We start from the raw sequence: 72,089 nt of genomic DNA, 5'->3' as shown, positions 1-72,089 counted from the left end.
ATATTCCGTGAATTGAAGACCTAAATAGAACAAAATGCTGGCTCTTCCCCAGTAAGAGGGTTGTCTGATTTCCTTTAAACTGGGACATCAGCTCTTCCTGGATCCACAGCTGTCTGCCAGGCTTTGGACTTGAATTGGGACATAAGCTCAGAAGATTTTAGACTTGCTAGTTTCCATAATGTTGTGGGTCAATTTCTTAAATAAATGTCTTTCTTTCCATATATGCATATCCTATTTCTCCGTATTAGTCAGAACACTGGCTAATGCAACTATAATGTACTATCCTCTTTATCCCTAGTAATAATTTTTGCCCTAAAGTCGGTTTTATCTAATATAGATAATGTCATACCAGCTTGAATTTGACCCTTTTCCTATCCTTTTCACTCAATCTTTTTGTGTCATATGAAACGGTTTTTCTTATAGCTGGTTATTCCTATAGCTGGATTTTGTCTCTTATCCAATCTGAAAATCTCAGTCTTTTAATGTATAAATATAACCCACTTATATTTATTGTTTCAATTGATGCATATTTGAACAGACTTCTGTCATCGTATTTTATGTTTTCCATTTAGCAGGCTCTTTCTTGGCTTCTTTTCCCATGTCCTATTGGATCCATCATATCTTCTTTCTATTTCTTTTTTCCCCAAACTTGTTTGGAGCTTGCAATAACAACAGCTAAGGTTTGTTAAGAGCTTATTTTGTAACCTGCATTGTTAAGTGAAGCCTTCACCACAACATTATGAACCTTCTCTGATTATGATTTTTATTTAGAGATGAGGAAACTGGTATGGAAAGATTAAGTGACTCAGCTTATGCTACATTAAAGACTTGTTATGAGGCCATGTTCTCAACAAACCTCATTATCCCAATTCTCTAGTTATATATTGCATTTCTAGTTCTTTAGTGTTGGCACCATATTTCACAAGTGTTCTTGACTTAATGAAGTCCCAACAACCAATGTCAATGTGTTCTTTTTAAACAATGCAGGGATCCTAAAAAGTTTTTTTTCCTGATCCCCTCTTCCTGTTTCTATTGTTGTCTACTAATTTGTTAATACCATATGTAACTACCACTTTCCAAATTCATTATTATTATTAATATTAAAAGCTTACTTAGATGTCCTAATTTCTTCTTCTCATTACTATTTGCACCGGCTCCTTTTTCTGTTCAGATGCTTTTTTTCCTGAGATGTGCTTCTATTGCTCTAAGTTCTAACAAGTGTCTGTAAATGGCAATGTCTATTGGTGGTTGTTTCTCTGCCAATAAACTTATTTTGCTCAGATTCATGAGATTATTTGGAAGGATATAGGTTTTTACATTTTTATTTTCCTTCAGTACTTCAAATGTATCATTCAATTGTTCTGGCAGCTGTTGTGTTATGTGATTTTCTCTCAGCAATTGTATTTGTTTTATTGGTAATCTTTTCAGAAGGTCTATTTGATGGCTGTCAGAGTTGCCTATTACTTTTTTAAATCAAATTTGTTTTTGAATAGATTCAGATTGATGGAAAAGTTATGAAAATAGTGCAGAAGCCTTTTTGCCTGTTGTTACATCTTCCATTAGCATAGTACATCTGTCACAACTAGAAACCAGTGTTGGTACATTGTTAGACATACAACTAAACTCCACAATTTATTTGGATTCTGGCAGTTTTTCCTGATGTCCCTTTTCAGTTCCAGCATCTCATTCAGGGGATGCATCGTGTCTCTTTAGGTGCTTCATGGCTGTGAGGGTTCTCAGACTTCCCTTGTTTTTGATGACCTTGGCCATTTTGAGGAAGACGGGCCAAGTATTTTGTAGGATGCCCCTCATGTCAAGGCTACATCTTATTGACATAACTTGCTATTGATAATGCTAACCTTGATGAGTTGCGCAGAGGTGCTGCGCAGATATTCTCCACTGTAAACTAATGTCATCACATCTACTATTACTCTTGGTAAAGAAGTTAGTAGGAAGAGACCACATTCAATGTTGAATTAGGGGAGAGGGGATTTAGCTTCTGTCTATTTTTAATTATGGGTTTCTATTTTTTTAAAACTCTATAACCATCTTAAACTTCAGTGTTATTTCATGTTTGTTCATAGGGCTGCATTATTTCTGATTCTTGAAGGATTCTGATTCTTCTCCTGAATCTGTTGACTCTCCCTCATCAGGCTTCATCTCTCATGGGTTTGAAAATTTTTTTTATTATGAATTGCTCTTCTGAGGGGGTTGCCTGTTCTATGATGGACCTGTTTACTTCCAGGTTGTGCTGTGTTTTGCTTTTCTGCTCTGCTGAGCTCCAACAGGTTTCAGTGCATAGAGCCCAACATTTAGGATCACGGCTTGGTTCAGAGTTCCCTCCCTATGTACACAAAGCAAAACACCACTCTGAGAGTTTTGATTTCTCTCAGATGACTCTCCTCTTCCACTCAGGATTCTGCGACGTGGCAAGCCTCCTTGCTGCATCTCAGTGCCAGCTAGTGTGGTACTACCGGATCACTCTTACCCTCAGAGAGTACCGGCTGCAGGAGCAGAACACACAGCTCTTTGCCAGAGGGCCTTGAGGCCTGAGGTAACAGCAGCCTTGGGGGTCTACTTTCCACCCCATCCTTGATTTCTTTCTTCTTTTCTAGAACTTCAAGATTGCCCTTTCTTCCAAAGGGCAATTGGAAGATTTCTTAAAAATTCCATGTGTCACCCAGCATTTTTATGTGTTTGGAGCCAATCCCTCTATGCATCTCAGTCTGCCATTTTACTAGAAGCCTGTTCTGGTTCTATTGGTAATACAGTATTTCTTATGTTGATATGTCATTCTGTGGTGTGAAGGAAGGGGAAATTTTGACCTAGAATGTTAGTCTTCCTGCGGTTGCTAGAGATCTTCTAGCAGTTATGTTTAAGATTCAAAGTCTTTTAGGGTAAATGCATCCTTCACTTCTGAAATTAGTGATTAAATATTCGTTGAGAACCTGTTATGTATAAAGGAGTTTATGATAAACCAATGAGGAAGACATAACTTTTGTTTTACAGAGATAAACCAAGAAGAAGAAAGTGAAAAGTTATAAGTGACTTAAAATAGTTTACAGAAACATTTGCAGGAGGCTACAGAAGGATGAGATAGATTTCCAGGTAAGAAGATCTGGAAAGGTATGATGGAGGAAAGCATGAACTGAGCTTGAAGAATGGATACGATTGTGAGATGCAGTTGCTGATCGGGATCAACTCATACTGGGATGAAAATGTCAAGCAAGGCGGCCACTACCCACCTGAAATTTTGGTGCACGTGTCAGGTACAAAGGCAGCCCTCGCTGGGTTCACGATGTAGGAGACAGTCCGTCATTGATTCAGAGTAGTAGAAAGTGCTACAAATAATTTATTTACATTGGAATAAGACAGTCTTAGGGACAAGTTTGTTGTTAAGGATGGGGCAGATTTAATCAAAGGAAACTTCCTAACAATTAAAACAATAACTCAGAAACAAATATCTAAAGCAGTTGTCAGCAGCCTCATATCAGCCAGTAATCTTGGCAAACTTGTCCCAAGTGCAGGACAAGTGGCGCCCCATGGAGACATTGTTCTGGGTTTGGGACCCGAGCCCCATGCCAAGGGTCACATGCCCAGGACCGTGGAAGAGAATGGCTGTCAGGGGAGCAAGAATCTGAGCGCCGGTCGGGGTTTTCTTGCCGCTGGCTTTTCCTGCCAAGTCGCGAAGGAGAATGTGCTGCATTGCACTTAACCAAACACTTAAAAACCATATTAACTTATTAATAACATCACCACATATTAGTAAGCATTATATAGTTCTCATGTTCACAGCACTTTGTGAACTTTAGCTGATCAATTAAAAATGGCGTCTTCCTGACACTAACTTAGCTCTGAACGCAGAGACCGCTGTGTGCCGGGAGCTGGTCACGGACTTTGCTCTGTGGAGTGAGTGGCCCCCGATGAGCCCCGGAGTCTCAGGCTGGACCTCGGCCCGTGTGCGTCCTGTCCAACTGCCTTAGCTCGCCTTCCTGTAGTGATCTCAGAAAAATTGTTTAGGTGATCTCCCCTCTCTCTGTTTTAATGTTTCTTTATGAATTTTGAGTAGAGAAAACCAGACCTGTTTCCCCCTCTGAGGTTCTATTTGTTCTGTTATTGTGTCTGATATAAGCAAATAACCCAACAACAAGCCCTGGCGTATTTCTCCCTTATTCCTTTTATTTACGGTTGCAGGAGAGGTTTAATTAGATTGCACTCTTCTTCTAGGACTCCGTGTCCATGGGGCATAGGCCACACACTCTGTAGGCAGCTGTTCCTGGGGGAGGGACTGGCTTCCATAGAGAGATGGTAAGTTTACAGGAACTAGCAAAAGGTATGTCTGCTGGGGGATACAGAGTTTAAACGGACCCTGTGGCCCTAGGCTCCATGAGTAGAGGAGGGCTGGGTGCCCCATGAGGGCACCCTTTATGGTGTTAAGAAAGGCCATGAACTTCCCCCCCGGAGCACTTTCCGGTCTCCTCCACATCTTCAGGCTTTTGTGGTCCCTGGAGCAATGAGGTTCTCTGGAATATGGAATTTATTTTGCGATGACCTCGAGATAGAGTGTTGATCTGAAGACCCAGTAAAACCTCACCAAACTGTTCTCTGTCCCTTCAGGCTCTGGAAGGCGGCCTCCGCCTGTCCCCTGAAGCCGGCGGGGCGGCATCGCTGGACACGAGGGCTCCGCGGTGCACCACTTATCCAGAGATGCTGCTTTCGGCTGGTCACATCCAGCTGGGCGTCTCGGTGACAAGGCTGCCCCACACTTGCCCCATCGATCTCCTGTCACTCATTAGTAAGTGACTGTGCTAGACATGGCCCTTGGGCATTTTTCCAATGCAAAGCCACTTAGCATTAAAATTGCAGCATCTCTTTCGGCTTTTTTACAAGTCTTTACCAAGTCCATTTAAGAACCAGCCTCGAATCATGAGCCCCCTCTCCGGATGGCCTCCACGTTGCCCTTTGACCTCTACAAGACAACGGGAACAACCGTGCCCTTTAACATCAAATTTTTCCTATCGTAGGCACATCTAGGGAAATGTGCTACACACGGAGAAGATGTTCTGACGACCTGAGAGCCGAGTGGGCTGTGTTATCACCGTGTCCTCGACACTTCCACAGCCCAGCGTCAACAGTCTTGTCTTCTGCTCACAGCAGCTGAAATTGCAGTGGAGAAGGTGCTCGGAGAGTTCGGTTTACACGCGCCTCAACGTTTAGAAGTGAGCATTTGAGAACCGGGGAATGGGTGAATTGATGGTTTTCCCTCCCTCCCTCCCAGATTTCCCCCGGGGAGGCGAGGAGGATGTTCAGGAGAGGTCGCCTGCCGGGGAGGAGCCCACCGGAGCCCGCCTCATAGACATTTTGTAGTTTTTAAAGAACAATCTGTTTTTAAAATTCTTGTCTCAGAAGAACCTCTGTTACGGAGACACCGATCACCTGTTTGGAAGAAAATATACATCTTTCGATGAACAGACTAGGCTAGGCCCGAAGGTCAAGGTCACCGGCTGAGAGCTCAGAGCGAGGGCTGGTCCCTCAGAGGGACAGGGCGGCCGTCAGGAGCACCGGGAACCTCGCTGGTGGTCCCCTGTTGCCTACGTGGGCTTGCGCCTGAGCCTGCGACCTCATGACGCGTGTTCATGGCTCGTGTGCAGGGAGCCAGCCCGTGCCATGAGCGTTGGCCCGCACCCGGGGCCGTGGCACACTGCAGTCTGGATGAGGCTCACATGATGGCACGCGGGAGACCTACATCTCTCGTCCCTGGCCCATGCGGAGGCCCGAAGGGGTGACGCTCTCTGCAAACATGTTCTGTTCTCACTTGGATCAGCCCGAGGAGGGAAAGAGAAGAGGCTTAAAACCCATGCGATTCTTACATGGTGTTTCAAGAAGGAAAACCGTACTTTCCCAGATCACAGAATAAATCCCCATTTAGTATTTTATTATTTTTGCTTAGTAAAATAATGTAAAAATTTTCTAGAGCATAGCGAAGAATAAAGATTAGATTAAATACAAAAACTTTCAAGAACTAACACAAGATTTGAGCCCTCTAAATGAATATTCTTATTTCTTTGTACTTCCTTTTCATCTTTCCACATTCAGCCAAACATCTATGCAGCAGTAGTCTTCAATTTGACTACACAGAACAAGAGCCGAAAATACCATTTTCTAGTTTTCTTCCAGTCATGTCATCTAACCTCATCACTACGGTTACACTAGCAACTCATTCGCACACCCATGTACCCACACCCACACCCAGACACACATGCAAACACACAGACAAACACACACAATAAGCTTTATGTAGTATAGATTCATCTCCATACACATAGAAGTGTATCTAAATCTGTGCTATTACAGTCAAACATGCATGTGTTCTTGTAATTTTTCCCTGTCAGTTTCAACTTTTGTATAACTTCATGTGTTTGTCTTAACTAGAAAGATACTTCAAATATTTTCTAAATTCTCACGGTGCCTAGAATAGTGACCTACTAATTTGTCACAGGTACTAATGCTCCATAATTTTAAAATGGGAGTTGGTCAAAAAGTTTAGGACACCCTAGGAAATTAACAAGGCTTTTGAAAATATATGTGTGAAAATGGGTAAGATGGTATCAAAAAGATGGTATCAGATGTGCTCATCTGATCTGATTTGAAGGTGATGTGGAGCCATGGAGGGTTGGGAGGGAAGTGGACACCCATAAGGATCCCTGAGTCATGTCCTGCGGATAAATAGACCACTTTGGGACCATCACGTCACCCAGATTATACATTAGCTATGCAGCAAAGAGGAAATCAGATACTTTCTATCTCCCCAAGACCAGTTAAAGGGACAGAGAAGTCCTATTCCCAGGAGCAGGTTTGGGAGATGTATAGAAAACAAAACAAAACAAAACAAAAAATAAAATGACCCAACAACAACCCAGATTTCAATTAAAGCCAATGAGACCCCAAAGTTTTCTATTTTTTGCAAACCAGGTGCTGAAGAAAATGCATGATTTACATTTGGAAAGTAGACGTGTTTTCCCACATTGGATACAAGGACTGGGTTGGTCCGTAGTAGACATGTTCAGTTCTTAATACGGATGGGACTTCTGTGTTCATTTTGACATTAAGAAATGATACCAGTTTAGTTTAAGGACTTTTTAAAATTATATTTGCTTGGCAATCACTTCCATGAAATAGCTACTAAGGTGAACAGTAAAAATAATTAAAACAGAATTGCTGGAATGAGATCCCAGAGAGCACAAGCTGGGAGTGGGTGTAATGGCCATTGACTTGGGAGCCTTGAGGCGGAGTGTTCAGAGGTAGTGCAGTTATCAGTGATGGGGGTTGTCGTGCGTGTGCAGGAGGCTCATAGTAGAGGCAGGGGAAGGAGAATGTAGAACTGAGAGACTCACGCACGTGGGGGGTGCCGTCCCTCAGAGACAAGAGCAGGAGTGGAGACAACAGTCCAGACATCAGTGCTGGCAGAGCTAAAGCGTCTGTGGCCGAGAGACTGAGAGGTGCTTCCGACAGTAAACAATGACATCCTCAATTCAAGACTAAATATATATAGCCAAGAAGTGCCAATAAACATCAATGACCTAGAGATAAAATATCAACACCTTTCAGTAATCAATAACATACAAGTGGTGAAAAATTAGTAATAAATAATGTTGTTGATGACATGAGAAAACCAGGACTCCCAGACCCTTTTTGGGGGATTGTCAATTGCTACAGTCTTGAAGAAGAAACAGTTTAGAAAAGTATTAAAAATGTGAATTTTAGGTACACCTGGGTGGCTCAGTGGGTTAAACCTCTGCTTTTGGCTCAGGTCATGGTCTCAGGGTCCTGGGATCGAGCCTCACACCGGGCTCTCTGCTCAGCGGGGAGCCTGCTTTGCCCTCTCCCTGTGCCTGCCTGTCTGCCTGCTGTGATCTCCCTCCCTCTCTCTCTCTCTCTGTCAAATATATAAGTAAAATCTTTAAAAAATGTGAACTTTGGTTATGATTTGACACAGTTATTCCAGCTGTATGACGGGGGCAAGTGAAAAATTCCTTTAGATTTTATACTTAAATGGGTAGATAGTCAAAGTATACTCTTCAACGGAAGGCTGTGGGAGCAGGTTATTAGAGAGCATACTTACATTTTGTAAAGACAAACAGCTATGTAAGTGTTCATGAAGAAGAAAGGAAGACATTTGTCGTCAGGTGACTGCACATGCCTCTAGTCACCGGCTTTTGAGTGGCTTTTCTTCTTTCTCTGACCTGTCCTTACTCGGATAACCATTTGAGCTCGCTCTTGTTTGCATTTCACAGATGAGGAAACAGGGAGAGACCAAGCAACTTTTCAAGGAAGAACAGCTCATGGCTTATGAGGGCGTGGCTTTCCCTCCTGCATTCTGTTTCCCCAGAAGAAAAATAAGGTTCCCATGGATAGTTCTCATCTTGCATCAGTTGACAAGAATCACAATCATAAATGCCCCTCAGGAAAAGAAAGAGAAAGGAAAAAAGATAGAGCAGTTGAGGGCGGAGACCATTTATAATTGTAATATTGATTTTACAAAAGGAGGTCTAGGTGCATCTTTCAAAGGAAGACCGTGTGTAGAAATGGGGTTTCTTAGTCTGGCGATGCGGGAATCGTGGAAGAACGGGCGGATGGGAGGGCTGCCGTGCGGAGTCAGCAAATGCAGCCCTGGCGGTTCAACGCAACTGAGGAATCATTGATCTCTACCTCGGAGACTAATGACGTACTCTATGTTGGCTGATTGAATTTAAACAAACAAACAAACAAAAACCAAAACCAGTTAGCCAATCGAGTAGGACATTTGTGAGCTGGAGGGTATTTAGAATGGTTTCCTGTGTATCCTGACAATCGTCGTCGGCAACATGTTGATAAAAGGGGGCAGAGCTGGATACTGTTGCAGATACTTTGGTCCCAGCTGCAGGTTCACCCTCTGCAGGTGTGTGTTTGCTTGTGGGGCCTCACACACGGCGGCACCTGTTTGCGGACGACACACCGGTCTCTCCCTCTCACTCGACTGTGAACTTCTGTAGGGCAGCAACTCGGTCACCATCTTCCTTCTCCAACAAGATTTATTACATATTAGTCCACAACCACACGGAACATTTTGAATAAACACAATTCTAATCGGAAGGATGCCCTATGGATGAGAAGCTGTTTGAGGAGTGATGAGATACCAGGACTGACTGCACGTGGGGGCTGTTTCCTCTTCCTGCTCCAAAGACAAGCCCGACTCTGAGGGTCTCCGATGACTTTTCTTCAGTGGTGGTGCTCAGTAGGCCTTATGGACGTTTCTTCCCCACTCACATGTGTGTGTTAGGATATCAATTTTACAACTTTTATTTTGAGATTTTTCTCTCATTTTCTAAGTTTCCAAAAAATCAGCAGTATTTGTCATTTTTCAGAACTGGTTAGGGCTTACCTAAACAAAGTATTTCTCTTTTATGTGGTATATGTGCTTAGTAGCACTGTATTAACATTCTCAAATACAGACTTTTCATTGTGCTAATCCTAGGAAAGCAAAATCAACATCCAAGTGGTAAGTGTTTAGAAAGAAAATTGATCAATTTGTCCTAAGTTCCATGAAGATGAACTGAGGTCAATCCACTTTACCTATTAAGATTTCGAAGATATCTAGTTGGATTACTTTTCACAGCAAAAGGTTGTTTTCCACTGGGGCTTAGTAAAGATTAAAAAAGAAGAAGAGGAAGAAAACAAAGCTTTAAGATTAAACCCTAGGGAAAAAAAACAGCTCTGAGTACAGGTACACCTTGCCAGGTCCCGGCAAAGTGCCCATGAAAATGCAGTGCACGCTGGTGGCTTTTAGTGGAAGACATTGCTCTAGCCCAACGTACAGGTGATGACTCCACGTCAACACCCCAACCTTTCCAGAGGTGATCACTCTTGCTAAGAGTTGGAGGGCACCACATGGAATGTTCCAGGAGGATCAAAGTAGTTCACTGCAGATGAGTCGTCGTGCCTTAAGAAACCCTGCAAAAAAAAAAAAAAAAAAAAAAAGAACCCCTGCAGAGATGTTCCCGTAGAGACAATCACTAAGTCTACCTGCTCGTTATTAAGGAACAAGAGTCTTACACATGCAACAATCCAAGAAGGAAGGAAGAGAAGAGTTTAATCTTTGTTTCCTCAAATAACTCCTGTCCCAACGCCTCTGTACGGGGGCACCAGGTGATGCTCAGGCTGAACCACGGTTTTGGGGAAAGGACATGGTCATCTAAGGAAGTGCAGCCATTGGCTGACTCTGTGTGGAGCCTGGATAGTCTCTGGATTCCAGAATTCAGCGGGACGTTTGGTGGCAGAAGATTCTAGCACTTGATGTTTCTCCCATAATATTTTCTTTTCTTTTTCTTTCTTAAGATTTTATTTATTTATTTATTTTATTTATTTGACAGAGTGCGAGAGCACAACTGGTGGGGGAGGGGAGAGGGAAAAGTAGGTTTCTTGCTGAGCAGGGAGCCCCAAATGCTGGGCTTCATGACCTGGGACTTAACAGACAGAGCCTCTCAAGAGCCCCCCTCCCACAATGTTTTCAAACAGTATTTGCCCACATAGCCATTACAGGTCAAAAGCGAGGGAAGAGAGATTGCCATTTGATTTTTAGCTTTGCTTCCGTCGCGGCTTCGAAGCTGGGAGCTGTGAACTGAATCCCCTGTGGATAAACTGGAGTCATTTTTCCAGCAATAGAAGATCAGCCTTCGGGCCCCGAACCGCCAACTCTCAGAAATGACCCTGCTGCTCTCGTCTGAGTCGAGTGCTACCCTGTGTGCTCTGTAGCAGAGAGGACGTTGTCATAAAGTGAGAAACAGCACTTGACAGTGAGAAAACACAACGCGCTGAAGTGAGTTCACAGGAACTGGCAACACCAGGGAAGAAACTTAAGTGATTTCCTGAGAGCGGAGGTGTTCCACATTGTGGGGAAGATGCTTACGGGAGAGAAGTTAGGAACCATCTCAACATGGTGAACAGGAGCTGCTCAAAGGACACGTCAGTCTCCCTGGTGTTGCTGGAGACCGGACAGGGTGGGCGTGGGGCTCCAGATGATTCCATTCCCATGAGTCAGTTAGGGTTTTCTCCAGCCACAAGTTCCAGACATGTTGGCCGTGGTGACCGAAACCTGTGTCGTAGGGCAAGAAGTCTGGGACAGACCCAGCAGGAGCCGTGTAGCAGCTTTAGGCCGTCAGGGAACAAGGCACCTACTTTCCATCTCGTCACCTCATGCGTTGGCTTCAGTCTTCTTCTCACCTTATGCAGGTCACAGAACGGCTGCGTCACTCGACATGTCACCCCTCCATCAAGAGGGGAAAGGACAGACAAAGCAGGGAGCACCTTTATGAAGAAAGCCAAAGCTTTTCAGAAAAACCTCAGAAGACTTCTGCTTGGATTTCTCATTGTGTGCACCGTGCCCCAAGGCTAGGCCACCTGCAGTCTCTGCCCGGGGTTTGTAATTGTTCGGGGGTCCTCCTCATTTAGGAAGGAGGAAAACAATGGTCTCCCATCTCCACCAGAAACATCTCAAAACCCACACCCCCAGAATAACCATGAAGAAAACATCAGAATCATAAAAAATGGAAGGTCATTCTACAAAATGCCTGACGCACACGTCTTAAGTCTGTCAAGGCCATCCAAACCAATGAGGATGTGAGAAATTGTCACAGCCTCTAGGAGCCTAAGGAAGCTTGAAAGCTAAACGTACGGTCGTGTCCTGGATGGGATCCTGGGGCGGAAAAAGAACGCGAGAGGAAACAGAAGAAATCCGAGTCAACCTGGAGTTTAGGAACTAGAAGGTAGTGACACTGGTTGAGTGAACAGTCACCAGCGGGGAAGCAGGTTATGGGGTATCGGGCAGCCTCTTGCTATCTTCACAGCTTTTCGGTAAATCGGAAACTATTACAGAATTAGAAACTTATTTAAAAAGTCAATCTTTGCAAACCTGTACTGAAACATGAATTCGGTTTCCCATTAAGCCCACAGTCCGCGGAGCATGGCCTTTGCCTCGCATCCTACAGGCTTCTCGGGAATGGTGGGGGCGCAGGGCTCCCGGCAGAGAGCGGCCGCATCAGCCTCGGGGAGAGGGGCCTCTCCCTGGTCTGCTGTCAGGGTGCACGTGTGGATGGTGGTCCTCTTCGTGTCCAGGTTTTTAAAAATCTGACAAACAAAGACAAAGAAGATAAAAAGTAAAACCAAGAGCTCCATAATTATCACAGTTGTTCATGGTGTTTGGTCTTCATGGGAAGTCTTGGGTGAGGCAACCAGACATCTTGTGTGTGTGTTTTCATTTTCATGATAGCTTGGTAGCTATGTGATCGAGACCATAAGAAAGTTTCTTCAAGTTGTCATCTATATGCATATGCAAAGCGTCTGAGGCCTCAAGGGTTTACACTAAGTTCTCTGGGCTTTTGGAATCCTGTGCTTTCCTTTCTTCTTTGTAAAAAACAAGGTGATCTTTGGAAGGTGTCCTGCCGTGGCTTCCTGTGGGCTCCTGGCATCTTCTGTGTGACTCTGAGCAAATAGCTCAACCTCTCTGGGCTGCTCTTCTCGGGCTGCAGCACCAACAGGAAACATCATCCTCACTCCGCGTTTCCAGAACATTGTAGAGATTAATGAAACGATGCTTGTGAGAAGCAGAAGTGCTCAGAGGTTGGCACAGTGACATTGTGACTCATTCTTCACTGTCATGGAGAAATGCTGCAAACATAATGCATGCAAACTGGATGTGTAAATATTTGTGTACACAGACTCTCCTGCCTTTATGAGGGTTCATAAAACTCATAGCATTCATTGATTTTTGTCTTATTGTAAAGAAAAAAAAAAGAGCAATAAAATGTATTCAGTACATAAAAACACTTAAAAACCTCTCCCTTTGCCAAAAGAAGTATGCTTGGCTAGTTAAGCCCATTGTCATTTTGTTGAAGATTTGCATATTAATGCACCTGCACCCCACAAACTAACAAACAAACAAAGGGGAGTCTTTGCCTTTAGGATTCTAAGTGCCAACCAAATGCCAGGATTTTCTATAATGGTCAGAGAAATGTAGAACATTCCCTCCCCAAAGCATTCAGATTTTGTAATGGCAGAAAGTTGTCTGAACCTTCCATTGTGGTTTGTTGCCAGATTGAGATTAAGATTCAGTGCTCTTCACTGAAAATGCGTAAAATAAAATAAAATGGAAAAAAAAAAGATTCAGTGTTCTAAATTTTAACCGCAGAAATCATCACACCATGTGACTATCTGTGGGGATGACTTTTGTGATCAGCACGACTTCGTTTTCTGCTTTTCCTTGACTTCATAGTTTTGATCGCAGTGTGGTGCACAGATAAGATTAGTACCACTTGGCCAAAGTCAGAAGACTCCCTCTGCTGCCCTGGAGACCTGCAGCTGCTGGATGGACTGTAAGCAGCAGAGGAGATGGTTTTAGCATAGGCTCCCTCTTGGCATGGGAATGGGTCTTCACACATATATCAGCTCTCTTCTCTCTTCGGTGGCGATTTTAGAGTTTCAGAATTTGTTGTCTGATGTGTTCTACTTAATGTGTGAGTGTGCAAGTTAAACATTGCATGAGGAAGGCTTAGATTACTTTAAGAGTAATTCCCTCACTCTCAGAAGAGAGAGGTGAAGATACAGTGATGTAATCCCCTCCCAGGGATACCCTTAGATAGGTACCCAATGTCTTGCAGGGTTCTTTCCGTCCTTGGAATCCTACTGAAAAGAAAAAAGTATTATTAATTGCTCTCCTAAGGCAGAGCCCATAGAAAGAGTAAGGATGCACAGAGGGAGGAAGGTCTCTCGGATTTCCTAGTTTATACTTTTCCTCAAATGGCTTTTCTCATGAAAAGGGCAGAACGAAAGCACGACAAGACTCCAGAACCACAGGCTATCTTCCTGGTGGAAAGGCAGGATTTTGTGAAAGCTATAGAGAAAAACTTAGCTTATTTTCAAAATATTATCTTATGGGTGGAAATAATTCACAGGTGCATAATTAGTGTTTTTTTTTTCACCATGTGTCTATAGGTTAAAGCTAATATAGTTTAGAAAAATGAGGAAGGCCATTCATTTGTATAGCCCTTCCCATATGCACACACATATTCAAATAGATACTTACCTTCTCCATGAATCTGAAGGTATCTCATGAGCAGGCTCATGGTTGGGCTAGCTGTGGCTGTGTCACTGTTGATTCCTGTTGGTTTCATTTGGAGGAATTTATTTAGATTTCCTCCAAGAGATTCAAGCATCAAATGTCCAACAGATTTCCCTGAGATGAAACTAGATATTTCTAATGTATTTTAAATGGTCGTTAGATTACCGACATTGGCTTACCTCGTCTGAAATTTGCTGACGCTGCTTCTAAATGTTAATCACGATTTCTGGCTTTTTATTTATATAATTTAATCTTAAACCTGCCCATGAGTTACTGCCACGCAGCCCCGGTGTGCCTTATTGTAAGCGTCACTGCCTGTTTGTACCAGTGCAGAAGGGGAGTGGGTCCCCCGGGGGCCGGCCGGCCGCTCTGAGGAGAGAGGGTCTGTGGCAGATACCTCGCACGCTGCAGGAGAAGCTGTCTTCCTGAATGCGAGATGGCTCGGTTCAAAACGGGTGAACGTGGGTAAAAATACGTGGACGCCGTCAACAGACACGGCTATGGAACAAACAAGATAGAATCCCTACCTTATAGGCTGTTACCCCGAACCACACAATGGCTACAGACCCATTGATCACCTATCACCATCAAGAGATTGTTAAGATGGAGTTAAGAATGGTAATGAATAAAAAGTAAACATGCTTTGCAGAAAAAAGAAGAAAAAAAAAAGCTGTCAATTTCATTCTCCAAAGTCTGTGGCGAGACTTGAGTCGCTCACAGTGGCCAGAGGGATCGGTCTCTTCCCACCAGCCGATCTGCGGGAGCCTAAAGGGAGGTGGGTTTCTCCCCCTCTCGATGTTGGAAACACGCACTTTCTGTAAACAGAAGGCTAGAATGAAGCTTACAGGAAACCGAACAGATGGCACAATAATAATTTGTCAGATTCCTCCCCGTACGACAATGATCGTTGGAATTTTCAGGGCACAATCTATGACCCTTCTACCTTCTCAAGGCACGTGAAAGCTCTCCGCAGTGGAATGTTACAGGCAGTTTTTGCAAGCCTAGTCTTTATTTTCTTTTAGACAAAAAGAAACCTTTTGCATTGGTCATCCAGAGTTATGTCTTATCTATATTTGAGTGGCATAGCCTCCAAGATGGAGTAAGCAAACCTAATTTAATGTATCCATCTCCTTCAATTAACATTCTGCTACAAAATGCTTCTCCTGTTTCTCCTTTTATGCATCCCCCTCCTCCATTTATCTTTCTCAGCCACCTGAGAGGGATAGCTTGAAATAGTTCGATGATCGCCAGACCCCACGGACCACTCACCCCCTGTAAATGCCACCAAGAACTTAGTTGGGGGCAAACTGTAGGCACTGAATCCTTACTCTCCAGGAAGCCCCTTTCCAGTTGGATTCACCAGGGTCATCATGAATTTAAAATACCTCACCATATCCCGGGATGGAACTGTGGGAATTCTGGTTGGCCGTTTTTTTTTTTAAATACCTCATTATAGCTATGAATAGTGCTTCCCAGCATAGGGAAAACGAAGTCTTCGTTACCACCTTAACCAAAATGAATGCTTGACGAATAGCTGCTCTGAGTCATTTTGCTGAAGTTCAGCATTTTAGGATTCTTAGAACCATTTATTATGGGTGATAGTTTTCATCTCTGTGTAAGTCAAATTTTCTTCAATTTACCTTGAGAAAAAAATACATGCAAATATCTAAGACAACCTGAGACACACAGTAATTAACAAAAATAACCTCCAGAGAGACTCTTAGAGTCCAGACTTTATAAATATATTTCTTTGTATGTTTAAGCTGTATTGTAGCACATTCCAAAGCAAGATAGCTTTTGTTTGGTTTGCTTTTGTTTGGTTCTTGGCGTCAAAATGACCACAGCTCGTTTCTTGAAGACAAATACAATAAAAACCTTTACGGCCACTGCTCGTTAGCATCATAGCTCATGGTAACGCCTGACAGAAGAGAAGGTATTTATCTAGGGTGCCAGTAACTAGGTAACTAGTTTGCTGGGATTTTAAAATATGAGCGCTTTTTCTTCCAAAGTCATTTGTCCCTCAAGTAGTCGTTTGAACAGAGGGTATGAGAACACCCTCCACAAGTCATCAATCAGATGCTCGACTAGTTGCTTCTCATCATTGCTATGATGGCTTTAATACCAGCTTATGTGAAAGTATCTAGCACAGTAAATTGTATGGTTGCTCTTCTATTTCCCCACTTTTCTTTCGTCTTGGCTACATCCAGTAATTTTTAATACATATTACTTCATACTTGGTGTATGCAGTTAAGAATAAAAAACCTCTAAACACATATATGGGCTCTGTATATGCAAAAATGTCATTCTTAATGTTGTTCAGCTCTGATTTAGAAAGACTGTAAGTCAGTGTCAGATGGCTACTCTGTTCCCCTCTTTGTTGCACACCACAACATTTATTCGTTTTACCATTAATATCCAAGATATCCCTTCGTATTGGTCAAAAAACACACACATATACAACCATCATCATCCACAGATGGGCGAAGGTTCACAGACAATCAGGAAATTAGATTTCTCTCTAAGTCAATTAAGTATAAGGGAATATTTATTCAGGGTCCTGCAGCTGTTCTGATTAGGGGCTTTTGGTTCATGATGCAATGTTTGTTGAACCTGGCCAAATGATGAATTGGGATGCATTCTACTCCCTTGTCCCCAAAGCTATTTGTTTTTCTTTTAAAAGCTCTCTATAATGTTTTCTTAATGTGGATGGGAAAATAAACAAACTTCTAGGTTGAAATGTAAGCGTCAATATGGAATCCACTAATTTGCTGATTGTTGATGAAAATCAGGCAGTCTATAAACATTATCCATGATGGATGCGTAAATCTAGCTCTCCCAGGATGCCAGGCCCACTGTAGGAACTGAACATGTGGGTATTTTTTACGGGATAAATGAATAAAATATATGATCTTAAATGATGAGACTGAATTTTGTAATAAATATGCCAGATCTTCAAATGACGAGATGGACGTCATCCCATTCAGAGAAGTCAGTTGGAGAAGCTATGGATGGACTCATTTTGGGGAATTCCTTCAAAGTCTGCATCACATCTTATTCTTCTCAGTAGTGAGAAATGCTATTCCTCTCAAGGTGTATTTGAATTCTTGTTTCACATCCATGTGGTCCACTGTATCAATACAATCAGTCGAAACAATGTAACGGAAAGCACACTGCATGGTGAAGAGGTTCATCTTGATTTCCCCCTTTGGAGTAATTCAGAGGTACACACCACGATTTTCTCAAAATACATGGATAGGCTATTCTACTTGGAGCATACCACCAATATAAGAGAAACACACTGATATTCGCTCTACAAAGGGCTGCGGGCATCTCATGTTGGTACCAGGTGGTGCTAATGCAAGGTGCTCGCCCCTTACTGCCTCCTAGGATGTTCTAGCCCGATTCTTGTGCTTGCCTCACTTTCCTTCACTACATGATAAACAGCTGGAGGGCGGGAACAATGTCACCTTCACAGCTACAACCTCACTATGCTTAACATAATACTGTTACAACATAATACCCAGCATGGTGCTCAGCAAATGTACATTGATAAGTAAAAGACTATTGTAATACTTTTCTACTGACTTTGGGGGAGTATTAGGGAGGTGGATGTTTTCATTGAAGACTTTCATCTCTTGAGTCTAAGTTCTTTTGCTCCTTGGTTCATTCCTGGTTACTCTTTTCTTCATAAAGCATTATTTTATCCAACTCTGTCTGAAGGATCAGAACAAATGTCAAGGCTTCGCTGTTTCTGTTCATCAATCAAAGTGCTTGGCACAATCTTCAGAGAAACCTTCTTCGTGTACAGTTTTCTTTCAGGATGTGAGCATTTGTCTCTTGGTCTAAATTTAACTCTTCAGCCGTCATTGTCCTCGCTAATCATGTATTGGAATCAGCCAAATCTCTGACCTTTTCAGCATTGTCTTTGGTCCTCTGGTGACAGCATGACTGTACATCACCCAGCACATCTTCCTGCCTGCTCTAAAATCTCCTGTGGCAGCCAAAATTTCTTGCTCTTGTTGTTGCTTCTTTTATGATGCCAAATTTCTCACTTGTAGGTTTAACTTCTTGAAAATTATACTACATACTAAATAATGATTATGAATTTATACAGTATGAAACTCCATAAGTGCTACTCTCAGATGCTAGACAAAACGGGCTTTTCCTCCCCTAAAGTACTTCCACTTCAAGGTAAGAAGTTTTCATAGCACATACCAAAGCTCTAACTATACAAGATAAACAACAGAAACAGTATCATGTTTGGTAGTTTCATGTTGTAAATACATGTACATAAAATGCAGAGTTTGTTTTTATGAGTATCTTTAAACAATGACAAGTGGAAATGGTCTTCCTTGATGGCCTTGGGATGCATGATCTATCCTCTACTATGTCTACTTTGAAAATGTAGGGCTCTAGTTTCCCCTTCTTGGAGTGAGGACCCATGGCATCTACAGTGTAGTCTCACTTGAACATTTCAGGAGATTAATCTGACAAAAATTGGTTAAAGGTTCATTTGAAAGATAGGAACCCAGTGGCCAGTGTGTCCAAAACAAATAGCTACCCCTAAGTGTCCTGATATTTTTACCCCAAAATGGCGTATCTATTTACCAGGGAGTTGAAGTGATTATTGAATTAAATACCAGACTAGAAGGAGGCTGATATATTTGCAGATTACTCATGGGAAATGCAAAATACAAAACCATATGACTTTATGAGTGAGCAACAGATTGTGAAATGATTAAAAAGAGAAATTTTGGATCAGTAAATTACATATTGTCCAATGACTCCTGGAATTATTGAACTAGAGGAGTTCCAACCCTCTGAGGAGGAGTACAACCCTCTGACTTTCCAGGCGATGAGAATGCTTGGTGGCTAAGTGATCTGTCCAAGGTGATCATCCAGGAGAGCAGGAGGAAAACCACGGCTAAGAGTTTGGGTGGGACATCCCACGTCGGTGTTTCCCACAAGGATGTATTGATCGCCTTGTAGGAGTTTGCAACTTAATGTAATTATGACAACATAATTATAACAAAAAGATCATACATACCCATTACGTAATTAAACATATTCTTAATAAGCATTTGCTGTATATCACACTCTGCCAGATATTTGAGATGGAAGGAAAACTGTGTTCCAGTGGCCACCCCCAAGGATCTTAGTCTAGTTGGCGAGACCAACATGTAGCAGGTAATTTGAATCCATTTGAGTACATGGTTAGGCACAAGGAACTGAGGCCATACAGATGGGGGGCTAGTGCATCCAGCCAGGTGATGATGGGAGAGACGTTCATTGAAAGAAGTGATGTGTGGGTTAGTCAAGCAGAAGCAAAGCACGGTGTCTGTCTGTCTGCCTGCCCATGTCCATCTGTGACATCTTAGTTTAGAAAGTGCTGATGCAAAGGCAAACAGTAGCCCTCTTTGGAGGATCTCTAAGCAGACTGGGCCCTTTTTCTTGGGTATCAGGTTTCAGACAAGGACTGAAAAGGTCAGCTGCATGGAGCACACACAGCTTCCCTCACACTGCACGGAAGCACCCCTGTTCCATTCGATAGAACAGTTAAAAGGAGAATAAAACCAGAGAAGCAAGTGGGAAGACAGTGGGTATAAATACAATGAGGGAGGCTAGGAAGCACTCAATGGAAGAAGTAACATATGAGAGCAAGATTAGGGCGTCCCTGGTGGGAATCCAGGATGCAGACAGAAAAGCAGGGAGCTCCGTGTGGAAGGAGGTCGGCCTGGGGCATCCAGAGGAGAACGGCTGCCGTCGCTGCTCAGCCGTCCAGTCGTCGGCTCGGAGAAGAAGTCGCGCTCCTCAAGGCAGGAGACCTTCCTTCCAGAACTCACCCCGCTTCAAGGAGCTGCTGTGTCGGAAGCCCCAAGTTATTCCCTCCCGTGAAGTCAGGGGTGACCTGCTCAGTCTGACGCTGACACTCTGACGACACAGCACCAACCACAGACCACTGAACCATAAAAGGAAGTTGTGAATGACGGAAAACGTGTGGAACTTCTAGAAACCTATAGAAGTGATGCTGGAGAATTGCTTCCATCTCAGGCAAAAACACTGACAAAGAGAATTGGCCCTTAACAGGCACTGGTTAGCGCCGCGCTGGAGAAACTCCGCAGGGACCACAGGGCTTCGGGAGAAAGCGATGCAGAGATCAAGTCATTTCCTGAGAGAGATGCTCGGGAAAAAATGTGAAGACCTCGAATACTTGTTTGCCAGGGGACGGGTACTGTTATGCCGCAGAAGGAAACACGAAGACGAGGAGGTACAGCAGCCTACCCTAAAAATGTGTCTGAAAAATCTTACCAGAAAACCCCCCAAACCAGAAAACAAAAATAGCAAAAACAAAAACTAGAAGCTCTTCTTGCTATTCCGGAAGCATTTTTTGTAAGTTGTAACGATTCCTGGATTATTGCTACAGGCGAGACAGAACACATCTATTTTCTTATTTTGTTTTCAAAGTTCCAGGTAAGTGTCATCTTCACAAATTACTCAGTGGGACACGGTGGTCTTTGGTTCAGGGGGTGCACCCCATGTTACTGGGAGCACCAGGGACCCCCCAGGCTGTGAGACCCCTCGGGGGGTCGCCAAGTCCCTTCAAGCATGAAGGACTAATGAGGCAGCCTCTCTGTGGACTCAGAACCGCAGACAGCTTCCCGCTCATCCCACAGGAGTGAAGGTCCCCGTGTCGCCTCGCTGGAGGACACCCCAGCCGGCTCCCAGTGACAGCCGGTCCTGCAGCCTCCCACGGAGCGTCCGTCAGAGGGCTTGCTGCCGTCCCTCTGTAGCCGATGCCTTTCCTCACAATCAACGCTTGCTCAGCCTAATTGGCGGACAAATAATTATCAAGGAGTTCCTGAGGGCCCACCTGTTCCAGGCAGGGGGTCAGGCACCAGGGATAGAGCCATGAAAGTCACAGTCATCATCCTGGCTCCCACGGGGCGGCCGCGCCAGAGGCCGGGGCCAATACACCAAGAGCCAACAGATGGAAGCACAACCTCGTGACCCGCGAGAAGGGCAGTGAGGGGAAGGGCCGGCTTCCAGGGGAGGGACGAGAGCGCGCTGGGGCCATCCAGGGAACGGCTGGAAAGCTGGTGAGGAGAAGGCAAGGCTTCACGTGTGAACTCGGTGTGTTCAAGGCTCCGCGGGAAGCCCGGCGTGGACAGCGCCCGCGGTGACCGTGGAGAGAGGGCCCGGGGGGCCAGGACGCCCCATGGCTCTCTCGGCTCCTGCGGGCTTTCGCCGCGTGCCTCTCCCTTCCGAGTCAGCATCATGTGGGTTGGAAAGCCCTGAAAGGCGAGCAACGGACATACAAGGAATCGCGTCGCCCCAGGCTCTCGGGGGAGGAAAGCCGCTGTTGCCCGGTCGGTATCCCAGGGCACCATGCGTGAGTGTGGAGGCTTCAAACGTTCAGGAAGCAGCTTCTACACCGACAGCAGCTGCAGGGACTTTACTCCGTGCCCGAATTTGTGGGCCAGATCTCGCCAGCCCTTCCTGCACACCTGCTCCTCCTCGCCCGGGCTCGGGCCCCGTGAACCAGCCCCATGAACCACACCTGCCCCCTGCCCCAGCCTTGACACCTCACTGCTGTCCTGGGGTTCTCCTTTCTGTCCACACAAGCATCTTCCCTCCCAGGCTCCTGTTGGCACACAGTCAAGTGGCTGGAACACCGTGTGGCCTCTCTCACCTCTCCCACATCTGGCCCCTCTGCTAAGCCCATCATCACTTCGGCTAGGTCCTTCCCAAAGAGCCTCCTCCCCCTTCCCCGCCTGCAGAGGCCCCCTTCGGAAATCCCTCTCCTGCAAGCATGGAAGAAGTGGTGTAGAAATTAAAATAATATTTGTTCATGTGCTCAAAGCCGAGGAACTCCCCTCCTGCCCAGATGTGCTCAGCAGAGTGGCCGGCAGGTGATAAGGGCTGGCCCACACACACAGGGCAAGGTCCACGAAGGGTCCTCGCTGCTACCTATGGGATCCTGAGACAAATGCCTCGACTTGTCTTTCTCGGTTCCCTTCTAGATGTGTGACCTTGAGCAAAATCAACTCCCTGGGCCTCAGTCTCCTCACTTGTAAAGGGGGTCATCGTCTGAACCTTTGAGGGCAGCAGTGAATTTTAACTGAGATGGAGTGAGTAAATACTCAGCATGACTTCGGGCCTCCAAGAGACAGAGGAGTGCCCCCATAGTAGTACTGCTCAGTGTCACTAGTGGACGAGGAGTAATGGAATGAGGATGCAGGTTTTGCCAAACGTAAGTACGTAATTGGATGCTTCCTTTTATTATTTTCACGTGAGGAGGAAGTGAGCCTTTCTTTGGCATATGAATAATTGATGTGGAGGGTGAGGTAGAGAGCCTGTAGCACAGAACGTGCTGGAGCCATGGGAGCACGTGGGAGCCCAGGGCTGAGTGGCTGTAGCCTGCTAGGGAGTGCGGGCTGGGGCTTGGGCCGACCGGGGGTCATGTGAGCAGACCGGGGCCGGGTGAGCAGACCGGGGGCCGGGTGAGCAGACGGGGGGCCGGGTGATTGAAGGGGCACAGGTGAGAACCTGGCCGGCCGCCGCCCCCGCAGAGCGACTTCAGAGTCAGCGCCCCGGAGAGGAAGACCTCCAGGTAAGAGGGACTCCCCGGCTGTTACGGCGCAGGAACACAGACATCCCTCCGGCTGCTAACACTCCCCCGCACATTGCACCCTTTCCTCCTCCTAAAACAGAGATGAAGGGACCTCTGTAACCCTTGCCTGGCCCGCTCCTCCTTACGGACGCCGTCCTCAGAAGGAGCGGAGGCGCCGGGCCGGTCCCCTGCGTCCCGGACGCCGGTCCCTCCTCTTCCCATCTCCCGCCGCTTCTTGTCCCCCAGTTTTCAAGCTCCTGCTCGCCGAGGGCCGCGCCCTCCATGAAAGCACAGGCCCTCCCCTCCAGTCTGTTGTTTGTCACATTTCGGGGATGCGAACACCAGCTTCTAAAGATGGTCGGAACTGTGTATTAAAGAAATAAAAAGCGCAAATAAGCCCTAAGGGAACACCCGTGGGGCCGATGCACACAACGCCCCAAACAGCGTATGGCCGTCGGGTTCCTCAAAGAACGTCTGTGTCTTAATTCCGCAAGTGTGGGCGGGCAGGGAGGGAGGGTCTGCCCGTGGCTGGGTCTGGAGGCCACATCTGGGCTTGCACCTGCCTCTGCTCGTCCCCGGGATTCTTCATGACGGCCTCCCCGTGCTGCGTGGTCTGCCGGAGAGCGAATCCGGCTTCCGTGCAAGGCTGCCATCAGCTGCCGGCACAGGACCGAAGACCAGGGGAACGTCCTCCAAAGTATTCGGAAGCATGAGGAGGAAGTTTAACTTACGAAAAGAAAGGGAACGGATGCAGACACGAACACAAGACGCAAGCCCGCTGCCCTTCAGGCTCTGGAAAGGTCTTCGGGATCCAAGGATACTCCCAGCGTTGGCTCACAGCAGGCGATGTCTCCCGGATTAATGCCCGTTGAAATCCATTAAAAGAGTATCAAGAACAATTTGTGTGAACACGTTTCTGTGTATTTCCAAGGCTCGGTCAGGACAGCACGGAATCCAGAAGCAATCCCGCTCACACAGACAGACACCCACGGGTAGGAAGCAGAGATGGAGACCAGCGCGGCCGTGTTCAATGAGCTGCAAATGAGTGGAATGCTCTGTTTTCACGGTCCTGGAAGCCCGGTCTCCAGCACATTTCGGGGCAGACCTGGATGGGGCAGATTTCCCTTCCTGGCCCTCCTTTGTCATGGGGAGAGTTTAGGTGTGAGGACAAAGGTGTAGGGACCTCAGGCCGACTCAGATTTGCCTGGAGGTTTGCTGGTTATTAGCTGTGTAACATAGAGACAATTCTTGAGTTCTCGGAGTAGAAATGCACACGAGATGCAAATACTAAAATCTATCTGGTAATTTTATTGACAGATTAAATTGAGGAGCAAAGGTGAAGTTTCTGACAAAACCCACTGTTCAATAGATATTAGTAATGGTATTCTAATATGCTACCTGGCTGAGTCCAGAGAAAAACAAAATGGTCTGTAAAGGTCCAATACCCATGAGAACCAGGGGAAGAGAGATGTATGATATACTTAATGTACTATTTTAATTCTATCTACCTTCCCAGGGCAGCAATCGAAAGAAACGGTCATAAGATGTGACATCTGTATGTTTGCTGAGTCTGTACAAAATAATTAATGTTTTGATCATATTAAAAAAATCTTAATTAGGCCTGTGAGATCTGACAGGATATACCCTTTTCCCAGTGGGTCTGTTTAGAAGGCCAAGGATCACTGCTTTGTGGGCTGGCTTGTCTCCCTTGATATGTACCCCAAGAGTGCACCCTGATTCGAACTCCGTGCCAGCCACCTGGCAATGACCTGTCGCTGTTTGCAGGGACACGGGGACTCAGTGGTGGGATATTCCCTTGTCTGCCCTCGAATGAGGAGACACCTTCTGTACCTCTGCTGCATATGTGCATGGCACGTCATGGCTGGGTTTTCTATTTTGTGCACACGGGTGTGGTTACAAACAAAGAGGGAGTTAGAATGAGACACTCTCTGGGCCTACATACACGTCTGCAAGCGAACTCATCTTTCTTCACTTCTGTTCTTCGTGCTTCTACTTTGCAACTGGCTCAAGCCATTTGTTCCCAGTGAGCCACTAACTTTTTTAAAGTTTTATTTACGTATTTACTTTTTTAGAAAGGGGGAGAGGGAGCGAGAGAAGAGAGGAGGGACAGAGGGAGAGAGAGAAGCTCAAGCAGCCTCCGAGCTGAGCACAGAGCCCAGCATGGGGCTCAATCTCAAGACCCTGAGATCATGACCTGAACTGAAATGAAGAGTTGGATGCTTAACCCATTGTGCCACGGGGTGCCCTGAGCCACTAACTTTGTAACCGTACCAAGGGATAGCCCCGCGTAACTTTGACACGTCATTCTTTATCAGTAAAATAGGACTAATGCAGACGTGGGCGGATGAGAGGGCTTTGCCATAAGCAACTTTGAAAGTTGCAAACTCACTTCAATTCGGGGTGATCTATTTGCATTTAATAAATTCTATGGTAATGTTTCTAATCAATTTTGTAGTCATAACCACCTACTTATTACCCTTTGATAAAAGAAAAAAATTGGCCCTAAAAGTTGATAAAATGTTAGTTAGAGCTTATGTTCTGAAAAGAGAAGAACAATGCATTTTCCATTTGCTTATGCTGCATTTAATGGAAGTGGACAGGGGTTCATTTCACCACACCCGGTGTGTTGCTTTGAGGTCTTTGCACGTAAGAAGTCTTACAAGTGTAAAGAGAGCTGAGTCTCTATCGGGAGATGTCAGGTCCTCGAGCATCAGTGTCCCTTTTATTAATGGCCTGAAGAGCCTATGAGACCATCTCAGAGATCCCTAGAAAACAAGCTTCACGGAAGTCATCTAAGCCCGTGTAATTCAATATCCTTGTGTAGTAAGGAGTCTTGAATGATTTTCTAGAGTCAAGCACGTCGGCTGTCCGAACGGCCCCAAAGGAACCCCAGTGACCCGCTGGTCTCCCAGTCCCGCACGCACGTACCCGGAGGTTGCTCCTGACGGCTGTAGCAGACACGTGACACTTCGGATCTCATACTTTATATTTGTCTTGATATTGTTATCCAAATCCTTAATAATATTCAGCATTTATGAGTAATGACTTTTCTCTTCAGATCGTTTCATAAACATTAAGGATTAATCCTCCTGGCACTTCTGCTAAAAGGGTGAGTGGGCGGCTTCCCAGTTCTATGTAGAAGCGCCCAATTCCCTTTATTCCGGCTCGGCCCAACCGGAGGCTTTGGCCCAGAAGGCACATCCGAGGCGTCTCCCTGCGTCTTTCAAGGGTACAAAATGGCACCGTTTTAACATCACTTCGTTTCCCAGAAAGTCTGTTTGTGATCTGCTGTTGCCCTCGGACGCCCCTGAAATGAATCCTGGCCTAAGAAATCTGGTGATTCACCCTGGTGCTCTGAGCTCTCTCTCCCTGCAGAGCTGTCCCACACGGCACGGAGACGAGCCAGGGACCCGGCTTTCCCGGGGCAGACCTTAGCCCGGAGCTTGCATGGTGCCCGGCCGGCGTGGTGGCCCTGGCAGCCCCGCGGGGACCCCCAAAAGTTTGCTCACCCGGACCTTGGGAGGCATGGAGGGCACAGGCTGTTTGGGAGTCGAGCTTGGCAGTCAGGAGGTCCCAGCGTTGGCGTGAAAGCCCCAGGTGACCTTCCCGACAGCCTCAGGGAAGTTTCCTCCAGCAAGAAGGCCGCGCCCAGAGCTGCTCCTCGCAATCACCCCGATGGCGGGCAGGCTGTTCTCGGGGTAACAGGTGCCAACCCTGACAGCAACTCTATGCTGAGAAGGTGTCCCCAGTAACAGGCGTGATGCGCGGTGAACCGCAATCTGCGCCTGTCTGCGCTCCGTGGGTAATCGTCTCTCTCACTTTCTCCGGACACAGCATTCGCCATGGAGGTGGCCCAGAGCCCGCGTCCCCAGCACCGACACAGGCAGAACACCAGAAGCCCTCCGCGGGAGCACCAGCGGCGCTCTGGTTTCTGGGCTGTGCAGGTTTGTTTGTTTGTTCCCATTTCCTTTCTCTTTCTTTCTTTCTTTCTTTTTCTTTCTTTCTTTCTTTCTTTCTTTCTTCTTTCTTTCTTTCTTTCTTTCTTTCTTTTCAATAACAGGAAATGAACTGGCAAAGATTGAAGACCGTTAAAAGATCCTTCTGGAATGTGGAAGTGCTCGTTCCCTGGTTCCTTCAGGAGTTACACTGAGAGGAAACTGTGCCTGAGCCAACCTGCCAGCGTGCCATCTGTACCGAGGGGGAGGGGCAAGCGTAGAGGGAGGAGGGGCGGGGGGGGGCAGGGGGAGGGGAGGAAGTGGAGAGGGAAAGTGGGGGAAGGGGGAGGGAAGAAGGGGGAGGGAGAGAGAGCCGGAGAGGCTGGATGTAGGAGGAGGGAGAGGGGGAGAAGGGGCAGGAGAGAGGACAGGCGACAGGGGGAGGCTCAGCGGGGTTAGCCGAGAGAGGATGGGGTGCCAGGCCGAAGGGAAGGCGGCGGAGGCAGAGGGCTCCGAAGGTTTGGGTCGGTCCGGCTGAGGCGACGTCCGACTTCTCCGTGGAGGGTCCCGACCGGCGATCCGCTCCTAGAAGGGCTCTCCGGGTGTGGCAAGGATCACTTCTGAATCTTCCAGTCACTTCGTGGGTGGCCTCCATGCTGGGACTTTGGGCCCTTCCTCTGGCCCTAGGGAACCATCTGGTGCAGCCCAGCAGCCCCCAGGGGGTCGGACTCGACCCCCAAGGCCGGCAGCTTCGAAGGGCCCTTCCAGACTTTCGGGGCCATCTTCCCCAAGTCAAGGCTTCGTGCAGAGGTGCCCCTCGGGGCCCACGCCCCACCCAGGGCCTATGTTGCTTTCTGGCAGGCCCCTGCCCCTGGAGGTAACCAGGGAGCCCAGTTGCCATGGTGACCGAGCAGGTTTGCTCCGCCCGCCTGGAAGGAGCCTGGCCAGGAGCCCCTGCCAGGACTGCACTGGCTGCTGGGAAAAGCAGGGCCCGGTGCCAAGCAGGCCCTTGTTCTCTAAGGCTCTCTCCCCTCATTTCCATTTCTGCCCTCTGCCGTCCCGCTGCCCTTCTGGGCCTGTGGACATGAGAGAGGGGACCACCCCTCCCACAGGAGCGTTTTAGGTGGTTAGCCGGTAATGGGGTTCTGACAGCCAGGCCGCTGGCTGCAGGTGGGGTGCGGGCCGCTGTGGGCGCCCGAGCTGCTGCCTCACTCCAGAGGCTGCTAACGTGCTGGCAGGCAGCCGTGCTCAGGGATGCGGGTTGTGTGGGGGCCTGGCTCAGAGGCACAGCTCCCGCTTGCCAGGCCTTCCTAGCCAAGCTGGCCAGATTTTTAAAAAGGACCGACCCACCCTCCTGTGTGTCGGAATCTCCACTTCTCTGCGTGCACGAGATGGCAGGAATGGTGAGCTCCAGACATTAAATATAGAGTCTGAGTGTTCCTAACAACAAATCTGGCCGCACCGTCTGGCCTCACTGGCCTTCCAGGCTTGTGCTGACAGCCCGGGGCTCACCCAGAGCCATGCAGTGTCCCCGGAGCCGGGAGGACAGGGATGCTGTCTCCGGGCCGTCAGGGTCCCGGGGTCAGCATTTCCCACTCTTTCTCCTGAGACATCACAGGGATCTTGTAGGACACAGTGTAGCCTCCCGAAAGGGGCCCCTGGAGTGCTCCTGCGTTCCCTACGGGAAGTGCGCCAACTGTCATTCTGCACCTGCCCACCCCCGTGGGGCTCGCCACCCACCACCACGTGGTACAAGGGCCCTGGGGGCTACTCTGGGGGGGAGGGACCTCCCTCCCTGCTGCATTTTTGACCGACTCAGGTTCCTCTCTTATTAGGAGACATTTTATTCCCGCAACTTCTGGGACCCCTTCAACAACTGTGAGTCTGTCGGGAACCCAACATCGAGGTCCGAGCCTCTGCCGGCAGCGCCGCTCGCTGCTTACCCATCATAATTCACTCAAGAAGGTGCCATCCCTAGCAGAGACAGATGTTTCTGTGGAATTGTTCCTAATAGTGTATTTGCAGAGTGATAGGTTGGTCCACAAAGTAACAAAGTGCCATAGTTCCTGAGCCTAAATATAATGAAAGGAACCCGAGCTACTTGAAATAGGTTCAACCGGATAAAGTGACCAAGAAATAATCCAGCGTTTTATTGTAATGACCAGTGTGGGGAATGTGCAGTAATGGGAACTGATGTCTGCTGCAGAGTTCTCTGATTCTTTCAGGAGACGAAAAAAGAAGTCTTATAAATCTGAGAAAGGAAAGATATAAAATCAAGCGTAGAAAATACAAAATAAAGTGCGCATCAAATATTCGTCTGTGTTTCAAGCAGCTGTGCGGAAGGACCACACACGTATCAGCTACATGAGGGTTTGGATGAAAATCATCTCTCGTCTCTCCTCCAACTCTGATGTTAGATTATACGTATGTTTTCTGACATTTGGACAAGAAACATCAGCTATCATGGATGACTGGGCTGTTTTTCCCCCTAGAAATGTGGGTCCTAGGAAAGTCATGGGGTTTTCTAGAGCAGCAGTGTTGTGGGGGCACGGATAAGTGAAGAGAAGAGGAAGGCCTTGCCCGTCCTGGTAGCGGTTCCTCTCTGTTCCTGAAGTCCAAAGGCTGGGGAAGGGGACGACTTGAGAGATAGCCAGACAGCCCCACGGATGGCGGAGCTGCTCACCGGACATGGGCTCCCACGTCAGAACCACTTGGGTTGGAATTCTTGACCAGCACGCATGAGGCAAAGCCTCGTCCACTTCCCATCCATCCTGCCTTTCTCTTCTTTGATCATTGACTTGTGCATCTTATCCCAGGGGCAAGAAGTGCTCAAGGGGTCACACAGATAAAAACCCCTGGTCTCGCGGGGCTTACAGTCTGTGGTGGGTAGAAAAAGCACAAACAAAACCAAATATAAGTATACCCCATGTCAGGTAGTGGGCAGCACTATTCAGGAAATAAAAAGCGGGCTAAGCCGAGAGGGATGTAGGCAAGGGGAGGTGATACTACGACAGAAATAAGGAGACCCACATGGCGTGATGTGTGTCCCCCGAGCATCTCCACCTTGTCACCATCACCAGTGTCCCCTGTGCTCAGAGGATGTGTTGCTGGATGGCACAGGTGAGCTGGTGCAGGTGGCATTTCCCACAATGCAAGTAGAGGGATCCACACTGCAGGCCTGTGCAGGATGGCCATCATCTTCCTCTGGACACACGAGGTAAGATGATTCCACAGAGGCCAGGAGGAAGTTGCCCCTTGAAGCTGTCGTCTCATGTCCCTAGATAGAGGTATGTTCCTTGGCAACCTGATGCAGAAGCCGGAAATAGCAGTCTACACTGGTGTGCCATAGCTTATAATCCACTGTGAGATTTTCGGGTCAGAAAATATCCTGTGTGGACTGGAAGCCCTCACCCATGAGGGCCAGGGCTGGGCACCCTGTGCTCCCAGGTCTCCTAGGCAAGTGGAATGATTGCACCCGTTTCGGGTTGACTTGGGTCCCCTAAAAAAGGTTGAAGACTTAACTGCTGGAACCTCAGAATATGACCTTATTTGGTTAATTTGAGGTTGTACTGGGCTAGGATAGGCCCTAACCCAATGTGGCTGGTAACCCTATAAGAAGAGAGGAAGAATATAGTATAGAGACCCAAGGGAGAAGACAGCCAAGTGACGTCACGGAGGCAGAGAACATAGTGATGCGTCTGTAAACCGGGAACACCAAGGTTTACCGGCCACCACCGGAGGCTGGAGAGGGTCCTGGAGCAGATTCACCCTTAGAACTCCATGAGGAACCAACCGTACTACCCACATGTGGCTCTTGGACTTCGGGCTTTTAGAAGGGAGGGAATGACTGTGGCTTTTAAGGTGCCCACATTTGTGGTCCTTTGTTACCAAAAGTCCAGGAACCTAATACACTCTCTTTTTACAGATGAATAATCTGCGGGTAAGACAGCTTGTCCAACTTGGCCAATGAAGGAGAAAGAAGGGCTAGAATTTGAAGATCAGCTAGACTATATGCACGCAGACCCTTGGCCCATTTGCAAAGTGAGAACCACTTATATTACATTGGAATATAGAATAGAAACCAATCGACTGGGGTTGGTAGCTCCCTTTTTCCTTTTTTAAAAGCTGTGACTCATGGCTGAGTAATTGAAAATGACAACTTTATTTCAAGAGACCCCTGGCACAAGTGCACCTAATAGTTTCATCTTTAGAATTGAAGTGTCCAGGTGAGAAGGGGCTGCACGCCTTCTGAGGCGGGAAACACCCCAGGCGAGGGGCTCTGTTCTGCTGGGGCTCTGTCAGAGTCGAACATGCCCCAGGCAAGTGTTTAAAGGTCAGTGGGACAGATTTCCAAACCAAGTTAGAGGCATAGGGAGTTTTAAAGGTTATCTAAGCCTTGGGGGTGTCATATGGACAGGAGCCAAATAGCACCACTGGCCAAACCATCAAGAATTCTGATCGATTGTTCTTCTGCTGCTCTGACCCTCGTTCTTCCGAGAGCATTATGCCTTGCGCCAAGGTGATTGGGGTTTCTTCTCCATTTAGAGGTGTGAGATCAGTCCGAGCTTTCTCCCCAAACACTGTTGGACTCAGGGATCTCCAGAGAAAGAGAATCAGTAGGATGTGTGTGTCTGTGTGTGTGTTTGTGTCGGTGTGTATTCCAATGTCAATCTCAACCAGAAATATCCTCCCAGATGCATCCTGTCATGTTCCAACAAATATCTGGGCATCTTGTGGACCAGTCGAATCGACAAATAACACCACACTTGCCTATTGGTCGAGGACGTCTTTCTTCCTGAATGGCCAACGATCTCATTTCCTCATGGGCCATACATCTCACACTTAGAAGCATTACCTCGCATGCTTATATTTGAAAAAAGACATTTACCCCTCAAGCAGCCGTCTTATTTCTAATAGGATAGCGCTCTACCTGTGTTCTTTCCCTTTGGTATTTAAGCATGTGATTGGTCTACTAGCCACTTGTCCCTAAGGCGTATAGATCATGTAGTTGTTGAGATTTAAATTTTATTTAAATTTTGACTCCAGCCATTATTTTTCAACCAACCCAAGGGTGATAGGCTCTGCATTTGACCCTAATATTCCAACCTATGAACCAGTTTCCTTAGTGTGAAATTACAGTATGTAAGAGGCTCCCCTTTGTCCATTATCCGGGCATTTCAGTGACAGAGCTCTCAAAGAGGCGCGATATTGTAAATCAGGAGGGGCCAGGAGGTGGAAGGGGAGAGAATAATAGTTTTAAGGCCACCATGGTAATTTCTTCTATTCTTAATGCCATAGAAAGAGCACAGTGAAGAATGGATATGAGGTGTTTCTTCCTGGCAACTTGTCAAAGGAAGAATATTTTATGCAAATGGAGATATTCTATTCCGAGAAATAATAGATCTATAGTGATTTCATTCTTGTGTTTAACTGGACAAGGTTTACCTTTAAAAGATAGGTTGGCCCTTACCAGTACTACTTGTTGAATAAAGAAGGAATGCCGAGAAGATATTAATTGTACGACATTAAGCTAATAGCCAGCAACCCACATGCCGTACTGGAGAGGGGTCATTGATAGAAATTGGTTAAAGAATAATTGGGTGGGCTGAATTACTTCAATAGGTATTGAAAATGACAAAGTCAGTGCAGAAGGAGTAAAAATAAAAGGCATTGAGAAAATGCTGGAATTCTGACCTTTGGCTATCAGCATTGCCTTGTACTGGGAGAAATTGAGTCACAAATGAAATGTTTTAATTTTTTTCCCTATTTTGATGCTGAAAGTCTCACCAATAACCAAGACATGCTATAAATAAAATGAAAAAAAAAAAGGAATTTAATTTTCTGGCTTTTTTGCCTTTACTTACTTCTAGTTCCCATGTGAAGTCATACAAGGTCCATGGCCTTCTGGCAAGATTCCTTACCACATCCTTGGCAATGGTAAGTGGCAGTCCTTTCCCAGTTTCAGTCCTGAGAGCTGTTGGTGGGATGGTGTCCCAGTGTGAGACCCAGGAACAGGATGTCACAGTAGCCACGCAGAGTGCACGATGCTTGGGGTTTAGCATTCACACGAAAGACCTGAGGAATTTAGTATCACGTTGCAAATGCTTATGTGTGAAGCACTGTGATAGTCACAACACATAAGAGGCAAATTCTGTTCTTGCTGTTGGCTTGAAGTCAGCAAGGAAGAGAGAAGATAACTGACTTTGTTACAGCATGTGTGTGTGTGTATGTGTGTGTGTCCTGGGGTTGAGGAGGAGGGTACAGACAGAGGAACCTATGAAGCACCCGGTAACAATGGGTGTCCACAATATTTAGATTCGGAAAGGTTTTCACACTGCATTTCTTCTCTTCTTAACAGCTCAGTATTACCGTCTAGTCATTTTTAGATACATTGTATGATGGCCACAAAAAACACCTTCTGGTCCAAATCTGCAAGGAAATGGGTAGACAGAGACGCTGGGAGTACTGCTCCCAACTATACGGCAAATTTCCAAATGCAATTGGCTGGCGGGTTCGGATGCAACTCACTCTATATTGAAAATAAAGCATTAATTCTACGTATCACTCCATTTGTTCTCTCAAATGAAAAGTGAAAGATTAATTCATTAGAAACAAATCCTTTCATAGGTCACTAGGTAACCAGTATGATTTTTTTTTGATGGAGATGTATCAATTCTATATTAATTTCTATAATTTATAATCATTTCTTGAGGTTTTGAGATGTTATGTGCATTTTTAAATCATATGCTGTCTCTAAAAATGTATAGTATATAATAATTTTGATAATGCTATTTAAAAATACGAAATAAAAATGTATTAACAATTCCATGCTAAATACGAGTTACTCTGGAAATACATTCTTACGATCAAGGAAGATCTTCCATATGTATACATTATGCTAGGTCCTGCATATGCTATTGAATCAGAATGAAACAGGATTATTCTGAATTTGAAGAAAAATGAGAACTTCGCTTTTTTGAGGGAAAAAGATTCTTAGCGGAACTACAAAATTGTTTAGAAACCAGAATACATAACAACCAGATTATCTTCTTTGTTTTTAAAGTAAGTTGAAGGCCCTATGAGGTAGACCTCCAGACTTTGGAAAGCCATGTTGGTATTTTGAATAAATAGATCTCAGTTAAAATAAAACAGAGTGTCTAAAATTCAGTTGCTAATAATTGAGCATGTTTCAGAAGAACTTGCCAGTGGTAAATTTCAAAGTAGACCACTTTTTTTTTTTTTCTTTTTTTGAAAGACAGAGATCACAAGTAGGCAGAGAGGCAGGCAAAGAGAGAGAGAGAGGAGGAAGTAGGCTCCCTGCTGAGCAGAGAGCCCGATGCGGGGCTCGATCCCAGGACGCTGGGATCATGACCTGAGTCGAAAGCAGAGGCTTTAACCCGCTGAGCCACCCAGGCACCCCCAAAGTAGACCTTTTCAATTCAAGGTCTCAACATCCAAATGGCCATTGGAATTCTTCCCAAAGTCCTCCAGCAATATCATTCTGAAAGATGTGAACCCCAGGAGAATATTCTGTAGCTCCTAAACCAAATGTCATTTTCTTGAGCATCATCAATAATTATTCTTTTCCCCCCAAATTAGTATGAATATACATATATATATGTATATTCATACTAATTTGGGGGGAAAAGAATAATTATATATATATATATATATATATATATATATATTATTTTGGAAGAATAAGAAGGTAGAGATTCAAAAAAAGAAGGAAATTTAAAAATATGATCTGTTGTAGTAATAGCAAAGACATAAAGTTACTCTTGTAAGTCATTTCACTTTGCCTGCTCACTTCCACCTGACAACTCTTCGAGGTGGTCCAGCTGCTGCCCTCCCAACTCACCAGCAGAGGAGTGGAGGGAAAGGGGCCGGATACCCATGGGGGGCCACACAGCCGCAGGGAGTAGCACAGCAGGAGGCTCCCTCCCTGCGTTATCTTGGTGTTGACTTTGCCCTGCTAGATGGAGAAAAACATTACGTCTGTGCATGTTTGTTCAAAAAAAGGGGACGACAGACATACCTTTTTGTTACCTGCGCTTTTCACCCTAGGATAGAGGATGCACATCTTACAGCAATTATGTCACCATCTCCCTTTTGACATTTGCATCATAGTCAGTGTTTCATTGTTTTGCAAAATCCCCCCATGGGGTCCACTAACCCCGTTCCTTAAACAGTTAAACATTGTTCCCAGCAGCCCTTTTCTACCTGCTGAGACGGGAATCACATCTTCACACTCCTCCATGGCCGTGCCCTGGGAGAAACTCCTAGGATGGAATTATTGGGGAAGAGTTCATAGATCTCAAGTTTGGATCCATTGCCAGGTTGTGCTCCAGGGAGATTCAGGATACTCGGGCCCTCGGCGGACACCGGTCACCTTCTAATTGCTGCACCGGTCGACTTCCTCTGGGGCCCGTCCAACAACCTGCAAAGCATCCACGTGTCCTCTTTTTCCTAGAGAATGCTTCCTTCCTTCTTCCTGTAGCGCTGCTTTCTGAGTTTGCCTCCAGCCCCGCTGCCTAGTCTCACTCGGGTCTTCCCACTGGAGGCCTCTAGGGGCTACCAGAACCGTACCCCGCTCTTCTGCCCTCCATGTGCTCTGTCAGGTCAGTCCACCTGCTCTCACTCCCCGCCCCGCCCCTACACACACAGTTTCCCCTGACTTCTACTTTCCACCACGCGTGCGGCACCACAGCGGTGTTCTGATTTGTAAACGAGTATCTGAAACCAAAGTCCACGATCTTTCCTCCGAAACCTACTTCTCTTCCAGCAAATGCTTTGTGAGGCTTTTCCCCCATGAAGCTGCTCTGGGAGAAACAGGAAGCGTCCCCTTGTTTCTTCCAGCAGCCCCGGCGGCGGGGACGAGGAGGAAGGGGTGTGGCCGTGGGGGACCCCGGGATGAACGGGGCGTGACGAGGAGGCCGGCCTGGCCGTGGACTCCCCCAGCCTCTTGTTTTGTTCAGTTTTCCTACTTTTCCCTCCGGCCTGCTAGGTTATAGCACACAAGCAGATATTCAAAACCAGTTGATGGATTGCAAAATAAACTATCATAACTGACAGAGATGAAAGAATATCATTTTCAGATACATAGCAGCCCAATTTATACATCAAAGAATGCTATTATTAAGTCAAAGAATAGGGGGAGAAAACTATTTCAAATATGTTAGATCAGTCAAAAATAGTAGCATAAGACTCTCTACCCATGAGGAGCTTAAAATGCTGCTGGGGAGGTGCACCATGCTTACAATTAGTAAGATAGTGACACAGAGTCTGTGTCCGTGTGTGCCCGTGTGTGCCCGTGGAAGCATCGGAACACGTCTGACACAAGTCTGCATGGCGGTTCCTCTTCCACCGAGAGCGTGAACGCAGGCAACGGGTTATTTACGGAGCACGTGCGGGGCCTTTGTCTCCTGTATTTCCCTCAGTCATTCCTTGAGGCTAATTCTTTGACCAAGTCTGCACAGAAGGAAAGTCGCAGAGCCCGGTTGCTTGGCCTCCAAAGTCACGGTAAGCCACAAACCAGCCTAAATGTGGGAAGGACAGCCAAGGCAGTCACTGGAAGATTGGTGAAGGGGTGTGGGCTCGTCTCCCCAAATCACAGGTCATGACAGAGCAGCAAACAACACCAGCAAACGTGCCCCCCGTATGACCCGCTCTGTATTTCTACCCCTTCAGATAACTGATTCACTTAACCCCTTGGGAGTTTCTCCAACTCCTGTTGATTCCCAATGTTGATTTTCTTCTCAAACTTTTTCCTTCCAAAGTTATCATCCCTGCTACGTGAGCAGGGGTAGGTAGACACTTGACTCTGAGGTCTGCCTTCCCTTCTCGGGCGCGCGGCCCCTCACCTGCCTGCCGCCTGACGACAGACACGTTGAACTTTGTCTTCCATCTTCCCTAGTGATCAGTGGCCTTCATCTTCTGGCTGCTGGTCGTTCTTTAAAGAACGCACAAGCCAAAATTCCAAGTAACCCGTGGACATGACAGACCTCCTTGGTTCTGCACGTGGTGTCTCTGGGGGGTTGAGGGACCAGCTGAGGTGGTTTCCGCTGTGGGGAGCAGCGGGCTGGGCAGCAGAGAAGTCATCTCCCCCCCCTTCAGCGCTGTTGCCGGCTGCAAGTGTATGGTGAGACCTAAAGAGGAGAAGGCCCCAGCCCCGACGCATTTACAACCTCAGGTAGGCATCAAGGAAGCGGCAGCCAGCACGAGAAACTCCATTTGTGCAGAAACGGCCGGGACAGAGAAGGCTGCAGGGTTTACAGGGCAGGAGAAGGTGTCCGGTGCACGGAGCCCCAGACGCAGCTCAGAGAGGTTCAGCGAAGAAAGTGGGAGAGGTTTTAAGTTGGGGCGGCGATAAGCTAAAATGATCTCCCAGAAAATTGAAGAGAATGTGTTGGTCGGAGCACCTGGGAGGTTCAGCTGGTTAAGCGTCTGCCTTCAGCTCAGGTCATGATCGCGGTGTCCCGGGGTCGCGCCCCACGTCCGGGTCTGGCCAGCGGGGAGCCTGCTTCTCCCTCCGCCTCCTCCTGCTCATGCTCTCTCTCTCACCCACTCTCTCAAATAAAGAAATAAAATCTTAAAGAGAAAGTGTTAGGAATAATGTGACATGACAACCAAAGAGGTGACCCATCACCACGTTTATCATCTTTTACATTGTTACTTACTCGAAATGGCTTTTCCAAGACAACCGACCCTTTGGGGCTATGGCCCTAGTGTCATCGGTTCTGCTAAACACTGGGTAGTGTGAGGAGAGAGACCAGCGCTCTGTAGCGGTTCTGCCCTCCTCAGTACCTGGGGCATCAGCGCTTGTAGCAGGGTCTGTGGACGGCTGCAAGGAAATGCACATCCTTGGCTCCTGGGAGAGTTTACGGCTGAAGAACTCCTGTATGTATCATGATTAACATGTGTCGTGGTAAGTAGGTAAACCATCCTTCCAAAGGACACAGGTGCAGCGACGACTTTTGTCATTAGAGTTGCTGTTGAAGGGGAATGTTGAATGGTCAGTACAGGAACTGAAGGCAGAGGTGTGACTTTCAGCAAATCCCATGAGCATACGCAGGGGGAATTAGATGTGACTTTGTACAAAATGCCCATCACAGCGGGTATTTGGGGTGTGTGGTGGGGTTGTCAGAAGGCCCTGGGTGCACGCCCTACTCAAGCACGGAAGAAACAGATCCTTCCTTTTTGGAAGATTCGATAGCTGGACCTCCCTGGCTCCTCAGGAGCACTGGCCATAGGAGGCAGGAGGACAGCTTAAGCACCGAGAACATCGATTACACTTTTTCTAGGAAGGGGAGGAGCATCCATTCATTTAGGAAATATGCACATTATGGAAAAAAAGGCAACCAGATCCCACCACTCAGGAAAAAGAACGGTTGACATTTTAGTGTAATATACTTTTATGCACTCATCTGTAGGGTCTTTTAAAAGATTTTTTTAAAAAAATTAGTTTTTATTTATTTGACAGTGAGAAAGTGAGAGAGAGAGAGAGAGAGAGAGAGCACGTGCGGGAGGGAGCACAAGCAGGGAGAGCAGCGGAGGGAGAAGGAGAAGCAGGCTTCCCGATGAGGAGCTTGATTTCAGGACTCCGGGATCATGACCTGAGCAGAAGGCAGATGCTTAACCAACTGAGCCACCCAGGGGTCCCTAAAGATTTTGTTTTTAGGTAATCTCCGCACACAATGTGAGGCTCAAACTTACAGCACTGTGGTCCAGAGTCACATGTTCTACCCACGAGCCAGCGGAAGCCCCCGTAGTTTGAGCGCTAACATAGCAGGAGTGTGACACTTTTGCAGCCATTTGATTTTTAATCACTGTCTTGTGTTCTTTTGATTTTTTTTTAAAAGAAAGGAAAAACAGCAGACGTACAGTTTGCAAGTAAGGAAAAAAACCCAAACCTACTTGGTAGTTTCCCATACTTCTCACTCCATTGCTGTTCCCACAGCAACCTCCTCTGGAGGGTGACCCTGTGTCCCTTAGGATGTGAGCTTCAGGGCCTGCGGACGTGGGGATTCTTGGTCCTGGTGAGCAAGACAGCTACGCGGTGATTTGTTGGTCCGCATGACCGTGAGGCGTTGCAAAGCCGTGCATGGAAATACCATAGACACTCACCTGTCTGCCTTTCTCCTCCAGACCCAGGACACCCTCTCTGCACAAGCCTGGGACTACATTGAAAATTAGGGCATGAGGGCAGTGGGGGTTGCAGAGCCCATGACCTTGAGAAAGGCAGGTTTTCCTGGGCGTCCTCGCTGTGGGCCAGTTAACAGGGTAGGAAAGGTCCATGCAGTCTCTTGAAAAAAACTTTCCATACGGAAAAACAACAGCAACAACAACAAAAATCCTCCATACAATTCCTCCACGTGTTCTTAACACTCCGTTTCTCCTGTCCTTCTGGGGGTGACGTATTTTTACTTCTCTTGTCTTCTGCGGTGAAGGATTCTTCTCTTTATGAACTTTTCGTTTCACTTCTCTGAAGTTTGTCCGTCTTTGGACATCTTGAGTCCTGGTGGGAATCCAGGTTTGGTAAAACCCCCCATAGCCATGTGGGGCTTCGTGGTCTTCAAAATCCCATTATCCGGGGGACACGTGACTGTATTTTCTCGCACTGCATTATTCACATTTGTTGTTCTATTTCTAGAAGAGCGATGGTAAACACCTGAACTCTGTTGCCTCACGTCTCTGAGGCTTTAGTCCAGCTAAAGGCTTTTTAGCCACTTTTAAGACGTGTTGAAATGCTTTCCCCCCAAACGGAATTCCTCTCTTTTAAACCATACGTTTAATCTTTTTATGATCACTTCCAATACAATCTGACTCCTGGCAACTACCTCCTCCTTGAAAAGCAAATAGAAAAGATCAAGTCCAAAGAGTCACCTGTCTCGTCTTCTAAAACAAGCAACCATGCCCCAAAATACTTCAAGGAAGTGTCTGAAAAGCTGTGGTTTTACTATCGTGTTCCTTGTTTTTGCTGATGGATTTTATTCTGATTCTAGCCCAGGGACCAGCAAACTTTTTTTTTTTTTTAATGTCCAGAAGTACTTTAGGTTTTGTGGGCTATACGGCTTCTGCTACAACAACTCAATTCTACCATTGCCACATGAAGCTGCCGTAGACAATATGGAAGTGAATGGCTGTGGCTGTGTTCCAATAAAACTTTGTTTATAAAAATGGGCAGCGGGCTGTACTGGGCCCACAGGCCTGTTCTGCCGACTGATACTGGAAACGATGAATTAAACTCCTCTTCCATCAGGACCTGGTTCGTATGAATAACCAGACAAGGCGTTTGATTTTCCCTGTTCACATTAAGGGATATAGAATGATAAAACATTAGGAATAATAAAATATCAGCATTTGATAAGTGGCCTGCCTGAGCACTAGGAAAGTTCAAAGAACTACCCACATTAACATGAATCTTAAATGACGCTTCTCGGAGGCAGGTCCCTGCCGAGTCCGCGTGGCGGCTCAGGGACCGCCGGCTTCCACGCATCCCTCTTGGTAGTAACTTTAAGACGAGCTGAGAACCGCGGACGCCTCGTGGCTTCCGCTGTAGGCTTGCTCTTGGTCCCCTCGCCACATTCGCTCGGGTCCAGTATGTTCCTTCCGTTTCACAGGTTTTGAAGGAAGTGATGATTTTCTCGGCCTCAGAATATTCATGGTAACTATTTAATAACAGCAAGACCCACGGTGTTTGCTCTCAGCTCTCGTTTTGGATCAGGGGTTGGGCTACTTCAGCTCTACAGTTTGTTTCCAATTTTTACAATGATTCTACAAAAGCTCTTTGTTTGAGCTCTTTGTTTTGTTTTGTTTGTTTGTTTGTTTGTTTGTTTTTCTTTTACTTTCCCCGGTGAAGAATGTTGACTTTCAGAAAACTTCACAGACTCACCTCAAATCACACAGATTTCTACATAGCAACTTCCACACATTTTTTCATATGCCCATTGTTTAAAAATTCTTGATCTAATAACCTCTTTTCTCTGTCCCTTCGGTGATACCATCATATCTCACTTTTCAGATGAAGTCGGAGCAGTGATTCTGAGCTAAGACCCCGGTTCCTGTTCCTTATTTTTCAAGTCTATAAGACCGAGCCATGGAACATAGCCCATCTACAAACACTGCAGTGATGTTGCTGCCATGGATATTTATGGAAAATAGATATTCGATGACAAAAGGACACCTAAGCAGCTGCAGTGTGACGAGCTTTAACGGGGCAGCTGCGAACAGGGTGGAGGGCAGGAATCCCTCCGGGGACTGGAGAAGAGCGACTTCCAGCAGAAGGCAGCATGATTGGGCACTGCTGGGACCTGCCTGGCACAGAGCAATCAGAGCTGGGTGGTTCTTTGAGTGCAAGAGAAGCCAGCAAACATGAATCTAAGAGATAGAAATGTCAAAAGTTACAAGCGGTGCAAATAGTCGCTCTAGTTGTGAGCCAAAGGAAATGTCTTCACTTGAGTAAATGTAGAAGGAACTTCTGGCAACGGATACTGAGGCATAGATGAAAACAAGTAAATTAGAACAAACTAGAACAGCATCGGCAACAGAAAGGCACCTTCAGGTGCACCACTGCTGGACAGAAAGGACCACACACTTAAATTGGTGTAATGAGGTTCACTCAATCTTGCCACCCAAAATTTACCATGGAGTTGGGAAGGCAAGACATACATTCATGCTCCTTGGAGGCGGCAATATTTGCAAGAAGATGGCCCTTTGCCTATTTATCAATTTCTACTTTCAGATAAGGTGGGATTTTATTTTTGTTTTTTATGACCGAATAGGGAAGTGTGGGGATTTTTCTGGATTGTTGCATTTTCTTGTTCGTTTGACCTTTCTGTTCTGTGAAAAATGAGTGATGTCCTCGGTTTCATGTAGCCTTTCTTTGGAGAGAAATTGCTGTGTCTTCCTGATAGAGCTCACGGTATGTAGGACTATTGCATGACCAAATGGGAGTTGGGATCCTGGATTCTGTGGTGCTGAGTCACCCCGCGTCATAGGACCCCGCGCGTGGGTTAATGGTTGCGAGGCGGAGGACCAAGGCGAGGACACGGGACGAGCTGCGTGGACGGCCGGCCCGACGCTGCCATGGCGGCCGCTTGGGAGGGAGGCATCGATGCGGCGCCTGCAGCCAGATGGCTTTCACTGGCGTTGGTCTGAGTGTCTCAGGAAAGAGACTTTCAACGACCCAAATCAGTTATCGCTTCAGTACATGTGTTTTTAAAATCCTTTTTATGTTTGGTGAAAAAAACCTCTGCTTGAGTAAACAGTTACATCACTAATTGCTAAATATGACATTATCAGATTGTTTTGACTTCCTGGGGGTGAGGGTAAGGAAGAAAGGTTAATTACAGTTACTTTTGTCTCTAACTAATGGAAAGCAGTGTTAACATCTGTGTGGTGCCTGCAGAAGGTTGGCAGTAATCTCTGTGTATTAACCAGAGTAGAATAGAATGACCCAAAGTGTGGATGTCATTGCGTTACCTGAATTTACCCAGCAGCTAACAAAATAGGTCTCTTTCGTTAAAGACTAATTTTCACATAAAAAAAAAAAAAAACTTTATTATGGGCCTAGTGCAGTTAAATTGCCTGACACAGTGGGGAATCTACACTTAGCCTGATAATATTGAGCACTGAGAAATGCCTCAGGTGATGATCAAGCTGAGCGATAATTCAGACCCCTGATAATTTCCTTCCAAGCAAATGCCACCAGGTGGCACAAAATGTCTCAAGCTGCACTGAGCATGCTCTCTCTTTGGACCACAGTGAATCGTGGAAAAAAGATTCAGAATCGCTAAAGATTGTAATAAGCTTTCCCTCCTCCTTCCAAATGCACACGTTCTTATCCTCAAACAGCTTTTTGAAAGACCAAAAAAAAAAAAAAAAAAGTGACAATATATACATTCGATGTATTCACTGAAATTCACCCTTTGAATAATGCATAGGGCTACTCAGTAGAGATAAATAAAGCAGGTGGGAAGAGAAATGGAGATTTGCAAAGTTGCCAAGTCACCAAACCTAAAGTCATCAAGTCTGTAGAGAAATCTTAGTACAAAATCCTTCCATGAGTCTAAATGCAGGATCATTCATGCAAGTGGTAAATGTTCTGGCATGTTGAGAAACTAGAGTGATCTAAAGATCTGTAGTGTTTAACCGAAGCCAAAATTGTTGCTCCTCAAAGCCTGGGGCAAGACTTTATGGAGGGATGAAATAGGCTGAGATGATTTTCTTTGTTCTCGACTCTGCCACTCCTCCTTAAGCAGGGGTCTAATATTCACCCAGCACGGGGAGAAAGTGTTTGCTGGAAAGGGGTGTCAACTGAGTAATTAGACAGCGATCGCAGTAACACGCAATCCCACCTGCTTCCCGCCCGGCGAACAGTGGGGGAGGGCTCGGGCTCTGGGCCTGCGGAGGGCGGCAGGAGTACTCTGGGGGGGGGCTTTCCCCGCTTGGTCATGGCACCATCCTGCCGCCAGAAGGGTCAGGCATATGCATGGTGAAAGAAAATTTCCCAGATAACGTTAAGTGTTTTCTAATTAGGAGATTTAAATGTAAGGATTTCGGGGGTTTTGGGTGATGATCATGGGTGGGTCCCCAGAAGTTCCATGCTAACAGACCCTTCCCGAGAACCAGGGAAGACCAGTACCCACGAGTCGATCTAGAAAGAAATCTAGTGCCTCTTCCTTAAAGAGAAATTCATCATTTCTGTCTGGAGATGAAGGAGGGTTGAGACCTGTGACATTTCAAGCATCCTTCGTGTCCACCCGTCTCTGAAGGAATGGCTTGTCCCTTAAGGAAAAACAAAATATGAATACATAAGAATATAAAAGAATTGTTCTTAAAGTGCAGTTTGAAAAATGCAAACTTGAATATTTTGAGCTGCAAAAAAATAAGAACAAAGAATCAGAAAATTAAGTAATGTGGAAGAATTAATACTTCGCTCATTCTAAGAGGAATGTGGGGTATCTGGGGGAGAGTCAAAGGAGTAGAGCCTTGAATTTTAAAGTAAGGTGTTGGAAGTTTCTTCACTATGAAGCCAACAATGTTTCTGTTTCAAGATATAACGTGAATTGTTTTATACGTCGGGAGGTTTAAACATGACAGCTATATGTAAAATGAATTAGAACGAGAAGAGATTGAATTAATACTTTTACCGAGTTCTTTCTAGCACTAGGCTTTGTGAGAGGTACTGACGTATATTCAGCATTTTACTCAAACCTTATAATGACTTTGTAGAGTAGGTGATCTTCTTACCAGTTTTAACTCCAACAACAATCAAGGCTTAGAGAATTACATACTCTGCCCCAATGTATAATTTAAACTGGTGGAACAGGAATTAAAACCCAATTCTGTTGGACTTTAAGATCCCCAAGCATAAAGGTTATATTGAGTCATCTAGGAAAGCATGTACGAAGAGAATTAACAGTAATTCAGGATGGAAGCGATGAATTAACAAACAATTCCAAGAGGAAAAAAAATATTCCTAGCAAAGTATAGCGTAAAGCTTTTCTTTACTAGAAATTAAACTGCAGAAATTACATGTGGAGCAAAAGTCAAAGGAATTTTTAAAAAAATGTTAAAAAGTCAAAGGAGTTTTAAGAACATTTGTGTAGTCACCAACATTGCAAGTAACACATGACGTCACACATTTCCGGGTCTGGCAGCAAAGCTGCTGTACAAGAACACTTGTGGCTCTTCTGGTCTTCCTGGAGCAGCAGCGCAGCTAGCCCGCCAGGTCCTGTCTTCCTTGAGCGCCTGAGCTCCGTAATTCGTTTTTGCCAAAAGTCCAACTGCATTAGACTGTCAAGGACATAATGTGATTAATCTAAACTCTAAGAATGCTTGATAATTGTACTGAGGTGGAAAACTATCGTCTTTGCATTTACATACTACCTCGTTTTGAGAAGAATGGATGTTCACGTCATTAATTAAAGAGACTCTGCATTGAACCAAGAAGAGACTCTAAGCCCGGGTAGGCCTTCCTGGGTTTGCTTTCCTCACCTGTAAGAAGGGACTGACCACGCCAGTCACACTAGGCCTTTCACAGGGAAAATGGGAAAACCTACAGTGGACAGGTGCCTCACAGGCGTTGGCATTCAGTCAACGACAGTTGTCTTCTACCTTCAGGTTGTCTGGCGCTGAATGTGAACTTCACCTCTGGACTCTGGGTGTCTCCTCAGTGTGTAAAGGTAAACACAAGTCAGGTATTCAGCCCCCTTGTCCCTCATCTTCATCCACCATTTACTCATTCATCCACTGACTCAGTGAATGTGTTTTGGAAGCCCTCTGCACATGGCACTGGCCACTCACGGATGAAAGCAGGTCAGAGAACGGTACAACCCTACATGTACGGAGCTCTGATCGCCAGAGGGGAGCTACGGAGAGTGGAGAGGCGTTACCCAGGGCAGTCCACAGGGCTCCGAGAAGACTCTTGGGGAAGGGATGTCTGATTTGGATTTTGAAGAATGCATGCGAATTACCCCGTAGAAGACCAGGGGGAGGCAGAAAGTGATGTCTAAAACAGAGAAATTCTAGGTTCCTTAATCAGAAAAGCCTTCTTACCTTCCTAGTGAAAGGGTAACTGTCTGATATGTATTTTAACAATGACATCCCTGTGATTCCTCTTTTCTCTGGATTCTTTCTCAGATTAGTCTTGGGCCAATTTAAGAATTATTCACATTTGAATTAAGGGGCTATCACTAATCTCTGTTGGCCAGTCAGACCGGTGCTACAGATAGCAACATTTTCTACTCTGTTTCTTAAACATAGCAATCCAATATTGCTGGTAGATGAGACCTACAGATCTCCTCCCTTGAACTTGATTATTTTCCTTTTGTTTCTCACCCTATCTCACTGTTGCCCAGCACCCCCACCTTTAGTGTGGGATGTTGTCACAATATCAGAATCGTATTTGAAGTTATATGACCAGTTTCAACTTCAATGTGTTTCATTACACTTAGTTATGTATTGTTGGTCACATTGCTTTAAAGCCCTTAATTTTAAGTAGGAGCAAGAGTTCTTGTGCTCTCTTTAACATCTCTGATGAAAGGGGTGATGAACCAAAGTCTTTTCAAACTCTGGAAACGTGGGATCCAAGCTATGATCGTACAGTTGATCTGAACCATTTCCCATCAGAGGAGGTAGCTGGACTTGGTGGGGTCAGAGAGTCATATAGAAAGCTCTAGAATTGAGCAAATGTTCTTTCTTTTCTTTTTTTTTTTTTTTTTGCTTTCCACTTATTATTTGGTTATTTTGTAGGCTTTTCATGCATTATAACTAGTCTGTTTCTTTATTCCAATATGTTTATTTAAGTATTTTAAATTTTATAATAAATACATTCTAGGGCCATTTTTTGGGGGGGGAGGTCACTTTTTAGGTTTCTGTCACTTTGTTTCCGGTATTACCAAAACAGCATTTAAAGCGATGTTCATGAACGGTGTGATACATCACACCCTATTCTTATTCACCACGAAGTAGTGAGTTTTTCTAAAGTAGAGCTCATCTCTTAGTCATGTTCATAGGTTATAAACATTTCTCGACACATACTACCCATTTATAATATTCTTAAATTTTTTAGAGTGGAATTTTCTAAAATTGTGTAGCTTTCATGAGTAGAAAAATTTCTACGCATATATTGCCAGTTAAGCTCTGGCATGAAAGGTTTCTGTCAGCATTTTCATAGGGTTGGTCTATGCAGTCAAAGCTGAGCAGATGACTGTATAAATTATCAGATAGGCTTGGTCCAGCCAAAGAACATTTGAGTAAACAGAAGCTCTATGTAACTTGTCTTAGCATAGTTGGGTTTTCAGTCAGAAAATCTGATCAGAAGCATGATATCTTCTTTCTCTCACACGCATTCACAGACTAATAGAGACACAGAGACACATGGAACTGGAAGGTATGCAATAGATTAGCTTTCCCTTCCTGGCATCTATTCTCTCTATGGATTTGCTAATTCCCAGGATAATTCTTTTAGCATGCTGTTTGAAGAGCTTGAAATGCCGTTCCGAGTACAACACCTGGCCGACCGAGGAGAACATACAGCATGGCAACCAGTGGCTCATTTAGGACGATGATTTTCAATCTATCTGCCAGGAAACAGAAAGTTTGAGGTTTGTTCTGTTTCTGAAAGATCAGGAGTTGTAGCCCTGACAGTGGTCTAACAGACTGGAAAGTCTTGGTATTTCTGGAACTCTTCAAATGGTTAATTAGGAAGAGAATTTCATCTAGAGAGGTAGCATGAATGAATTGAATCCTTCCCAAAGACTAGCCCCAATACTGGCACACTCATTCTTAATTACTCTCTCATTAGTTTATTCAGTTCCTACACAGGAATGGCAATTTAGGACGTACTGATGTGTAATGGGCGTTTATAAATCGTTTTATCTGGCCAGCATTTGAGCCTTGCTTTGTAAACTTTGATAAGGTACAAAGAGTATCTCCTCTTCAGGTACAGAAAATGCTAGTGGTTGACTTTCCCAGCCTTCCTTGCTCTTGGGACTCAATATGCACGTAGTCTCCACTGGTCAGACTCACTTTCACTGGACCTTGATTCAAAGCCAGAGGCACAAGCAGGTGGTGGGCACCAGGACAGCAGCTGCAAGAGGAGGCAGTTGTCTGCCTGCGTGAAGACCCAGCACATGGAATTAGCACCCTGGTGTGGGATGCACCCTTGAGGGTTCAGTGTTAGCAGATATGGCTTCTCACCAGTCTAGCACACGGCTTATTTGGGGTACTATTTCTAAAACAGTAGCCTCTGCTTTGAGCCCTAGCCATTGTTTTCCTCAATTGCCTAACATGCTCTCAATACATTTTCTGCTTATGTCCATCTTTTGTTTGCAATGAGGAATCTCATCTAATTTCCTGTGCTGGGCCTTGAGGGACCCCAGAGATGAGTAAGGACCTCTCTGGGACCTAAGGACTTTACACTCTGATAGGTGAGATGAGACAATTTCACTCTCCACGGAACATGTATGTGATGATTCTCTCCATGAAACTACTCAGGCTTGGAGAGAGGATCACTGGGGTGGGTTCTCGGGGAGCCATGGATTCCTCCAGGTCATCTTTCTGGGGTAGGCAAGTTCCATTCATTACCCAGAAAAGAGACACCCCACATAACCTGCCCCTATATGTGTGAATGGCCAAGAAGATAGGCAGAAGAGAATCTTGCCTTTTGTGTGAATGTATTTGTGGTAGAATGAAATCTGTGGCTAAGTTAGCAGGGAAGAGCTTGCCTCGGCTCAGGCCTGTGTGGAGTCTACACAGATGGCACTCCCAGTAGGATTACACATCCCAGGGAACTTCTGAACCATATGGAGGAGAAAGTTCCCCGGCTGAGAGTTCCGCTCCATTATTTCCCATTGGAAGTAGCGCATTGTGATCAAGCTTGAATTCTCAGATGCAAGGCAACGGGTATCAAAATGCTGTATTTGCCAGAGTTTGGAACCACTTATTTTCAGCCTAATGATTATAAAGAACATGTGGTGATAGCATATTCAGAGTTATGCTACCAGGGATCATTTACAACATTTCCAAGGGCACAGTCGTGTAACTGTGCGAAGAGTGTCCCTGCCTTATAGCAGAATTCTGGAAAGAAGGATTGTGCCACACCACTGTGGGACATGCCTTGGCTTCTGAGAGCTATTTCTTCCTGAATCTCTGTGATGGAACATTAAACTTCATGGCCAGGGAACATGGTGTCCTTGCTTTGCCAGCACTGGGTCCTGGTGGCACTGCCACCCCTAAGAGCATCTGCGTGGAGCCCTTGTGTGGCTCTGGATGGCTTCATAAGCCAAGAGTGGAGAGCACCAAAGACAGAATGGTAGGGATGTGGGGAAGAGAGAGGGATCCTGTTGTCCCCACTGTGGCTGACTGACCCAGGGCACATTTGGTGTCAGCATCCCAGCCTGGGAGATGCACGTCTAGGACCCATCGCCATGGAGAACTGCATCCTCCAAGCATCACCACAACATGCCTATAGGTATTTGAGAAAAAGGAGCTGCTGGGTCTGAAAGGTGGCCTCCTGGGGGGAGCATTTCATTGGGGGAAACCTGTGAGCTGGGTGTCTGAAGCAAGGAAGCCCAGGAGCTGCAGACCAGCTGACACGAGTTGGACGGCAAACATAAGCTTGTCTGCCACATGCGTGAGCGACTTCTAGAGACTTCCATAACAGGGGACCTCTGCGGGCATGTGCCTGTGCTCATTCATCTCCATCTTGCAAGGCCTGGAAGAGAGAACTCTGAGCTACACAGGTTCCCACTGGACTGTGCTCACAGCCTACCTCTGGAATGAAAAGCACATGACTCCTCTCCCAAGCTGGGCCTCCTAAACTCTGGTGCTCTTCCCTCCTATTTCCAAATGTGTGGACTTCCTTTGGGTAGATTTCACCATCGTTACAAAGCTCAGGTATGTTAGAAGATACAGCCTACTTCGATCGGGGCCACTCACCATCAGAGCAACAGTGGGTAGAGTCTGGCCTGACCAGAGTTGGGTGTGCCTGCCTTCTGTGGTTGGCAATAGAGGCATGTTCCTCAGGTTGCAAGTGCAAACTGAAAAAGTTTTAAAGAGTGTTTGGGTTCAAGAAGGAAAAGAGGAACAGAAATTTCCTGGGTGGAACTCTTTTTCCCTTGAGGAAGCCATGTGAATGAAACTAAACTTGCCAGCCCAGGGGGTAAGCTGGGCACGGAAGAATTTTAACTTGCCCCTCACTGGCGTACATTCATTCTCTTCTGTCTTCCTTTACTCTTCCGTAAGGCACCTGAGAAAGTCCCAGCCTGTCTTTATTGTACAGGGCAACTGGGAATTTTTAAACTTGGGGTTCTGACTGCTAGGGGAATATTCCAGAATAACTGGAATAGCACCTGAGTGCTAGAAGCAGGACGACGGATGAAGGTACAAGATAGGAAGGTAGATCAACAGAGTTTGGTCAAGTTAGGGTGTATGGTCATAGTCTATTCAGCAAAGCAGGGATTCCCTTACATGGAATTGGATATTTAGGATTTCTGGGACACCCACAGCAGTAGATGTTATTGGCTGTTTCCTAGATTCTCCTCAAAATCACATGACCAGATTATAGATCTAAGGAAACAAGTACTTGTCCACTTTGTAAGACTATTTTAAACACTTTGTGAAGGTATTAGATGAAATAAGCAATATTAGTAGGAAGTGTTCAGGCAGATTGAATCCCATCCAGAAATGCAGTTTAAATGTCGGTTGCAAATACTCTTGCTGAGTCTAGACCAGGCATAGATGATAGATTCTCACCCAGTTATAAAGCAATTACCCCCACGGCTTTGGGCCAAAAGATTGGATATTTGAGACTCTGAAATGATCACCCTGTAAATGACCGTAATGTGGGTAATTAAAAATAGATTATTGGATTAAGATTTGAATTACTTTTGAAGACCTTGCTTTTCCTTGGTGTATGTGGTTTTTTGTGTTTTGTTTTGTTTTCTTTATTTTTTCTCTCTGAGTGATCATAATTGAATGCATCTTTAGACTACAAATTGTAATTTTGCTGTCAGCAGTGGTACTTTAATCTCAGATGTTTATTAGAAAATTTCTCTGCACTAACTATGAATTTAGTTAACAAGAGGCACTTGAATCAAGTGAATGGACTCCTAACAAAATTAGGAACTTGGTAAAGCTCTGTGTCAGTAGCTACTACAGTAAGCTTTGATAACTATAAATTTCAGATTTTCATATGTAGGATTTTACTAATAATCAGGATAAAAACAAATGTATTAGTGCTGAGATTAGCTCTTCTCTAGAAAAGAGAGATTGAGTAAAATGCAGTAATTTAGGTATTAAGTAATTGGACTAAAAGAAATTGGGGGGTAGAGTCCATTCTCAATGAATTTGATTAATGTAAATAATTTATCTGGATCTTTCCACTCCGACACCCTACTTATTCCTTAAAATATAGGGCATACTTTCCTTAAATAGATTTTCCTCCCCTGCCTCTAATTCACAGAAGACTCCACATAGAGCCTACAGTAGGTAGCCAGCAAAGGGGACCCGAACCCTGAGGTCCAGTTTCTCTTTCTGGTTCTATCCCTTCTTCCTTGCACATGCATGGATATGCTCCATCTCTCTGCTCTTCAGTCTCCTTGTTCTGAAAAATGCAGAGACTGGACCAAATGAAATTTACAATTTGGACTCTACTTTTCCATGAACAGTTTCCAGTCACTGTTTCTGTGAAGAGCAGAAGGGATCTCTACTCTTTGCTCTTAAAAGAAAGACAACATATCCTTAATCTGTGTTGACTGGAAAATAAACTGCAAAGTTTCTCCAGAAGTTAAACATATATTTACTGTATGATCCAGCAATCCCCTTCTAGGTGTTTACCCAGGAGAAAAGGAAATTTATGTTCTTACAAAAAGTTGTACTCTAATATTTATGACTGCTTTATTTATCTAACCAAATGTGAAACAACCCACATGTCTTTCAATCGGCAAATGGATTAAATGAACTGCGATATAACTGTTCAGAAGAATACCACTCAGTGATAAAAAAAGAAGGCACTATAACACACACAACATCACAGATGAATGGGAGAAAATATTTCCAAATCACATAACCTGATAAGGAGTTAATATCCACAAGGAACTTCTATAACCCAACAGGAAAAAAAAAAGACTCCTACTTTAAAATGGGCAAAGGACTTGAATAGGTATTTCTCTAAAGAACATACACAAATGGCCAACAAGTATATGATGAGATGTTGAGATGCTCATTATGATTAAGTCAAATCCGCAGTGACATGACATTTCACACAGGTTAGGGTGGCTTATATTTATACATTATATATAAACAAAATGAGCATTGTCAAAGATGTAGAGAAATTAGAACCCTTATACACTGTTGGTGGGAATGTAGGATGATCTAAGTGCCATAGGAAATTGGAAGCTCTTCAAAGAGTCAAAGATAGTACTATTATAGGATCCAGCAATTCCACTCTTGGATGATTATTCAAAAGAATTAAAATCAGGGTCTTGAAAAGATACCTGTTCTCCCATGTTCCCTGAAGCCTTATTCACAGTAGCCACGATGTACAAACAACAGATGAATGGATACAAGACATACGTTAAATATATTCAATGGGATGTTCTTCGGTCTTAAAAAAAGAAGGAAATCCTGTCCTATGCAACAAACATGGACGCACTGGGGCATTATTCTAATGACAGAAAGAGTCACAAAAGGACAAATACTGTTTGAGTCCACTTACATGGGATACTTAAAGTGGTCAAAATCATAAAGACAGAAAAGCAAAATGGCAGATGCCAGGGGCTGGGAAGAGGGAACGCGGAACTGCAATTCAGGGAGTGTAAAGCTCCAGTTTTGCAAGACAAGCCAGTTCTAGAGACCTTCCAGACTGCACCGTGCTTGCTGTTAAAAGTGTTGTACGGTGCACTGCGGAATCTGTCAGATTGCTGGATCTCGTGTTATTTGTTCTCATCACAACAAAATAATGCACATAAATAAATGCATAATTTCCCTTATAAAAGGGAAGGAAGCACACAAACGTGTGGATGAAACTCAAGCGAGTTATACACTTAGGAAAGGAAGCCAGGCTCAAAAGTCTACACACTGTATAATTTAATTTTTCAGCATTCTGGAAAAGGCAAACCCATCAGGAGAGAACACAGCTCAGGGGCGGCCAGGGGCTGGTGGTAGGGGCGGGGGCTGACCAGAGGTGCGGCATAGAGATGTTCTCCAATATCTTTGTTGTGAAAGTGTCTGAGGGACTGTCATTTGTTAAGACTTGCAAACTCCTACACTAAAAAAGAGTGACTATTATGATGTAAATTATAAATCAATTAAAAAAATTAACAGCATAGATCTAAGGTCTGATACTGAACTATGCTTTTCCTTAAATTAAAATTCTAAAATTTTTGAAGTTGTTTTTTAAGCTAACACAAGGGCACAGTCACTTGTTTCTCATCTCCTTCTCACTGTGGTGCGCAGGTTAAAAACGGAAGTCGATTTTACCAGCTGGTGGATTGAAATGTCCCATAGTGCATTGGTCTGACCAGGTGTAAGTGCTGTCCTCAAACACATGTCTGCCTCTGAGGTTCCTGAAGGTTGCTTTCTGCTCCCCAGAAGCAGCTCTCATTTGCATTGACTTCCTACAACTTCCCTCAGGCAAGGCCCGGGAGGCACACACCTGCATTCATCTGCAGGCGCCTGCCTGCGGGCTCAGGTATGGTTCAGGGCAGCTCCCTCAAGAGTTCTTCTGTGCTTCAAGACATAAGGACCGACAGAATCTGTCTTTCAGGACATCTGACTTTCAAGGCAGACATTGTGCAGCTGGAGGGCTTCTGGTGTTATCAACCCAGGGATGGTAGGTACCTGCACTAAAAGAATATTTTATACAGATAAAGAGTTCCTATTGGATGGTCTAAATTCTATCCCAGGCTAGAAGCTCTATGAAAAACATTGGTAGCATTTGATTTCACTCATCTACGGAATTTAAGAAACTAAATAGATGAACATATGGGGAGGGGGATGGTTAGAGGGAAACAAACCACAAGAGACTCTTAACTGTGGAGGAGGAACTGAGGTTGATGGAGGGACGTGGGTGGGGCTGGGCTAGGTGGGGGATGGGTATTAAGGAAGGCTCTTGCTGGGATGTGCACTGGGTGTTGCATGGAAGTAGTGAATCACTGAATTCCACTCCTGAAGCCAACATTGCCCTGTATGTTAACTAAAATTTAAATAGAAATTTCAAATAATAACATGCAAAAAAAAAAAAAATAAATAAAGAAGAAGAAGAAGAAGAGAGAGGGAACATAACAATGGTTATGGTTTTACAAGTGAGGTCTCAGATTTTATCTAGCTTTTAGACAACAATGTGGTAGCATTTTAAAATATAAACAATTGATGAAAAATATTTCGCAGTTGGTAACTGCATGGTACGAACAAGGTCCTTGTAGGTTACCAAGTGCTGATACACATGCGTGTGTAGGTGATTGACAAGAGTTGAATGCTTTGAAGAAGCTTCAGATTAATACAGAGACTATGTTATAAATGTGTTGCATGGTGTTTTTTTAGTTGTAGAAGTCTCTCTTCCCCTATGTAAATATGTATTTTTAACTAGTTGGTTCCAGGGTGATACGATTGGTGGTCATGTGATACTCAAACTCAGAGCTTGTTTGGAGGTTCTAGCAGGGGAGCGCAACTACTCATATACCCTTGACCGAAGAACGGTCCTCTCCTCTATTGGGGAAGGTCGTTGTCTTCCACTGAGCGCGCAGCTTCGGGAGGGACGGAAGGGGACACCCGCCTAGCCAGCCAGATCAGCCGAATCAACCCTGGCGATCAATGGGGTGACAGATGTTGCAGCCAGATCGCCCTCACATCCGATACTCAAACTCAGGATTTTGACTTCAGATTCATTGAATCACAGGACTGAAAAGTTGGAAGATTGGAAAGTCCAAATCCTCATTCCAAGCAAAAGGCACACCAGTGGCTTGTCTAGGTTGGCTAGACTACACATGGGTATGTTGAGGGAGAGGAACTCATGACTTCCAGAGGCAAATCACGCCAGCGTCCTGTAGGTTGGCCTGACATAAATTTTGTCCTGAGCAAGGGTGTAAACCACGAGGCTCAAAACAATTCAGTTACTCTGGTGCAGGGGCATGAATGAAATGCAGTATAAAGAGTCTATGTGGGAGGTTGGGGGAACCAGGTGGTGGGTATTGGTGAGGGCACAGATTGCACAGAGCACTGGGTGTGGTGCGAAAACAATGAATACTGTCACGCTGAAAATAAATGTAAAAAAAAAAAAAGGTACAAGTGTAAAAAAAAAAAAGGAAAACACACTAATTGAAAAATTATAAAACTCAAGTAATGAGTATGCATCTATTAAAGGAAAAAAAAATCCAGTATGACATAATAAATACAAGCAAATATACAGAAAAAAAGAGTCAATGTATATTTAACTATAAAATAATTCAAATCAGTTTCAGTTAGACAGAAATATCAAGCCATAATATTTGTATGTTTCAATGAAAAGCGACCTTTAAAAATTGTTTTAAAACTGTTTCCCCAAGGCATTTTACCAATAAATTGTTAAAAATTAAAAAAAAATGCTCATAATAAATCTTGCAAGCCTACTGAAAACAAGACAAGAGGATGATGGGTGCCTAAAGGCAGGGGACCCTGGGTATTCACTGTAGTCTGGCCACACAGGATGCCTGCAGGAGAACAGGCAGGTCAGCTGCCCCAGAAGGGCAGGGAGTAAAATTGTTCATCCTTGGGTGAGTTAAATTATCTTATAAGAAAAATTCTTGAATACCTGGGTGGCTCAGTTGGTTGAGCGACTGCCTTTGGCTCAGGTCATGATCCTGGAGTCCTGGGATCAAGTCCTGCATTGGGCTCCTTGTTCTGCGGGGAGTCTGCTTCTCCCTCTGACCTCCTCCCCTCTCATACTCTCTTTCACTCTTTCTCTCAAATAAAGAAATAAAATCTTTTTTTTAAAAAAAGAAAAATTCTCAAAACAGATAAACAAAAAAAGCACCACCAAAAAAAAAAAAAAAAAATTCTCTCCTTTCCATAGTGCCACATCACGACAGAATTCTCATAAAAGGATGTTCCATGCAACCAGAAAGAGCCATGGATAGGCTGGATCTTCAAAACAGTGGCACCAAGGTTGATCCCACATGGCCGTCAGTGGAACCCAAGCACACCTTTCTCCCCAATCCTGCCTCCCAGTCCTGCTGGACACACTTGTGTTATCTGTGACCCACGGACCCAGTCTGGTATGTGTGGAAGCCTGTTTTCTACGTGAGTATAGAGAGAGCCATTGCCTAAGCCATCCTGGGGGAAACTACAGCCTAGTGGCTCAGTCCAGCTCCTTAACTATTTTGGGGGGACGTGCAAGCTAAGAAAGATTTTCCAGATGAATGCTTGCAATCGGTTTGATCACAGAGAAGGTTAACTCTGAACACCAAGTATGTGAAATGTAACACCACAGAAGAATTCCCTGTTTTTCTTTAGGTGTATGGCTCATTATTATTATTGTTACATTTTGAATTTCATCAGAAAATTTGTGGACATTTGTCTTCTCTTTGGGTATGTAAACACCTAGATAATGTCTTTAATTTTGCCCCTTGGTCTGCAAAGCCTAAAATATTTATGTCTGCCCCTTTCCAGAACAAAGTTTGGGGACCCCCTTGTCGAAGCAGTATCTGATCACTAAGTGGTATAAAAATCAGTTGGCAAGACAGGGCAGGGTGTGTGTGGGGGGATGAGTTAGACAAGAATGAAACAGAACAAAGGAGTAGATGCCTTCATGCTTGTAACAAAAGCCCGAGTGAGCGCCATTACTGCGACTGGAATTCATCCAGGATGCTAGGATCAACTCAGAATGCCATGAGCTCTTTCATGTCACTGAGCGCTCAGGTCTTTACTTTTATATCCTTTCCAAAAGACAGAGCTCCTCCACGCCAGGTTATTGGCTCGATATGACGACGGTAAATCTCTGGTGACACTTCCAGCAGCACATAAGAAGATAGTTCTCAGAAATGACCAATAATTGACCCAGCGTGACCTGCCTAAGCATGTGAGGTCTAACAGGCTCTAACATTAAGTATAGAATTATTTCCCAATAGGTACTTTGCATGTAATGCTATTTGGCTACTCAGAAAATGAACAAAATAGAGTCAAGTAAGAGAATAGACTCCCTTTTATCTCCCAATGATAAATGAAATTGAGTTTTGACCAATTGATGGAAAAATTACCTCTTATTATTTCTAAAATCAATGATGGAATAATTAGATTTAGCAAATGGGATTTTAAAAAAATCCCTTTGAGGTCGCCGGGGCTATTTCCTATACTTAATCTAGCAGAATTCCCTAAACTGAATTTTCTAGGGTTTTGTTGGGTTTAATAAAAGACTTCAACTTCATTGTATCGGTACTGCTGAATAACAAATCTCACCAAACGACAGCTTAGAGCCGTGATGACAGTGTTCCTGTGCTTCCTGGGTTGGCCGTGTGGTTCTTGAGACCAGGCTGTGGATGCTTCCGACGGGGCTGGATGATCCGTTGCAGCCACTCTTGTATGCCTGGGGGCCACTGCTGGACAGACTGGCTGTCTCTCTCCCTTCTGTGGTCTGTCGTCACAGCCTCTACCCAGCATAGTAAAGGCTTCTCAAGAGAAGTTGTGCCTTTGAATAAGAGGAGCTTCAAATAATTTTTGGCCTTCGACAGCCTAACCCTTTTTTATTCCTATGCATTTATCATTGTGGACCCCGAGAGACCAGTTAAGACCCAATGAAAGGAATCTGAAGATCCCGGAAGGTATCCTACAGTGCTAATATGAGCAGTTCAGTGGCTTTAGCAGAGGAAGTATCAGAAATAAGACAGGAAATGCTGTCTTCTCTTTTATGAAATTATGGAATCTGTTTATATGCACTTCGCTTTGTCCTTCCTCCGTTTACTCAACTGATAGCCCAGAGCTTTCTGCTGGAGGCTAGACTATCCCTCCCAGAGCTGCTGTCTGCTAGCTGCCCGATTATGGCACACTCAAGTCAGCCCTCTTGCCTCCATTCCCCTCTCCCTGTAATGGAACAAGAGCAGTGCTTACTTGACGGGTTTACTATGAGGATAAAACAAGGCAGTGTGTGTGGGGTGACCAGCGTGATGCTGGGCACACAATAGGAACACAATTAACATAAGCAATACCTGTTATTCTAATAGTTTATGATCCTATTACTGACCTCAACTAGTTGATGCGATTTGTTAAGTCAAGAAATCAAGGGTCTCTGATGAGATGAGCTTTACATTGACACATTTCATTCCCTTTGATGCTTAAGCCCATGCTTACAATGGTTTTGTTGAGTCACTGGATAGGCTAGGTTAGAGCAAGACACAAAGTAACCACGAAACATGGAAAAATTTGTTTCTCACTCATTGAATAGCAAAACGTTTGTTTCTCACTCATCGAATAGCCAGTGGCATATAGGCAGCTCCCTAGGGGAGCTGTTCTCCAAGCAGGGATGGGGAGATGGGGCTGCTGTCCTCGCCCTTCCAACTGATCACAACGCCTCCTTGGTCACTGACACAGGGCAGATGTGGTGGAAGAGCACCAGACTTTTCCCTAGCTTGGCCTGGAAATAACAGCCAACACTTCTGCCCCCATTGCCTGGGAGTCACCTTATGGCCCCCTGACTGCAGGCTGCTGGAAAGTCTGGCCTTCCGAGTGCTCAGGGAGGAGAAGATGGGCCTGGAGTTAGCAGACACATGTAATGGTCTCATAACAATAAAGATTCAGTCTGTATTTTGTTTCACAATTTTCTGAATTGACCCATTTGGCCATTAATAGTTCTGAATGGCAGCAAGACCTGCTTTCTGTGACATATAGATCCACAGGATTTTTCTATTGGGTTATAAAGGACAACCCTAATCCCTCTGTGTTTTGAGAGCTGTTCCAGAGTATGAAGAAGACAGATGAACAAGCAGCTGTGGTCACCAGAAATGTGGGAAGCGGTTGAGGCCGATGACTTTCTCGTCCCAGGCAGCCCTAAGGGAATTCAACCCTACAGTTTAACCCTCCTCCATAGCTTCAACCATTATAAGAGTTCACGTAAAGGGAATATAGTTCTCATGACCTTACCCTACGGGAGTGCCAAGTTCTATGTTATATTAGTTTTCTGTTGCCACTAACAAATTACCTCAGCCTGAAACCACACCTGTGGTTTAGCTCAGCAGTGTGTAGGTCAGAAGTCCACATGGGCTCAACTGACTTCTCTCCTTAGGGTCTCACAAATCCAAAATTACGGTGTCAGCTACGCTGGACTCAACACAATGCTAGGAGGAGATGCCTCTTCCAAACTCAGGCAGATTGTTGGTGGAATCCAGTTTTTCTGTGTTCAAAGCCACCAATGGCCAGCCGAGTCCTTCTTAAGCTTGGAGTACCTCTGACTTCTCTTCCTGCCACTGGCTAGAGGAACCTCTGCTCTTTAAAGGGCTCACTTGATTGGAGCAGGAACCTCCCTAGCCACCCTCGGGGCATCCCTTGATTAGAGCTTGATTGAATAGCTAGAGTTCAGAAACCTTTGGGACATCCTTAGAAGGCCGACTGCTGCATAGGTTCACTGTCATGTACTCCAATTTCATTCTCTATGAATGAGAGCTAGCACTCTCAGAAAGCTTTCAGTGTGCAGGCACTCTTCCCAGGAACCCTATGAGCAGAGTACTCTTTCCCTCATTGGACAGATGAGGAAGTTGAGGCCCCTGAGGTCTCGTTCTTGGCTTACACTCAAACAGGACATTAGGGGGCACTCTGCCTCCAGTAGCCACTGTCCTGTGCAGTGCCCTGGGCTCTTCTCTACTGAGCTCTAGAAATGGCTTTGAGATGAACCAGCACGGGTGGGTCTCCCCAAGCACTCTTCCAGACCATAGTCTCTCCAATCTCCCTTCCTGTCTGGAAGAGCTCATGAAATGAGCAAAATGCAGAGAGATTTTTAGTAGCTGATTGGTTTGTTTAATCTTAATTACAAAGATTGGCAAAAAGAACAGACTCAACAGATACAGCATGAGCTTCTCTTCTTGCCTGTTTTCAATATGACAACATTTAGAATGGTGCGATTGAGAGATAGATGGCTGGACAGAGGACGGATGGATGGACGGAAGATGGATGGATGCATGGATGGTTGGGTGGTTGGGTGGTTGGGTGGTTGGGTGGGTGGATGGATGGAAGATGGATGGATGGATGGTTGGGTTGTTGGGTGGTTGGTTGGGTGGATGGATAGGTGGTTGGGTGGTTGGGTGGATGGGTGGTTGGGTGGTTGGGTAGTTGTATGGGTGGATGGAAGGGTGGTTGGGTGGATGGGTGATTGGGTGGTTGGGTGGGTGGGTGGATGGAAGATGGATGGATGGATGGTTGAGTGGATGGGTGGTTGGTTGGGTGGATGGATGGGTGGTTGGGTGGATGGATGATTGGGTGGTTGGGTGGGTGGGTGGATGGAAGATGGATGGATGGATGGTTGAGTGGATGGGTGGTTGGGTGGGTGGATGGATGGCTGGTTGGGTGGATGGGTGGTTGGGTGGGTGGATGGACGGAAGATGGATGGATGGATGGATGGTTGGGTGGATGGGTGGATGGGTGGTTGGGTGGATGGGTGGTTGGGTGGTTGGGTGGGTGGGTGGATGGAAGATGGATGGATGGATGGTTGGGTGGATGGGTGGTTGGTTGGGTGGATGGTTGGGTGGTTGGGTGGATGGTTGGGTGATTGGGTGGATGGGTGGTTGGGTGGTTGGTTGGGTGGTTGTGTGGTTGGGTGGATGGGTGGAGAATAGATGGGGGTAGGAGATGGATGAAGGATGGAATATAAATGATAGATTTAATAAGTGGTTTTCTCTTGTATTTCAGAGTCACTGTGCCCCATTAACAAAACCTGTGCCCCATAAGAAGTGAGCAAGGCTCACGTTTTAAAGGAATGTTCTCTCTGGACTGACTGCTAGCTGGAGTCCCTCACACTCACACCGAATCCCCATGGGACTACCTCATATTTACCACCATGATGCTTTCCAGAAAGCAGCGCATAAATCCACAAAACTGATTAAACAAGAAAGGGCCACTTTTTCTCTGAGGAGCTTGCTGGTTAGAAATAAGGGAGACTGGGATTCCAGAGTCCAGGAAAGAACACTAAGTGGAGACCCCAGTGTTTTTTCTAATGAAAACAAATGTGCATACGAACCTTCGTGAAGTAAAATGTTCGCTCTCCAGGTACTACTTTGGTTGGATTTTGCTGTTTTGTTAACTGGACTACTTTCAGCATGAAGCTGATACTGTGAAAATCCCCTTCCCAGTGAGTCCTGGAGGCGTTCGGATCCACAGGAATTCTGAAGCTGTGGTGTTGTCACACATCTATTTATGCATTTAGGATGTTCAAACGATGCGTTATTTATAGAAAGCTAGTGGATTTTTGAACAAAGAAAGTTCTAATTAAATCTTCACTTTTGCCATGCTGTAGCTGATGGTCAACGGACACTCCTATTTTAATCACATCTATTTATACCGGCTTCTGTTGTTTGTATCTTCATGTAACTGAACCCAGGCACTTGGCAGCCTGACTTAATAAAATAGATTTGGAAACAAGACTTAAATCCATTTCTCTCTCCCCCCTTTTAAAGTTCTAGGACATTCGAAAATGTGCTTATAAAAATGATCATTTGGCTTGGAATTTTGGTCTGTTCCTACTAAAAAAGTGAATTAATCTTAATAATTGCAAAGAAATCATATATGGAGTAGTCCTCGGAAGGGTAATTACTCAAGTGCAGTGGTTTTCATTAAAAAGTTAACATTTATCTTATTACAGTAATTACCTTATTGCAGTAAATTGGTGATATTTTCCTATTCCTTCAGTGAGATAGCATGGTGAGATAAGTTCACTGCAATGAGATGTGTTTGAACTTATTAATGAGAATCATATGAATTATTTTTAAGCTTGTTTTAAAAAAGGCAAAAACACACTTTATTTTTTCCGTATGAAACACATTAAGTTAGAAAACTGTCATTAGATATTATCCATCCATCTTACAAATGACTCTCCTTTGAGAAATGACCATACTCGTTGTGTTTGTTATCAGGTAAAATATTTCCTGTTCTCCTCGACTTTGTATTTAAGAAATGAAAACATCACCTTAAATGAAAGATGATGTGCTCATCTCCAAAGGTTTACTGAGTTTTAAGGATTCTTCAAAAATGTGTCATTCCATATTATTGTTTTCATTATAAGATGTCTAAAGCACGATGACGTTACGTTACTGCACTTATCCTCAGTCACGTGGTGGGAAAATGACAGAGTAACGGTGGGAATCCGTGTCTCCCAGCTCGGAGGGTTCTTTCACATGTGCCCCATCCCTAGTGTGTGCGTGTGGTCCTGTGTGTGCAGGTGCACGTATGCACCCGTGTGTGCCTGTGCGTGCCTGTTTGCTTGTGTGTGCATGTGCTCATGCATGTGTGCTCTGATATGTCCATGTCTGTACCTAAAATGACCACACGGAAGCTGCAAGGTCTTTATGTCTAGCCTCACGTGGCTCCTAAGAAACCACAGTGCATTTTGACTTGAACTCCTGGTCACATGTACTGTGCGGCACGCTTGTTCAAAGGGAGCTGACCATCCCGGGTTATTCCAGTTCCTCTGTGCTCCACAGTCCTGTGGCTGTGGCAAACCGCTGTAGGCTGTCTGTTCATGCGTCCTGCCAGGAAAGACCTCTGTGTGTGTGCTCATGTCTCTGTTTGTGCTTCAGCTGTAGAGTTTTTTTCCTCAGTACTGGTGACCCAGCTTGGTCACTTAGTAACAAGTTTCCTGGCTGTTGTGATAGGAATGCATGAGGAGCCATGCGAAAAGCCTGACTGCTGTCGCTGAGTTGAGGAACTGAGCCGGTACAGTAGCTCCAGCCTGGCCTCAGGGCCAAGGCCCCTCCTAGAGGTTCATCTTCAGAGTGGGGAGAAACCTAAGCTCACTCACAGAGCCAGCATGCAGGATGAGACTCCGTGCACCCCCTACCTGAGTAATAGCCGTGTCCAGAACATGGGTGTCCTCTCTCTCTTAGGCCAAGGTAGCCTGTTCAGTGCACCTGCTCAGACCCCCTCCTGGGGGAGGGCACAGCCACCCTGCCAGGCACGTGTTCTCCCTGCCCCTCACTCTGTTGAGGACTGAAGCACACACAGTAATCACACTGCGGGGACCACCCATGAGTCCCAGCCTCGAACTCACTGGTGCTCCGTGCTTCCCAGACTGGCCAGTGAACAAGAGTCTGAGCAACATGCCCTCCAACCTTTCTGGTACCTTAAATTCTTCTGGATGAACCAGACCAGCAGGGACCTGGATACACAGGTGTCCTTTTCTTCTGCCCTGGAAGAATGGCCCGACCTGAGCAACACTTCGATGTTCTGTCTCCAGACTACACAGTGGGATGTTCCAAGAAATGGTCCCTATGGGGGAGGCCCTGAGGCCTCTGTGGCCTGCATTTTAGGATGTCATCTTCACGTGAACTCATGAAAAAAATTCTCACTAGCTGTCATCGTAGGGATGATTATGCTTCTCCTAAGCAAATATTTTTTAACTTTATAGACTTAATGAATCATGTAAATTGTGTCTTTTTTTTTCTTTGTATCGGCTGGCCTGACACTCATGGCCTCATTCATAGCCACCGCTGACAGGTGCAGACTCCGGAGCCAGTGGCTGTGTATTAACTCAATCTGTTACTAAGTTTACTTCTTATTTTTCCTTTCCTGGAATGTCTTCACTTACCTCTTTTCTGTCATTTTGTTGCATTGTTTATACTCTTCTAAACTGGCTTACATTACTTTTAGAACAAGGCAAAGAACAAAATAAATAAATATACAGATAAACCCCTACCGATGTGTTGAAGATGTAGGACATCCAAGTTGAGGAGAAAACCACCTCATAAACCACCTAGACGTCTGGAACAATAGAAGTGGGAGTATGGCCACTGCCTCCCCTAGTGACAGCTTACGTCTGGATGTGGCCACACTAATAGATCCTGTTTAATATTACTAGAAATCTGCCAGTCCGGAAAGGCGTTAAGAGGCATTTACACCTAGCATATCTAGTTCCTGTTCTCTGTGAAAAACAGACATCAGCTCATTCTTTAGGCTCTGGAAGACGATTGTGGGGGTTGTCGGAAAGCAGCTGACACTTGCCTCCCGGCATCCTGTGGGGGAGGGACGGGGGAGAAGTCAGCCTCTTCACCCTCCTCCAGAGCAGGACCTGAACTTCCTGTCTACAGGAATAGCTGAGCAAGCACAGGAACCCAGGTACCTTGACTCCCTTACAGTCAGCTGAGCCGAGAAGTCCGGCCAGCCTGGGCAGCGTCTAGTGGTCACACAGGTGCATGGCGGGTGCCTATGGCCCAAGGGCCCTGTCTCCTAACAGGCAGAGAAGAAGAGACCTTTGGAGAATTTACTGTCGGCATTAGCCACGGCACTGCATCTTCATGATCACTTCACACATTTGCTATTATTATTTTCATACATTAGATATGATCTACGTTCTAAGCACTGGGCAAAAATAAGAGTTAGGCACAGGCTTTGCCTCGCGTCTCCGCAGACGAAATTTGATCGACAGATAAGAACCAGACGTGAGTAAATGATGGGAACACAGCTTCCTGTATGCGCAAAGGAATGAAGGTATTCAGGGGAATAATGTTCTTTTAAATTTTCAGTCAGGCAGGGAGAGAGGCAAACTCCTTCCACACGCAGCGGTTCATTTTAAGGAGGAACGGCATCAAAATAGAATCGCAGAACTCACAGGGAGCAGGAAGGCGAGCAGGGGCATCGTGCCTTCTGGGACGCCAGACTGCAGTCCCCGGGAGCAGATTATTTGAGTTGGGGCGACCCATGCGTCTCACGTCTTGTGTCTGTCTTCCTCCTGTTCGCTTTTCAGCGGGCAGACGCTGCAGGGAGCATCTGCACCGCAGACAGACAGCAGCCATGGAGGTGCAGGCACAGCGCACCAAGCTCAAAGTCAAGGCTAAACTGTCTTTGAGGGGCTGAGAGCCTCTTGGGGTAGAGAAAGGGCTCTGCGTCCCCCTCACAAATGGAGAAATCATTGCTATTGTCCCTCCGCGATGGGCAAGTGGGGAATCTCAGGAAGGCCGTGGTCGAGGTGACCGGCTTAAGCTAAGGAACACTTGAGGTTGATGGGTGGAAGCAAGGCCATTAGAGGCGCGTTCTGGGGCACGTCTGGAGGGGTCCAGGAGAGCTCTGAACACAGTGCCCCAATCTTTGTTTTGAGAGATAATTGACATATAACAGCACACGTGGAAAGTCAAGGGCCAGCAAGTGTCCACAAGAATGCAGAGAAAGGGGACCCTTGTGCTCTGTGGGTGGGAGTGCCAATTGGTGTGGCTACTGTGCTAAATATTATGGAAGATCTGCAAAAAACTAAAAAGAGAACTCGCATAGGACCCAGCCATCCTACTTCTGGGTACTTACTTCTCCAAAAGAAATGAAAACAGGATCTCCAGGACATCAGGCCTCCTTAAAGAAAAACAACCTATATTAAGTACCACCGTTATTACTAACTCAGGTTTTTCTTTGGCAGTCTGGCTCGTGGAGTAGTTAAGAAGTGGAGTAAAGTGTCTGAACTTGCCGGGATTTCCCTGGCTCACACTTTGCTGCCTGTCCTTGCAGGAGATATCTGAACGGCAAGCTGGCAACCCCTTTCCGAAGCCGGGTGGTCCCAGTGCCGACACTCCCGATCACTTGGAAGGAGGAGCCCGCGATGCCAGGGTCTTCCTCACATTGTGAACAAGTGAGAAAAAGACCTGTGTCAGTTGTCGTACAACTGCATGTATTCCAGACACAAAAAGCGATACAGGCTTCAGAACGAGAGACGCAACACATCGAGTCTTGGGTTAAAGACTCGAGGCAAGGCGAGTAGCCCTTTGCAAAGCATTTCCGAATAAAGCTCCTGAGTCTGAAGTCCGGTGCCATCAGACAGGTCATTGTCTGACTTCTTCTGGTAAGTATGGGAGAAATTTTCTAGGCTGGTAGAAGTTTAAAACGACGCTAAAAGACTGATGGATTACTCGCTAACTTACATGCAAGGAGACAACTATTTTTTTTTTTAAAGCCACCTCACTTCGAATCTGTTTCTATTAAATGCCAATGCTTCCATATTACCACCAAGACTTAATAGAAATGATGGGACTTTTCTTCTTGTCATGCAGGCCACTGAAATCTCTTTTTCTTATTTCTTTTGTGTTAGGAAAGAAACCTTTCTGTAAAAAAGTAGTGTTCTTTTCCTGGCATCCATTACAAACAGTTCCACAGACCTGCCTTCTCATATCTTTCTAGCTCTCTATTTCTTTAACCACTTGTTCTTTCTGATACAATCTACTTGACTCTCAGCATTTCAGTTTACAAAGAAACATGAATCATCGGGGGGACAGAAGTTTCAAAATAACTTCTTCTTCTTCTTTTTTTTTTTTTTTTTTTTTTGCCTACAGAGACTGCTTTGGAAGAAGTACCGCTGTAGGATATGGCTTGAGCGTGGAAAGGAAGTTAGGAGTGATGAGTTATTTCTCATGAACTAGATGATGTAGTTGAGCATCTTATCTTTCCATACCTTCTTTCCATACTTCTTCATCTGCTAAATAATACTTTCTCAACAAATATAGTGCTAGTGAAAAATATAACACATTATCACCCTTATATAGCTCATCAATATTAGTAAAAATATATTCCACAAATTAGAAATGTTCGGAAATAAATATAATTAATGCTGACTCTGAATGTTCATAGTCTGGAAATAGTCAATGCCAGCCTTGGGACCCAGCGCTGGGTTCGAGGTGGACTTCCTTCCTTCTCTCTGTCTATGGCGTTGTTTGTCTTCCACTCTCTCTACCCCCTCTCTTTTCACTTGGGCACCGGTCACAGTGGATAAGGGCCCACCCTCATTTTAACCTGATGGCATCTGGAAGGACCCCCATTTCCAAACAAAGTTTCCAGGTGGACACAACCCGTGGGGGACACTACTTGGCCCAGCACAGCTTGTCCCGTGTGGTCCCTCAGACGGAAGCGTTCTCCCCAGCTCTGGAATGCTTTCCCAACTTCTCACTACCATGACCCCGGGTCTGTGCCAGCGGAGACCAGTGGGCAACATTGCTCCTTCCCTGTCTTTCCTGAAAGTACCTGAGTGCTCAGGGACCCAGAACAAAGGATCCAGTGGAAGGTTGAGGACCTTCCCTGGGACACCCCCACAGGCCGAGGCAGCCCTGGGTGGGCACACCGCTCAGCTCCCTGGTGGTTACACTACCTGCCCCTGGCCCCGGGCCTCTCGGGGCTCATGTGGTGGCTTAAGAGCTTTATGAGGCCTTTGATCCTATGGTGGGTCTTTTAAAACAAAAGGGTGTAGTTCCATCCATGTTGTCACAAATGGCAAGATCTCATTTCTTTTGATGGCTGCATAGTATTCCATTGTGTATATAGACCACACCTTCTTGATCCATTCATCTGTGGATGGACATCTAGGTTCTTTCCATAGTCTGGCTATTGTGGACACTGCTGCTATAAACATTCTGGTGCACGTGCCCCTTTGGATCACTACGTTTGTATCTTTAGGGTAAATACCCAGTAGTGCAATTGCTGGGTCATAGGGCAGTTCTATTTTCAATATTTTGTTGTTGTTCCTAAAAGCTACTCAGAGCCTGGGGATACGTTTCAAGAAAGAATAAGAAAGAAGTAAATTTGCGAGATGTAGGGTAAAGCCAACAGGAATTGCTTTATCTAAGGAAAAGCAATACAATTTACTATACATTTCTGCTTGAGTTTTACCAAATATCTTGGAGATTTCAATGGACTAAATGCTGGGTAATAAAAAGTGGGAAAAAAAGGACTTGATGGTTTTAACGGGAGCCAGTTTTGTCAATGAGGGAGCTCCTATCTGGGAGTGAGGCCTCTCTGGAAACCCAGGAACCTCCAGACCCTCTGCTCAGCCCCACAGCGGCCCTGCACCCAGTCTGCTTAAAGAGCAGCACCGCTGATGCTCGTCTTCCTTGCGTGGGCGGAAGTAGGGACCCTAGCTAACATGCACAGACGCTGTGTCAAGGCTGCAGTGACCTTAGCAGTGGTCCAGCCATCATACCCATTTCCTGACGGAAAGGTGAAGCTCAGGGAGAAAGAGTGATGTGCCCACGGATGCTCTAGAAAGGGTCAGAGCTGGAACACAGTCTGGGGTCCATGACCCGGGGCTCTCTTCCACATGGCCACTTGCACAGGAGACTGGATACGCTTCCTCTTTCTCTGACATTATTACACCCACTTAGAATCAGTTAAATTCCCAAATACAGACATGAAAAGGATATCAAAGAAAGCCCGATGCTAACTCCGGGAGGCACAATGACCTATGCTCTGTCCCCTTCTGGCTTGACTAGAAGCAGCTCTCCTGATTCCTAGTGCGCTACCTTCCTCACCACCCTATTCTGGAGAAAAAAGATGACTCACGTTAAATTACAGTATTTGGTACTGGCCCTCCCCAAATGTCTAGATTCGTGACATTTGGCTACCCGAAGTTGTTCAGCAGAGGGAAAAAAACAGTGCAGCTTTCAAAATATCCAAAAATTTAACACATTAAGAAACATAGACGCTGGCTTATTTCACATAATAGAGTGCAGTGTTCGTTTAAGAGTTTCAGGAATCAATGCTTCCAAAATTTGACTTTTTGGTTTCTGGCAACCTGAGGTGCTGTTCTACGGCAGACCTAGGGGAGGAGGATGCACGGAGCGTGAGGTTTCACGGAGGGCTAGCATAGAGATCATCAATAGGTAATGAATGTCGACAAATTACAATACCTTGAAATCAACTCACTTGACGATACAGCAGTCATCCCGGGACCCCGCGGCATCGCAGAGATGACAGGGCTACGGGATACTCTTTTGAAATGGCAGCCAGATCTCCACCTCCCGTATTATCCCTCTCACTTCCTTCCTTATTTATCTAGCCGACCGAGAGCAGACCGCCTCCAGGGCCTCGGCTTGGGGGGGAGCAAGGAGCAGAGTGAGCTGAGACAAAAGGTTTGGAGTGCGATGTCTGCTCGGGCAAAAAGGTGCACCATGGGTGCAGGGCTGTGCACGGAGACACTTTACGGGCGCCATGGCCCTTCATGCTCACAGTCACCGTCAGGTGTAACTATGATGATTTCCCCCATTTTTATCAATGCGGCGACAGAGGCAGAGGGAGAGTGAGCACCTCGCCCAAGGCCACTCGGGTGTGACGTGCACCGGCGGCCTCCTGGGTCCCCCCTCCTGTTCTCATCACCCACCTGCGATGTGCCCTGGAGACCAGGCTTTCCTGCCCTAGAGCTTGGTGCAACCCTGGAGCCTGTCGCCTCTTCCTCCTCGTGCCGCCTCGAAGTCCCTCCCTAACTCCCGCCCTTGCTCCTTCTTCCACACCACCAAACTCATGTTTCTCTGAACCCTAAAATGCCATCATGCCAATTCATGTCTTAAACTCTTCTAGGAGCCTGTAAGCAGCTCTGGATATAAGCTGTCTAGACTCTTCCTGATACAGCCTGACCCAAAGCTCCCTGTGATGCCTGCAGCCCTAGTCCCTTCGCACAGTAGCCACCCTGGAGGCTTCCAAATGAGTCAACAGGCCTGGGCTCACCCGCATCTCCCGAATTCCCTTTCTTGTGTGGTTTGCATTTGGAGGCCCACAGGAGAGGTGCACAGGAGGGCCGGAGCCCCACACATGGTTGTTCTTCTGCAGACCCTCCTGGGGGGGCAGCCGCTGGGCAGGGGTGCGCCACTTTCCCTGCTCCAGGGCCAGATATGTGTATGTGTATGTTTTTTGTGTTCTTTTGTGTGTGTTTGTGTATGTATGTGTGCTTTTGTGTTTGTGTGTGTGTTTAGATGTGTGTTTGTGCACGTATGTGTGTGTATGCCTTTGGGTGCATGGGTACAGATGTATGTGTCTCCTAGTGGTCCTATCATCTGGTTGGCCACTTCAAGGTAGACCTCATACTCTTTCTTGCTGCCACACTATGCACGAGATGCTGTCTCTGTTTGTAAGGCCCAAATCCCAACTTCCATCCCTGGAAAAATCCAAAATATGTCCCTGACATTCTATAAGGCTTAATCAATCTCTCATTTCTGATGTCTCAGACCCTTTCAAGTACCTCTATAATATAATTACTCCTGTTTTCTTTTTCTTCTTTTTAAAATAATTCACACTTTAGTTTCCACTGGATCTGAGCATCTCAGAGATTGTGGCTTACTTATCTTGTAATTGTTACTAAATAGAAGGCAATGTGATTGTCCAATCAAAGAAAACACATGATTGAGGAACGAACCAATGGACAAATGGATTCATAGCTATAGAGATGCAAAACAGAAGAGGTAAGAGTACAGGATGGGTAGATCGTATGTTTTACAGTGTCGTGTTTATTTTTGATGTCATAAGGACAAATTAATTTTACAACTTCAGAGAGTTTATGCAGAGGATAGAAAAGTCAGAAATCAGTTTCTAGTCTCAAATGAATATATTTAAATTATTTTCAAATAATTTCTGAAAAGTTGACAGCAACCTTGGGGATATTTAAGATGATTTCCATATCCCCCCTCCCAGTCACCCCTGCTTCTTAAGGTCTTTGATGCATAACTATTTATATGTAGAAAGAGCTGTTCTCCTACTCATCTACTTTTTGTAGAACAATTTCCCTTTCCCACCACTGAAAAAAGATACTCCTATCTCCATTTTTATATAATAATCAATGATCCACAGTCATTCACCCACAAGAACCATTAGTTTCCCTTTTGGTAAACTAACCTCATCTGAGATTGAGCCAACTACTTACTTATGAGCACATTTGTGCTTCAAACAATGTTGACTGGGTGGTGTGAGGAATTCAAGAGAAATCTGACATGTTGTGTCATCAACAGGCTTACAGACTAGTCAGAGAGACAACAAAACACGAGATCTAAGGCTAATAGAGAAATGTGTCCTATTTATAGTTCTATCATCCTAGAATAAAAACGTTTAAGTAAAAGCTTAAAAAGAGATTTTATTTCATTTTCCATTTTAGTATCTAGGAAGTGAGGTATGGTAAATAACTATTAAATAATGATGATGGCGAAGTGATTAAGGTGAAGATGATAGTGGTGGTGATGCTAGTGATAGTGATGATGGTGGTGGTTGTGGTGAGGATGATGATGGAAGTGATGATAATGGTGGTGGCTGTGGTGGTGGTGATGATGGTGATGGTGATGATGATGATGGTGGTGTTGGTAGTGACGATGGTATTGTTGTTGGTGGTGATGATGATGGTGATGGTGGTGGTGATGATGATGATGATGACAGATGTGGTGATGGTGATGATGGTGGTGATGATGAGATAGATTAGCTCTCAATTTCTCCAGTGGAACTGAAGGGCTGGCAGTTTTATTTTTACAAGCTCTTTGGCAAACAACCTATAAATATAACCTTGGTCTTTGGGAGGCACACATCTGATCAGCTTGGAAATAGGATACTTTACTTACACTTTTTTTTTTGTGGTGGTCTGACTTCTTACCTAAACTTTCCTCTCATGATAGATTGATTCCTTGCCCATTTTTCATGTCCTGTGTACCCACTACTGAGACTTTTGTTCCTCCAGTCATTAATTAGATCAACATACTTAAAAATCTAAACTTTCACAAGGGATAGATACTCACCATAATCATTTTTTCCCTGAATTCTCTTGTACTATTTTATTAGCCTATGTATAGTCTAAAAGCCATAATATTCTGCTTATCTATTTTGTTCAGTAATTTTTTTTTACCATTTTTCATGCCAAAGATACACATGTACTTCAGAAACTTGAAGTGAATATTTTTACTTTATGTGGCTCTCTCTTTCTGCATAGGTTTCTAGATGACAGGATTGTCTTTTATTCTTCTTTTATCTCCCAGCACCTAATTGAACCTTAAACATATTTTGTAACTAATGGGTGTTTATTGAGTGAGAGGATGAAAGAACAAATAAATGGATTAACTCAACCTCTATTTCATTTATTTAGTACATAGACCAGGTGCTTATAAACTATGGGTATATGAGAATTGAAAAATGTATGAATTTTTTCAATATGTATTTTTTTAAGTTTTAAGACGAATTGTGAAACATGTCTATTCTTCGTACGTTTTGGCATCTAATAGGATGCTGCTTCTCCTGCTAAAGCATTGGATTCTGAATTAACCCTGTATATGGAGCACCTGGCAATTCCCCATTGTCCATACGGATGCATCCTTTCTGAGAAAACAGAGACAACAGCCGTGCTGCCCAGGATGAGCTGACAGAGGTTCCGTGCAGTGGCCACTATGAAGAGCATTGGTTTAGAGTCGGGGCATGCCGGCCGGGCTGAAGCCCTTATTCACTATGACCTCGCAGGACCAGGTACATCATTTGCAGGACCCGGACAAAAGAGGAAGGCAGTTCCCTTGCTCAAATATCACAAGTAACTTCAAGATGATGATAATAGAGTCACTAAACCAACCTCAGGGTCCTCTGAGAGCAGATTCATGTAGGACGGCACTGGCTGCCCAGTGGATTAGAGTCCTGGGGATGCCCTAACTACCTACCATGGATGGTGGCTTAAAACAATAGAAATTTATTCTTGCACAGCTCTGGAGGCAGAGATCTTGGTAGAGTCATGCTCCCTTTGAAGGCCACAGGGGAGAACCCTTTTTATCTCTCGAAGCTTTTGGTGGCTCCAGGTGTTCCGTGGCTTGTGCCTCATCATTCCAATCCCTGCCTCTGTCTTCACATGTTCTTTGTGTTTTTCATTTTTCTGTTTCTTATAACAACATTTGCCATTGGATTTAGGGCCCATCTGGATAAGCCATGATGATCTCAGCTC

General features: G+C 45.4%; 1 long non-coding RNA gene across 2 annotated transcripts; it reads left to right on the top strand.

The window, feature by feature from the left end:
- Window positions 1-26,200: 26,200 nt before the first annotated feature.
- On the top strand, window positions 26,201-33,387 carry LOC101693996. 2 transcript variants are annotated; one of them, XR_006608190.1, is made up of 5 exons: window positions 26,201-26,489; window positions 26,619-26,728; window positions 28,555-30,760; window positions 32,590-32,656; window positions 33,078-33,387. It is a non-coding gene; the product is annotated as an uncharacterized LOC101693996 (long non-coding RNA). The 2 variants fall into 2 exon arrangements; XR_001178352.2 differs by having other exon boundaries at window positions 26,201-26,728.
- Window positions 33,388-72,089: the final 38,702 nt, after the last annotated feature.

Source organism: Mustela putorius, unplaced genomic scaffold, assembly GCF_011764305.1.
Source record: "Mustela putorius furo isolate JIRA1106 unplaced genomic scaffold, ASM1176430v1.1 tig00000835_pilon_pilon_pilon, whole genome shotgun sequence".
Lineage (NCBI taxonomy): Eukaryota > Metazoa > Chordata > Mammalia > Carnivora > Mustelidae > Mustela > Mustela putorius.
Note: the sequence above shows the minus strand (reverse complement) of the source record. Positions and strands in the feature narration are given on the sequence as shown.